The following is a 70,759-nucleotide window of genomic DNA, read 5'->3' as shown; positions in this document are numbered from 1 at the left end:
ATCAACATGCAGGTGGCATCTCTCCCATCATAAAACAAGTTCTGGGCCGAATCATAAAAGTCAGTCCATTCCACTCACACCATGTGAGATTACGCCTCTGTTTTTAACTATGCAATCATGGCGTGAGCATGACATTCAACATCCCTCCCACTGAACCGAGGAAGAGAATCTACAGGCTCCAGTTCACATCACGGATGACTCTTATGAATGGCACTGTCTGGAAATGTAATTTCTCTTTTTTTCTCTCTTTTTTTTTACTAAGATGATATGAGATCATGTAAGTATTGTAAGCATAAGTATAATATGTATGCATCTTTCTTATCATTTTGACATTCATTTTGAAAACTTGACTTATTGCTGCCCTCACAAATATAGGTATATGGATAGGCCTCTAGGCTACTGTAATAGCTACAGTAGACCTATACACCCATCTACAGTTTCTTGTCACATGCAGATACAATGTGTTACATTAATCTTCTTGATTAATTTAACACTATGGTTAGTCTTTGCTTCTCTGTAAATCAGTCAGTGGGTTAGGAAATGTGGAAGTCTGCACTCAGACCAGGGGGGATTTTCATAATCAAAGCCTGACCAATAGGCAATTTGTCCACTAAAGGCCTGCGTGTAAAGGAGTGTTCCAGGGCTGTAGCTAGACCACAGAGAGATAGCGTATGAGAAAGTCCTGAACCAAGAGAGCTGCCACAGAGACTTGAAGCTCGGCCGCGATTTCCTCTGATTTCCTGCTCCTGGCTGCAGTCGCTCCCGTAAATCATTCTCAATTCCCTTAAACAAGCCAGTTGGATTAGGTTGGTTTAGATCATAAACATTCACCGGCCAGACCACCCAAGGAGCACGTCTCGGCCTCCGACCACCGCTCGCCTCCCCCGGAGCAGTGGCGGAGCGGCGCGGAGCACAAACACGCTCTCTGTGGTTTGTGTTTGCGCCACTTCCACAGCCAGCGCTCTGCAAGGGGCCCCCGGCTGCCATGGAAACAAAAACAGGACCCATTCACGGTCATTCGCGCACCGATGACATAGATAAACATACTGGCTATATGAGCCTGTCTGTTTGTGCGTCCAGATTTTAGATTTTATTCTCTCTCAGCCAAAGGACATGTGTCATTCATTCACGCACACACATAGCTTTACCGACATGCCCACAGAGCACAAAGCGTGTGATTCTTGTTGGGACATGCTGAAACGAAGGAAAATAGTGTTTTATCGTCTGCTTGAAAGATTAAGGATTATGAGATGAGGTGGTGACAAGTGAGATGTAGGTTAACTATAGGGACCTAACTCACCCATAAGATAAGGGGGTTAGGCAATAGACTATAGACATTATAGTGTTTAAGGATGGTTAATGATTTGTAACTGCAGACCCCAGGAAAATAATATTACAGTAACATAAACATGTCTCCTACTATTTTCATTTCAGAAAAAACAAGTAGCACTAAAGGGGACAATAATAATGAATAGGTTATGCTTATTCTCTCTAATCGTTTTCTTTAACAACTCATTTTCAGAATCTGTGTTGTTAGATCTTGTTCATGTCACGTAAGCAGATTTCTCACTTGAACATGAACAAACCCCAAGAGAGCTGTGTGGTAGTGTGTGGTAGACACAGGAAATATCTGGGCTGCTTTTGATGACCCGGACCAATAAAAGGTGGGCAACTCCCTACTGGAACGTGCTGGGCTGGTGGGCTGACATGTCTTCATTACCCCTCTCCTGTCCTCGCCTCTCCTCTCATCCATACTTTGCTTTCTTCCTCTGCCTGGTGAGAGAATGTGTCAAGGCTCGGGTTGTTCTCTGCAACACATTCCCTGGCTCTGGTCTTATTCCTCCTGCTTAATGAGTCCCATAACTCTGGCATCGTGGAGTTTGGCTAGAATGGTCTAGAGAGAAACTGGGAGCAACAGAGATAGAGAGAGAGAGAGAGAGAGAGAGAGATAGACCAGCCTTGAGAGGAGAAACTGGATTTTCATAGTAGAAATATAGTGGAAAAGGTAGTGGAAAAGGGAAGAGGTACAGTAAAGCACATCCAACAACCTTTTGTGGTGTGTGTGTGTGTGTGTGTGTACTTATGTGTGCATGTGTGTGAGTGTGTGTGTGTGTCTTGATTGCCCTCACTCTTCTGGGGTCTGTCTAGTTGGGGGGAAGCCATAGTGAGGTTTAGCCACAAGAGTGCCAACAACATCCTGCGTTAGCCCCCATCCCTCCGTCCCTCCATCCCTCTGTCCCTACAGCCCTCTGATCTCTGTGTGTGTCTGCCGTGTCGACCATGGCCTCTGTCAGTCTGGGAGGTCCTTCAACCATTCAGCCCGGGCTGGAGACACCCAGGCTCACAGGGAGGGCGCGTCCCCAGGCAGCTGAGCTGATGTCCTGAAGGCTGTTAGCACCAGCAGGCCAGAGGAGACAGTAACTCTGCCTGTCACTGGCCTCCTGGTCACTGTCATGGTGGCACAGGGTGATGTGCTCTGTGTGTGGGTGCATGCCTGTGTGTGTGTGTGTGTGTGTGTGTGTGTGTGTGTGTGCGTGCGTGTGAGGTCCTGGGGTTGTGATCCCCAGAAACGCAGACAGGGAGACGCATGCAGACGTCCACACACACACACGTTCACACACAGACTCACCGACACACAGGTTCACACACACTTGTGGAGTGTGGTGTCCTCTGACTGTATATTTCACTTTCAACGAGACATCCAACTGCCTTAATCATGGCTTTGCTGAAATCATTATTCACCTTTGCTTTCTGACTGACTGAGAACACGTTACTGTAATTTGGCCACCACCTACCAGCCAGCCAGGCAGATGGGCAAGCATGCAGACAAGCAGGCAGACAAGCAGGCAGGCGGGCGGTCGGGCAGACATACAGGCAGGCAAGTAGGCGGGCGGGCAGGCAGGCCGGCAGACAGACTTTGCAAGCACACCCATGGAGGGCTGAGATCTGACGCGCTGTGGCTTTGGCGTGTCGCTCTGTGTGAGGTCCACCTTCCTACCAGGCAAGCCTGGCTTATCAGCAGTCTGCTGGCTGGGGGGGGGGGAGTGAGATAGAGGGAGAGGGGGTGGGAGGGGGGGGAGAGAGGGTGAGGGGAGAGAGAGTCAGAGAGAGAGAGAGAGGGTGAGGGGAGAGAGTGAGAGAGAGAGGGTGGGGAGAGAGAGAAAGAGAGTGTGGGGATAGAGAGTGAGAGAGAGTGTGGGGATAGAGAGTGAGAGAGAGGGTGAGAGAGAAAGAGAGAGAGAGAGAGAGAGAGAGGGAGAAAGAGAGAGAGAGAGAGAGAGAGGGTGAGAGAGAAAGAGAGAGAGAGAGAGAGAGAGAGAGAGAGAGAGGGAGAAAGAGAGAGAGAGAGAGAGAGAGAGAGAGAGAGAGAGAGAGAGAGAGAGAGAGAGAGAGAGAGAGAGATATCAAGGGTGGGTGGGACTGGCAGCACCACACTCTGGTTTTAATTAAACAAGGGGCAGTGGGCCAGGTCTTTGGGCTTGGTTAAGCCATAGACCTGTGTACGTCTCTCTGTTTCTCCCCCTCACTCTCACACACACACATACTCTCTCTGTCATTTGAGAATGTGGTAGAATATTTCATTGAGCAATTACATCATGCAAAAATGTAAAGAGCACTAAGCAACAATTCCAGCAGAAATGTATTTATTAATAGTAAATGTTGTTTGCGGGCTGGATATCTTTGTAATAAACATGTCAATTGAATGGTCACAACACATCCAAAATATTTAGATCTTTTGGTTGTGCTTTATCCTTTTCCATCAGACAAGGTGTACATGTTGTAACGTTTTCCAGTAAGACATGTACTTTTCTGTTCAAATAAATGTTTATAGCATTCCAAACATTTTGTGTGAGACAGTATGTGTGGTCCTGTCAGCACCTAACAAGTGGTAATGTGGGCAAGGTGTGTGTGTGTGTGTGTGTGTGTACGTGTGTATGATGAGCCTACCTCTGCAGAACACCCATGAATGTGTGTGTGTGGTGTGGTGTATGTGTGTGTGAGGTGTGTGTGTGTGCGTCTGTGTGTGGGTTGGTGGGTGTATGATATCAGGGGCTGGAGTAACTGTTCCCCTCAGAGAGACAAACAAGCAAAACTCCACTGTGGCTGTCACTCCCTCATCACCAGAGCTGCTTGATGTAAACAAACACACACACACACACATACACACACACACACACACACAGCTGCTGGTCTATCACGGGACTACCACACTATCAGAGCCATATGCTTTGTAATGTCACATTCTGACTATACCTTATTTTTACCGACCTCTCCAGACAAGGTTGGAGTGGAGTGTATGTTTGTCACTGTGGTGCCAAAGGCCGTTAGACTGCTGTGCAGGAGTCTGGAAACATCCCTGCTCTGCTGATTGATCAGAAGGAACCGAAACTTGAACTTTTCTAAGCTTAGATGTGACTCGACTAAGTAACCCATAGTGTCACTAATAGTGACCCCACACAGTTTGCATTCGGACCATACAGACCCTGCATTCAATAAGTACATACAGTATTGCATGACAATATTTATTATGCACACTTAAACTGCAATTTTATAAAATATTCACTATACAGGGCTTTGGAAAGTTAACCATTCCAAGTACCATTTCTGTGTCGAGTTGGATATAGAATAACAGTCTGATTCAGGATAAATCCTATAGTATTTCTTAAACAGAGTCTCACTCCTTATAAAACTGCCTCACACCATTAAACTGTAATTACTTCATCAATATCATAAATGCATTCTCTACTAAACGGTACTACAGCATGTTTTACTGTTACAAATGTCTGTATAATTTCCCCATAGGACTGTTACTCCAAGCACCATAAAATGTGTGGAAACAATTGTGTGTAACAAGAGGTCTTTATAAAAGTCAAGAAGAAAACAAGAAAACACACCACCACCACAGGGCATTCATGTTGTTCATCACCAACAATATCACTCAAAAGACCGTATTTGACTCTCTGTAGCGCCCCTTAGTGGCAAGATTGGGCGTAAGATTCAAGACGTAAATCTTCAGAAACAAGAACCATTATCTTTCAGATTAAAGCCTCCCATTCCACTGACAGATGCGGACAGAGATATGTACAAGAAAGCAGGCAGGCACGAAGGCAGGTAGGCAGACAGGTATGTTTAAGATCTTAGGCCACTGTCCATCGCCTTGGCCTCAATCATGCTCCGGTCGAACCTAGTCAGGTCGCATGGTGAAGGGAGTCAGGTGGCTGAGCGGTTAGATAATCGGGCTGGTAAGCAGAAGGTAGCTGGTTCGATTCCCGGCCGTGTCAAATGACGTTGCGTCCTTGGGCAAGGCACTTCACTCTACTTGCCTCGGGGGAATGTCCCTGTACTTACTGTAAGTCGCTCTGGATAAGAGCGTCTGCTAAATGACCAAATGTAAATGTAAGGCTCCTGAGTTCTCGTGGCCGAGGGCCCTGAAGTACACCAGAGGGCAAGGGGGTGAGGAGGAGTCCGGGGAGGGAGGCTTGACTGACATAGGATAAGAGGGATGAGAATTCCTGCTTGCTGTGGTTGGTAGCAACTTCCGGTGACTCTGGGAAATCAGTTGAACTGGAGTCATCCTTTCAAATCCCCCATAGGAAATAAATCATGCTTAACTAGCCCCCTCACACACCATACTGCACACGGCCATGTGTTTCGCTTCTACTCCTACCATGTGTGTGTTTGTGTGTGTGTGTGTGTGTGTGTGTGTAGGTGTGTGCAGTTGGATTCATCTTTCTCCCCAAACACAACATGCTGAAACAAAATACTTCTTCCACACAAAACTATTTTACAGAAAACAGCGAGACAAAAAAGTTTCGTTTAGACACACACACATAAACACACCCCCACACACACAGACACACACTCACACACACACACTGACACAGACACACACATGCACAGAGAACAGTATACTTTCTGCTCCAGATGTCCCTGTCTTAAAGTGGAGGTAGGTTCTCACAGCAGGAATAAATTACACACATTTGACGGTGGCGAAGACACGTTTAGTAGGTTTCCTAAGACCCTCCTCGCTCAGAGAGTTCCCACACGGCCAGACTCACACAGCCATCTGGGGGAAGGGGGGGGGGGGGACATCACATTATACGCTAGTGGGCCAGGGCACAAAATATATAAAAATATATTACATTATGTATATGTATATATAGTAAGTCCTGTATATGTATAGTTTGTACATCTTTTATTGAGTTACATTTCAGATGGGGATGTCCGGTCAAAATAATTAGGCCCTAATCTCCAGAAGATATGAAATATTCAGTTTGTGCATCTGGATCATTTATGAGATATTTTATTTCACCTCATGGAACATGGGACCAACACACACACACAGGACACACTCTGTACAAATGCAAAACGTGAAGTGCGTGTGTGTTCAGCAGCTAGCACACCCGTAGCAAGAGGACAGTGTGGTCTTGGAGAGCGGGTCATCCTGCCACCAGACACCCAGGGAGAGCACCAGCATGTTAAATACAGTCTCCTTTCATGCGCGGCTCTTCCCCTGGCTGCTGGGGGGCGTCCAGCCATGGGGCCTTCCCTGCTCTGGAGAAGACATTCTCACTGAATAGGGCTCTGGCTGCCCCTCTCAACACACACAGACACACACTCTGTAAGGGGGTTGCACGCAGGCAATAAAAGCAGTCATGCAAGCATATACATGCAGTACAAACTATTGTACAACTCACCTTTCAATCTTCCCATATATCCCAGACACTTTCGCATGCCTGGGATGAAACTCTGTGTTTGTCACTTGTAACCATGGGTCACAGTTGACTTTCTGAGAGTTTTTGGAGTCTTTCACTGGTTTTACTGTAATTTAGTAGACTGTTCATAAGTATTTGTGTATTTTTACATGAAAACCTGATATTAGTTTTAGACAGCCAAAAGGCACATGGAACTTCTCAAGATGAGAGACTTGGAATTCAAACAATATAAACTGAACGCAACACTGGATATTTCGATATTACAATGGCAATAAACTGGTCACTGAAAGGTTGAATGGTAATTTCTTAAACCAACTGTATATAGATGATGTTTAATTTATTTTTATTTGAAATTACAGTCTGGTCGGAGGATTGGGTCTGGACAGCAGAGCAGTCCCTCAGGAGGAAGTGATTGGATATTCTTCTTCCTGCCAAACGGCTAATTCGGTGTCCAGAGAGGAAAGAACCTGATTCAAATACTCTCTTATGTGTTTCGAATTTGGATTTAACTGACAACTGATAACACTGACAACTGATAACACTGACAACTGATAACACTGATAACTTATAAAATGAAGACCTGTAAACTTAGTTTGGCACACAATGGCTGTTTCTCAATTGTGAAGGACAAATTAATGATCGCCATCTGGTGTTCAAATAATGTAGGGTTGCTCTATCTGACCTAACAATCTCTTCAGTTCCCTGTCACCACCACTAGAGGACACCCTCCTGATTGCCATAGGTTCTGATGAGTGCTGCAGATTTTATGAACTAGTATTGGATACAAATCCTATCAGACCACCAGCACAGCACCTTGATGGGATCCCCCAGTACAATGCCAGAATTAGGATGTCCCTGGGATCATCACTAGATCTAGTCTCATCCTTAGCCCCTTCACCCCAGCCCCAGCCCCAGCCTCAACCCTAGCCCCAGCTCCAGCTCCAAACTCAGCCTCAGCCCCAGCCCCAGCCTCAGCCTCAACCCTAGTCCCAGCTCCAGCTCCAAACTCAACCCCAGCCCCAGCCCCAGCCTCAACCCTAGCCCCAGCTCCAGCTCCAAACTCAACCCCAGTCCCAGCCCCAGCCTTACCCTCAACCCCAGCCTCACCCTCAACCCCAGCCCCAGGCTCAGCACCCCCTGGGCTATATGTCCCCCCACTCCCTCCTCCTTCTGTGCTACTCCTCCTCCCCCAATCTTACCAGCCTCTTTTCTCCTGGTTGCCCAGGCGACAACTAACAAAGCCATCATTTTACCAATTTCCACAGAAACAGGTGCTGGCACAATGGCTGCTTCCTTGTGGGCTGAAAGAGAAGGTTAGAGAGGTCCATGGGAACCCAGGCGGACAATCCCAGGGCTGTCCAAGTGTCGTCCCTGGGCCCGGACATAAAAGAAGGCTAATTTGTTGTCGCTGTTTTCCCAGGGAGGGGGGATGGAGGAGGGGTAGAGAAGGAGAGTGAAGAAGAAGGGAGGGAGCCGGTTTTCAAAACAGAAACCCCTGATATCAATCTCCAAGCTTGATAGATCTGTTTCTGGCAAAGGGATTGTGAGCCGTCTATTAGCTGTTCTTTGGCACGGTGTGGACAAAAGACACTCATGTCATCATGACTTCAGGATATTTCAATTTAGATCTCCCAGCCTCTGAATGTCATAGTGTTTTTCTTTTTTTCTTTGTTTTAGGAAGGATACAAGGGACATGGGAAGGTACACACACCCTACCCCACCAGCTACACCCTTTGAGTGCCCCACCAATACAGAGAGGGGCTGGGCATTGGCGGAGCTACAAAGTATTAATAGGCACATTAGTGGTGATGGGTGGGTGGTGTGTGTGTATATGCGCGTGTGTGTATGGGAGGGAGGGGGCTTGGGGGGGGGCATTGATACTGCTTAGCCCTTGAACAATGTTTTGGTGGGGGGCCACTAACTGTTTTACGGTGTGCAAGCAAATAGTTTAGATCAGGCTTGAGCTGTGCCTTTCATTTGGAATCCTTTCTAATGGTCTTGCCTCTCTGAGTCCCCTGCAGAGTCAGAGTGATAGAACTCATTCCAGTTTGGAAGGAGTTCAAGAGCTAAGCTGGCACATGTACTGTATAAAAGCTGTTTGTTTACTCTGTGGAACTGTGCGAGTCATACAATATGTAGACATAAAGCATCTAACTGCTGCTGCCAAATAAAAAAAACGCATCAGAGCTCTAACTCTTTTTATCCAGCCTGTTTTGCTGGATCCTTGCCTATCTCTCTGCTCAACGTAAAATGATAAAGAGATGCAAAAGTGATGTAAAACTCAAATGCAAAACTATAAAACACAACTTCCATTTCTAATGACAATTCAGTTGAATTCCATACAGATCAGTTCAAGTCAGTTCAACTAAACTCTGTTCCATTCAGTTCAGTTCAATTGACTTAATTGATAAACTGTTTGAAGATGCATTAATGTGCAAAAATTGAGGAAACACAAGGGAGATGCATCAACAGCCAGCACAGCCAGACCAGGAACAAGATGAAGGTACGCTTCACTTGCAGCTTTGACATTATAGCGGAAATGCTCATAGTACACATCCACACTTGATACTCCACTTCTTGTCCACCAGAGGGAGACTCTTGCATCATCTTGTGGACAGCAAGCCTCCAAGATAGTGATGGCTTCACTGTACTGCATCCTGTGGGGATAACTGACAGCCACAGTATTTCTACAGTCATCACAAGATTCATCACATGCATTTTTCACATGCCTCTGTGTGTCTGTGTGTCTTGTTACAACGGGGATTTCCCATATAATAATCAGTCTGAGGCCAAAGGTCTTGAGTTCATTTGTCTTTCCTTTCATTTCCCCCCTTTTCTGAGAAGAGGAAATGTGGTGACGACGGGTCCAGTCTGATCCAGACGGTTCATTCTGATCCAGTCTGATCCAGACTGGTCCAGTCTGATCCATGAAACAGGTCTGTTTGTGGTATTACGCTTGTCTTGTTTGGTTTGATTCCTGCACCTCTTTCTTGTAGGCTTTACTTGCAGGTTTGACATAAAAGGGCCTTTATATAAAACCTCATAATGAAAAGTTGTTTGAGCCTTGTCTTGTACCAGCCATACATGGTGTGTATGGAGGTTCCTTTTTCAAAGGAACATCACCATTGTACCAGCATGCCCTAGGAAGTGCAAAAATGGACAATGCCGCTTATTAACTCTCCCTGTGTGTGTGTCTGCCTGTGTGTCTTTATCTGTCTGTGTGTGTGTGTGTGTCTGTGTGTGTGTGTGTGTAAGAGAGAGAGAGAGCTTGTACAAGACACTCAGTCTGTTGCTATTTACTGCACAGTCAAATCTGAGACAAGGCAAAGTGTGACGCTTGTTCCTCATGCTGTTGATTCCTCGTGATAGGACAAGTCATCATTTGACTCAGGGAGTCCCCACTTAGCACACCATCCATACAATGCGTCATGGCGATGAAAGAGCCATTTGAAATGGAGAACCAGGATGGCTTCCCTTATAATACCTCCATGTCTGACTTCAGCGAATGACAGCGCAGATTAAACAGGCTCCATTGTTCAGGGTTGAAGGCAACAATAATACAATGTCACGGAGAGTTATGTGCTGCTATTTTCGTCTTGATAAGGGGAGGGGCACACACACACACACATACACACGCACACACACGCACGCACACACACACACACACACACACACACACATACACACACACACACACACACACACACACAACACGTACATAAAGCAGTACCACCCAGCAGATGGCAGTGTAACACAGCCTGCACTAGCCTCTCCATCATGACACAGCATCACAAAAGGAATCTGGAAGTAGGAGACACCAAGGGACTGAAACAATGTGACACACTTATGTTGCTCGCATGATGCAGGCTGGCCCAGACAGTTTCCAAAGAGCTGAGATTACCCATACTGGGCGCGTCATCTCAATACAACATAGCTGAACTGCTCTCTCTCTCTCCCTCCCCTCCCCTCTCTCTCTCTCTCTCTCTCTCTCTCTCTCTCTCTCTCTCTCTCTCTCTCAATCTTTTACTCTCTCTTTCTAACTTTTTCCCCCCACTGGGTTACAATGGGTATTTCCATCTCAGATGCTGTCTCTGTAATTGACTGCTATTTACGGACTGGAAAGACGTGTCATAATGCCATTTCATTCCGTGCTGGCTAGGAATGGGAGTCCTCCCCAACGTGTCCATCACTGACAGACCATGGGTGGCACCTGTGACTCTAAAACACTCACCCAAACACACCTCCCAGCAACACAAACACACACATTTCAGACCCTAGACTGTGGGCCCAGTGAGACAGAACCAAATAACTGAAAAGCATCTGGCCCTTTCCCTGACGAGGTAACGGCCCATGAAACGCTGCCGTTGTTGACAAGCGAGCAGCACTGCGTATGTGTAAAGCACACACGAGTGAGCGCGTCACGTGGTTCAGTCATAGAGACTTCAGGGTTTATGGGTAAACTCCTTGGAAGTCAGCAGCCTCACATGACAGCATAGAGCATCAGATAAATAGAAGAAATTAAACGTCTCTCTCCATCCAATACAGAGAGAGACCTCATGCTATTGGTTCCTTTGCCAGACCGTTTTCCCTGTGAGGCATTTCACATTTAACATTTCACATTTTACTCATTCAGCGGATGCTCTCTCCAAAGCAAGGCACACATGGTATGAAGGTCGAATGTTTCTGTCTCACTGCCTCTTCTTGCTGCAGGTCTTCTGAGAAGAGACAACCCAGCCCTCCTCCAGTCCGTGCCGAGATGAAAGATTCTCACCGCGTGGCAGTCACAGATGCCTGATCCCTCTATGACATCACACTACCTTTCTCTACCTTCTCCTTCATGGATGTAACCTGCAGCTCCCATACACATACTGCACACATACAGGTGCACAGAACCGAAAATGTGCTTTACACAAACATGTACTACATGCAGATGCATACACATACATACGCGTGTACAAACACACGCTATACACATACAGGTACACATACTGCTCACAGAAACATTCCCTGTCTGCTCCAAAGCTGAGTCACAAGCTAAAAATAGTTTCATTGAACAGCCAAAGATTTAGGTGAATTCCACTAAACTGATGAGGTCCACAAAATGGTGTTTACTGGGAAACCTACGTCAGGTTATTTTTGTATTTTTGTATTGTAGCTGCTGTTGGCCGGAATATTTTTTTTTCCCCTCAAAAAACATCAGTACAACGATGTGACTTTCAACGCCTGAAGTGTCTTGTATAAACAGACTTTCAAGAATCCAATAGGCTACAGTATGTGTTGACTGTGGTCCGATCCTGTGACGGACAGTGTTGTTCTTAATCTTGCAGAACCGCGCTCCTCCCGATGCTAGATTGATCAATACCGTCCAGAGCAGCTGTGATGATCTGCTAATCCACTCATGAAGTCATGACGTTCACCATCCTGCTCTATCTCCATCTTACATCACCTCCTAATCCACTTACACCACAGAGATTCCATTCTTTACGGAGCATCCAAACCCGGTGTCCACAGTGGTGGTGACACTGTGACAGAGTCCTTGACAATGACCCACTCAGCATGTGATCAACTTAAATGTACGTGAAGCGGTTGTTTGCGAGGTGTACTTTGGCCTGATGAGCGGCTGGTGGATGGGGTGCTCCAGACAGACTTGGGCATAGAGGCTCAGCCTGGCCCAGCTTTGCTCTGATGTGTTTGTGATGCTGCTTCTCCCTTTTGTTCTTCTTCTATTCCACAGTGCATCAGTGGCCTACTTTTAAACACGCATTGTTCTATTCTGGTGTTTTTTTTCTAAGGGAGTGGGGTGGGGACTCTCAGAGTTTTGGGTGTGACAAACCAAAACCTGTGTGGTAAGTAAGTAAGTAAGTAAGACTTTATTTATATAGCACTTTTCATACAAGAATTGCAGCTCAAAGTGCTTTACATAAAATCAACAAAAACAATAATACAAGTGTTCATCTAAAACGTTTAACAAACCAAACTAGCCGCACTCTATCTGCGGTCTCTCGAATCCATCTTAGATCCGAGCTGCCACTTGCAGTTTCTAATACACAAACATGACAAGGGGGTAGACAGGACAAAAAATGAGGAACGCTTCACGAATTTGCATGTCATCCTTGGGAGTCTGCGTGCCTTAGCCACCAGACTCCCTTTGAGACCATCTCCACTTCAGTCTGACTGTCTGTCTGTCTGTAATTCTGTCTGTCAATGTGTGTATGTGTGTGTGTCTGTCTGTCTGGGAGTCTGTCTGTCTGTCTGTCTGTCTGTCTGTCTGTCTGGGAGTCTGTCTGTCTGTCTGGGAGTCTGTCTGTCTGTCTGTCTGGGAGTCTGTCTGTATGTGTTTGTATGTTCTACAGAACACATGGCTCATTACAGTGTCTGATTTGTATTGTAACCACAAATGTCAACAGGAAGAAGGAAGTTGAACCCGAACCAGAGTTCCACAGAAGAAGAACACAATATAAGTAGGGGAAAGATCACACACACACACACACAAATAACTGTGACCTTTAAAACAGACTCCAAATAAACAGGTACAGCACCTATTCAGTCTGCTCTGTCTGTCATTATTATTAAACACTGTCAACAGTGTCATGCTCATGCTGTTGAAATAAATATACAGTACATTTCCTTAAAATTCTAACCTTTATTCGCAGGGAGCAACAATAGTCATAATAGCTACGTGCCATCATGACCATTATCCCCAATAATTTCTGAAAATACTGTAGAGTACAGGTGCTTCTGTGGACTGGCTGCGTGGCTCGGTGTGTTTGCAGAAGGCTGTAGCATGGTTCTCTTTGAACAGTCGGCGGTGCCGCAACCCAGCTGCAGTCTGGCCAGATTGATCACTCTATTAGCTGGGTGGGCTCCAATATCATGTCTCTCCTATTAGCTGAATGCAGAAGGCCAAGGCTAGGGAGGGGTCTAGGTGTGTGTGTGTCTGGATGTGGTGTGAGAGGTGCGTGCTCTGTATCTAGGTGTGTACACGTGTGCTTGTGTGTTAGTGTTTAAGTATGTGTGTGTTTGTGTGTGTTTATGTGTCCTTGCTGAAAGTCAGTGTTGGGAAACTCAGGTATGACAGACTCAGCTAATTATTTTTGAGATTGACTCAACAAGTCAACTCGATGTCTAGTCTTTATTTGTACCAAAGAACATCCTGTCTTCACCGATTTATCATTGCACACAAAGTGATAAAAGCAGTTAAGAAACATGTGCAGTAGGAGCACCATTACATTGTTGCAAAACCTGAACCACAAAAATCTACCTGTGTTGTATTTAACAGTATTGATGACTCCTTTCCTCTGAGATTCAGCACAATCCTAGAACAGTATTCAGGCCAGTAGGTGACTAAGGCAGTCACTGAAGCAGAATAACAATGCTGCCCTTTTTAAGGGGTTATTTCCTGCTTAAAATATTTCCTGCTCAATGTCTACACTTTGCTTCGTGTAAGTATTGGTTACAACACTTCAACCCCATGGATTGGTCAAATCAGCAGCTAATCAGGATTAGAGATGTTTTGTCATAACCTGGACCAATATCCATAATCCTCTATCTGCAAATGAATATCTCCAATGCATTTGCAAAGTGTGCACTGGCTAGTTCCTGCAAGGGGATGTGAACCTCAGACATTTGGTCATCAAACTCAAAGCCTTCAAGTAAGTACAAACAGATTTTAATTAGCCTCTCATATGGCAGTGGGTGACTGGCAGACTGGCATGTGATTGGTGGTTCTGTCACTGTCACAGGCCTGCCCTGACCAGGCCTGGCTGCAACAACCTTCTGTGTTAGGCTCCTACTCTGCCTGCCTGACTGTTATTACCCTGACTGCTACTAACCTGCCTGAAAGACTGACTTAGTGACTGTTACTAACCTGACTGAATGACTGTTCCTACCCAGCCTGAATGACTGACTGGCTGACTGCTACTGACATGCCTGGGTGACTGTTCCTACAGTGCCTCACACATGCTCAACAAAGCCGACTGATTGAGATTATACGTAATACGACTGTGTGGTCACATGAACTCAAGGTGAAGCATGGGTCAAGTGTCCTGCACTGTTCCAGAGCAGTAGAGAACAGCAGACCAAGAGAGTGACTCACAATGACTCTAGGAGGCTTTAAATAACCTTTCAGTTATTTAACACAAAGCTGAAAGTTAGCAGTTGAAGAACTACGCTTCAATGATGGAACAAAAACGTGAGCACAGAGCACGTCGAACTTGTTGGTGTTGATGGGATCAGTGTGGCATGAACCACATTAGCAGTTGCATTGTCTGTTAGCCATCTGGGGTGAAAACTAAGATGATCTAGTTTGAAAAGCCACATGCATTTCACACTAGACTGAGTGGCTGTATTTGCATCGTTGCACGCATTTGCCTCCAGTTTAGTCGACAATGTTCCACAGCTGCGGGGAGCTCAGCGCCTCTTGTCTGTCACAGCCCTCACCTGAGCCCGGCACAGACAAGCTCGACTTGACATGACTGATTTATATTGAACTTTTACGAGGTTGGTATTTGTCTCACGTCTTCCATCTAACGAGCAGAGCCATCCACTGCACAGGAGAGGCCAGGGTATGAACAGTAGGACTGTGATAAAGCCTGAAAGGAGAAGAGAGGTGTATTCTGACGTGTTGGTGTGAGGGTGGACAGGGTTCACCGTGGTTCACGCCTCCGACAGATCGCCTGACATCTGTTGTCCTGCAGTAAAGATGTTTACACATCAGCTTAGACGGCGGCTGTTTTGTGCGAGCCTTTCTGCTGGGTTAGACTGGAGGCCTGTCTACCCACGAGTCTTATTTTTGCAGCATTCCGACCATCTGTGTGTCAGTAATTTGGTTGGTACAAGCCAGCAAAAGGAGTGCAGTTAGATCAAGGGCTTGTCCGCTATCCATCATCCTGGCCTGGAGAAAATGACAGAATAAATGTGAAGTCATGATATGACAGATTAGAGAGAAAAGCAACATTCCATGAAGGTTCATCAAAAAACAAGTCAAAATGTGACACAACTTCCAAGACTATTCCTGGACACATCCTCCCCTTTGTTGACAACAGAAAACAATTTAGATGTCCAAGATAGAGGTGCATATTCAATTTGGATTGGAGTGTGTGTGTGACAAAAAACTGGCAGAAGAAAGAAAGGGAGACAGAGACACAGAGAGAGACAGAGAGAGACAGAGAGAGACAGAGAGAGAGACAGAGAGAGAGACAGAGAGAGACAGAGAGAGAGACAGAGAGAAAGTACGTTTCGGCCACTGATCTCACCTTGTTTCCATGGCGACAGCTACCTCTCTACCACCCACATGTCTCCGTCATGGCACGGAAGGGAGGACGCGAGAGGAAGGGGGAGGGAGGGAGTTGGGGGGAGGAAGGCAGGGTCAGGAAGGAGGGGAGAGTGGGGGAGGAAGGAGAGGAAGGAAGCTCTGGGGTTCTGTCTTTCCCCCTCCCTCTTCACTTCAATCACATGACTGCAATGGAGAACACTGTGTCACCACAACGCCCACCTGCAGAGCCTCTCTCCCCTCCCCTGGGAAAGGGCTCCCGGCTCACAGAAACACACACCCTGCCCCTTTCTCTGCAAAACCACTATAAATCAGTTAATAAACATTGACAGACAGCTACCACAACCTGGCTTGTATCTCGACCGAAAGTCATTGTTTGGTAAATGTATGATTCTTAAACAACATGCGTGAACACCAACGTTGGCTTGCACCTTGCTGACGCACCTTGCTGACGCACATGAAACCCAGCTATCTAGACCAGACACATCCCTGTTAGGTTGAGGTGTCAGGGGGTGAGGGGGTGAGGGGGTGAGGGGGAGCATCTAAAGGGTGGCTAAGTGGGTGGACACATTAAAGTGACGCTGATGCTGAGAGTCTAGTAGACATGCAGAATGAGTGACACATTTTTTCTGAACTACTGTAAGCTTATTGCCTAAACATGGATCTATATGTATATACACATACATACACCACAGAGATGGTAGTGTGCACTGTTGAAAGCTTCCATGACCAATGTACCAACAAGATTAAAAAACTTAATTATAAGAGGGCAACTGGCTCTCACTAATCTGTGTTTGAGAGCCTGCGCTGTGTGGTTCTACGAATCTGTTTACATAATGTTTATCGGCTGACCCGAATTGTGTTCCAAACTCGTTTCTGCAGCTCTTACTGATCTCTCAACTCCGCCGAATCTTAGAGGTCGCTCCAAGTATTTTTGATTTGCTTGATAAGATCTGAAAGTCTAATAATTCACCTCATAAATTCCCACTGACGGCAGGAATGTCAGAGTGTTTTAGATGAAGCTTGGCGGGAGCACGGGGGGGGGGGGGGGGGGGGGGCGGTCTCCAGGCAGCCAGGACGTTGGAGACGAGGCAGGGACGGGGATGGGTTTGGATTTACGAGCTGAGAAAACTTGCTCAGGCTGGGGGACTTTGTGGACGGCAGCCACCGGGATCCACGGACAGGTTTCTCTGATGTCGTCAGTCTGAACACATTTACACAGATTAGGCTGGGTGTGTGCATTGTAATCTTTGACACTGCGTGGGGAGGAATATGCAGATATGGAGAGTGTTTTTGTTACCGGACAAGGGGAGGGGGTGAGCGTTAGGAGGGGGGCAGGATGGGGGCAGCGTGGGGTTTGCGGTGGGGTTGGAGTCTGTGGTCTAACAGTCCTTTGTCTGAAGAAGTGTGCCTGAGTCTGGGATTAATGAAGTGAAAAGAAGTTTCCTCCCCTTGTCTTTCCCGCCCACACCCCCGGTCTGACCCTTGGTGGTGGGCGACAGATGGGGCTATCTCTGGCCAGAGCCCTGGGGACAGCTGTCCTTGGGGGCAGGGAGGAGGTCACAGGTCAATCATTCCACGTCAGAAAAAGACTCGGAAGAACAAACACACACGCATGCACACACACGCTTACACCATCACATTCAGTGAGACACCAACATACCCACCACACAGAAACTGACACACACGCATGCACACACACGCTTACACCATCACATTCAGTGAGACACCAACATACCCACCACACAGAAACTGACACACACTGAGTAAATCTCCAAACCCCTGTCCTAAAGTGCAACAAGTCCAGGCATGTTCCACAGCAAGAGGAAACAGGAAACAGCCGAGGGAAGGAAGGAGGGATGGACAGAGGGAGGGAGTGGGATTAACAACCCACGCTTCCTTGGCTGTCTGTGGGTCGTAAATCATCGTCTGCAAGGAGTGTGTGTCGAGTTGACAGATCCATCCTGTAATCCAGGATCCAGGCAGATCCTCGTCCTCTCCTCTAGTCAGGACTCGCCTGCCTGCCTGCCTGCCTGCCTGCCTGCCTGCCTGCCTGCCTGCCTGCCTGCCTGCCTGCCTTCCTGTCTGCCTGCCTGCCTGCCTGCCTGCCTGCCTGCCTGCCTGCCTGCCTGCGTGCCTGCCTGCCTGTCTGTCTGTCTGCCTGTCTGTCTGTCTGTCTGTCTGTCTGTCTGTCTGTCTGTCTGTCTGCCTGTCTGCCTGCGTGCCTGTCTGTCTGCCTGTCTGCCTGTCTGTCTGCCTGTCTGTCTGCCTGCCTGCCTGTCTGTCTGTCTGCCTGCCTGCCTGCCTGCCTGCCTGCCTGCCTGTCTGTCTGCCTGCTGGCTACACTGGTATCACTCCTGATCTACAAGATAAGGATCTTCTGTAGTTTGTCATCCTGAAGACAGAGAGCCCTTACCGACTTCCACTGGTGTGAGGTCAAGTTATCTGGAGCCATCAAGACATGTCTTTCATCTTTTATCGAACAGTCCAATTGACACATGTCCCTGTATTTGAGATGTACTGGATCATGTGAATATTTAGATATAGTGTAGAAGCACTTGAATCCCATCGTTATGAAGTTACTTTGTTGTGGTGATGATAAGAAAGAAACTTGAACCTTAGTTAAAGTTTACTCCTTAGCTGGGTTGCGCTGTAATCCATGTGTGTGTGTGCGTGTGTGTGTGCGTGTGTGTTCAACCGTGTTCCCCCTGTGTCAGCAGAGCTGCCAACAGTGAATAATAGAAGACACCAAGGCCTAGAGGCCCAGGAAGATCTTCTGGAGAAACACTCCACTGATGGATCAAGAAAACTAAATCTAACCCCCACCCAATCCTAAAGTTCATACTAACCACAGTGGAGTAAGTAAAGCTGACAATTAAGCATTCTATAGGGAATGTTCTATGCTTTAATTGACACAAAATCAATAGACTCGTAAACATGAATACATTACTCTAGCTAGAGACACAGACCATCTAATGGATGACGATTGATTAGTCTAGTGCACACCGAGAACCCTTCAGACCAGAGCAATCAATGCAGGTCACATAACATGAGCAGTGTGTTGGTGCATGCACGTGCTCCCCTGCGTGTGTGTGCATGTGTGCGTGCGTGCACGTGCATATGTACCCAGATGTCTGGTCTGTGGAATGCAGACACACACAGGTCCTATTGGGACATCAGGTGCTGAGAACACCTGTGGTCTCCAGACCCTGCTGACTCTGAGCTCCTTGTTCCACTGGCTCGTCTAACACAGACAAATGTGCTCATAGAACAGCCTGTTAGGCATTCCTCCCCTGACTCTCCCTGCCCAGCCAGCCGATAAGCTTGCCAGGCAGCCAGCCAGTAAGCAAGCTAGCCAGCCAGTCTGACAGACAATCAGCAAGTCAACCAGCCAGTCACCCAGCCAGCCAGCAAGTCAGCAAGCAAGTTAGCCGGTCAGACAGAAAGACAGACAGACAATTGGCCAGCCAGCCAGCTAGTCTATGAGCCAGTCAGACAGTCAGCCAACCAGCTAGCCAGTCAGACAATTTACCAGTCAGCAAGCGAGCTAACCAGCCATCCAGTCAGCCAAGCAGCCAGTGAGTCTGCCAGCCAGCCGGCCAGCCAGCCCTGGGGACAGGTGTAGACGTTGGCCGCACATATGTCACATAGCCTGGGTGACGATTTGAATAATTGCATTCAGTCAAATGAATGGAAGTCAGTGAGGCCCGTCCTGGTATTCAATAGCCTGGGTGACAGACGTGCAGACCGTCTTTGTGTAGCAGGGGCCCGGGGAGCCCAGGGGAGCCCAGGGGAGCCCAGGGGGGCCCAGGGGGGCCCAGTGGCCCTAACTCACTCATCTCTGAGGTTCAGGGTTTGGCAGCGACGACTGCAAGGTCGTGTGCCCCCGCTGTCGGAGGCAGCAGATGGGGATTGGACCCCTCTCTTCCTGCTTAAGTTCCAGAGTGTGTGTGTAGTGGGAGGGGCCCCACCTGCCAAGGGCCAAACAAAGCAGCGCTGTGACGTCACAAAGCCCAGAGCTGCAGCCTGCTGCCCTCCTAGAGGCCCCGGTCTCTTTTCTCTTTCTTCAACCTCTCTCTGTCGACCAGGGCGTAAAAACCGCCTTTAGAAGGCTTTTCTAAAAACACATACCAAGGGGTCATATGAATATGAAGTATTCACAGCTGCTGCTTATGCAGCTTCAAGGCAATCTCCTCCTCTCCAACGGCCTCTTTCCACCACCGCAGTAAACCAGCCAGTATTCGGCTTCATTAAATATACAGGGCATGTGGAGGTGGAGGTTGATTGTGTCTGTGTGTTGCCGCCTGTTTGTAGAGGTTCACTGGGGGAGTAATGGACCCAGGGCGATGAGGGGAACACAGGAAAGTACTTGAACTCCAGTTTGCTGTGAGCTCAGAGAAACCGAAGTGAAAGGCAGAGAACGTTCGGGGGAGAAAGAGAAAGAGAAAAGCAGAGTTGAACCTTATCTACACCCCACGTGAACTGTGCACTTGCTGATAGATAAACGATAAACATTCAGCCCGCATCATTCTGGCCTAATCAGTTTTATCTCTATTATCCAGTTTCTCTGCTGTATAAGGTTTTCTATTAACATCTTCTAAAGGTTGCGATTCCTTAATATCGTGTAATAAAAAATGTGGTTAAACATGAGAGGGGCCGCTGGTGGGGATGTCTCTGGTGGTGATGTTGTGGAGAGAGAGAGCTGGATGATGACATCACAGCGCTGTGTCACATCACTGTTTTGTATGCTGCTCTTGCTGCTGCAGAGGGACCCCTCTCTTCTCACTGCGTGTGTGTGTACGTGTGTGTGTGTGCATGTACTTGTGTGTGTGTGTGTGTGTGTGTGCCTTTGTGCATGCACGTGAGTGTGTTCTGTTTTCCACAACCTGGGGGATCTATATTCTCCACAGGACCACAGTCCCTGTGGAACCTGTTTTGCTCTCTTTCTCTCTCTCTCTCTCTCTCTCTCTCTCTCTCTCTCTCTCTCTCTCTCTCTCTCTCTCTCTCTCGCGCGGACACACGTGAATGTACGCGCACAAACGTTCTCCCGCTTTTTCTCTTCCTCCATCTACGCTCTGTCCCATCCTGATGATGACTGAATCTTCTCTCCATTCATGCCAGTCTGCTCTAATGGTCTCTGACCATCTCTGTCTCTCTTGATGCACTGCCTCCACGCCCCCTTTCTCCCTCCCTCCCTCGCCACCTCCCCCCCCTCCCTCCTTGTCTCTGTCCGTCCGTCTGTCTGGGAGCACTGGGACAAGGAGAGAGAGGGGAAGGAAACAGAGCGAGAGGAAGCAATTATAAGATTTGTGTGTAGCATCTTTGTGTACGCCTGAATCCAATTTATTCCACAGTGGAACAGCTCAGTCTGACAGAGTGGGCCAACCATCCTGATCAGAATGGTGAGGTAGGAATGACGTGAAATGAGGCCTAATTCTCTTACAGGTCGATTCCCAGTGTACACAGAGAGATGATGCGCTGCTCCAGGGCATGTATTGATCTCTGCTGTCTGACTCCTATTGATCCAAGCTACTGTATGGCTCCTGCAAGTAAAATAGAAGGGGAGGGAGAGAGAGGGAGATAGAGAGAGAGAGAGAGAGAGAGAGAGAGAGAGAGAGAGAGAGAGAGAGAGAGAGAGAGAGAGAGAGAGAGAGAGAGAGAGAGAGAGAGAGAGAGAGAGAGAGAGAGAGAGAGAGATTATTTAGTGTTTTTTGCTGTCTGTCTGGTTTTGTGGATTTTGCGGTCCTGGATTATTTGTCCCTGCTGTGCTAAACATTGTTGTTCATGAATGAATGTTGGAAGCCATGAGTCATTTGGTGATTTAGTTTTGGAGGCTCCAATTCATTTTTTGAAGTAATTGCAAGCCAGTGTGTCAATGTATATGTGTATTATACAGTATGGCTTAATGTGTTATAGTGATGCTCCTTGTGATGGCAGGTGTGTGAAATGGAAAAATGGGAGCAGAAGTTTTACAGGGTTTGGATTCTTAAGATACTTCTGTCATAGGCCTGTCCAAAACTCTGATGGCATCTGGTACTGGGTACCAAAACCTTCTTAACAATTTTCAAGGTGAACATTCATACTGAGTCTATCCCTGCAACCCTTCAAGAAATATTTCAACCAGTCAGCTGTGTTTATATAACCCAATCCTCCTGGGCTCTCAGGGAGAGATCAAGCCCCTATCAGTACATTCTAGAATTCCTCAAGCGAGTAAAAACAAATAATTCAGCCACTCCGAGACATCATAGAGTTATACCAGGAACGGAAGGTCAGTCAAGTGAGTTCACACATGTAGACCAGCGAGCCAAGACCTAACAAACTCATTGTGTTGTCTAGGTGAAGTTGAACCCTGAAGGAAAAAAAAAGTATTTTAGAATACTCACAACCTTGTTAGACTACAAACTCATACAAAAGTACAGTTGCATTTACAGTGGGTTACAGCATGTCTGAAGTGATGTTGACGTCACTGGAGGATTCTCCATCTGTAACGGGGCACTGTCGATGGCAGGTATTAGTTGCCGTGCTTACGCACTGGGCGCGCGTCACATTCAGAGCAGCTTAATTTCCGCCTGGCAAGAAGGCCACACACACACACACACAGCGGGTAACCAAGCAGAAGTTGTCAAGGCAACCAGATGATAATCTCAGAAGTTTTTTTTTTACGATGAAACACGGCAAGCACGCTTACATTTACATTTAGTCATTTAGCAGACGCTCTTATCCAGAGCGACTTACAGTAAGTACAGGGACATTCCCCCGAGGCAAGTAGGGTGAAGTGTCTTGCCCAAGGACACAACGTCATTAGGCACAGCCGGGAATCGTGTGTCGTTTGTTTAATGTATGCTCTGTTATACCACCTCCTTGCTTCTCCCAAAGCCAAAGTGGTGAGTCACCCATCAACCATCCCATCTTACATAACATCCTAACAAGATATCAAGCCCTAATTAGAACGCTCCATTGTAGAGAAACGCAGCAGGGGCTACCTGTGTCCTCCACATGCAAAATGCCTCAAGTGCCAGTCTGAATGCAAAACACAAATGTGCAAAACACATCAGAGGGGCCAAACACCGGCAAGCAAAGAAGTTCCCCAGATCCAAATGACAAAGGAAGATGTAGCACAAGGCCCGAGCACGAGTCACGTCAGCTGTGAGCCGTTCACGCCAGCGTGTCGGGGGCAGTCAGCCAGGAGACGAACACAGAAAGTATTGTTACTGCTTGAGAATGCAGCCCAGATCTGAGGGTCCTCACACCTGGGCCTGTAAAGCCAGCAGGGTGCATCCACAGGGGGGGACATGGGGGACATGGGGGACAGGGGGTAGAAGAGGCGTTTGTTTGTCCATCCTTTTCTTTTTCTACTCCTACGTCACTCTTTCTCATCCTACTCCACAAGATGTTTGTACCTTCAGTCCCTGGTCTGTGAAAGGAACCAAGCTCTCAGTGTTCACACACACACACTCACACACGAAGCAGGAGCCAGGGAAGGTTAAGACAACTCTCCCAGATGGATAAAAATATGAGTTGACGCCTTGTGGTGACTCACACACTGCCATGCAGCGGCCTGATTATAGGTTGAGATGTTTCCCATGGCAACGCATCCTGGTCTGAGTGTAGGACAGCATCACCCCTGTGTTTAGGGGTGTGTCTGTGTTGAGCAGGGGGATGGCACGACCCAGCTGGATCTTAATTGCAGAGCCACCATTGACGCCTGCCTTAGAGAACATTGCTCCCAAAGTGAGTCACACTGACACTTCCGATTTATTCCCCGAGCAGTTGCGTACTGTAACGGTGTGGTCTCCTAAAAGTAATATGTGTAGAGGAAGAGGAAAGTTAGTCGCTGCGGAAACGGTGACGAGGAGCGAGTTCTCTCACATCATTCACACATTCTGACAATGGAAACGACTCTGTGTCCTCGTCCAAGTCGTATTGGGCATTCTTTAATCTTACCAACGTGTGAAAGGTTTGACAAGCGGTGAGCTATTTGCAGTTAGAGACATCACACAGCTGTGGACAATGCAACACTGTGTCTGCAGTGGCTTCTGGAACGCCATCGCAAACAAGACACTCCTTAAACTGACCGGTGACAAACGCATTCCCGCATTCGTCAGTGTGTGCTCGTGTGTCTGTGTGCGTAGGTGTGTGAGGGAGAACGTGTTTGTGTGAGCGTATGTATACTTGACACAGCTCGGTGAGTGTGTGACCAGAAAGCAAACGAGAATCCTTCTCTGCAGGAACGACTTCTAACGACCTTGGGTGTGAGCTCCCTGTCTAGTCATCAGCTAACACTGCTCCCATTGCGCTGCGCTGTGATTAAACAAGGCACTCACATCCTACCATAACAAGTATCCTATATGCAGAGTGGGGGAGATCATTAAAGGCAGAGCCCTTTGATGATAAATTACAGCGTGATGACCACATGAACATATCAAAGGCGTATCTGATTGGTTCCCTGGACTGATGAATAACTAGATAAGAAAGGGTTGTGATAAACTCATATCAAATGTTGTCATGCCTGAGGCTGAATAACAATCCAATAAAAAAAGAGCAAGAGTTCAGAGCATTGAAGTTGTGTTCATTTGGGCAGTTTAGCTGACCAAAGAGCTTGCGTTTGAGGGTGTCTATCTAAATGTAATATCCGCTCAAGACTAAAGGATGTGACAGCTTTACTTTTAGACCTGTGAGTTCTCACATCCCTAATATAGATACTGTAAACACACTTTCTTTTACTTACTTGTTTTAACTCGACACATACAGAGTGCCTTATCGTTTTAGAAGTAAACACAACAAATACACCAATAAAATCCCCAAGGTGCAAAGTTTCCAGACAATAAAGGCAGTAAATACCAAATGTATCTGCCCTCACATGAAATACTCCTACAAACAGACTTTTGTTATGTCAGTAAACAGTTTCGGTCATGACGGCGTCAGAAGATAAGAAGAATTTTGATTGTGAGAATTGTTTTGATTTCCCCCACGAAAGTCCTTTGGCTATGCTAATGACATGTGCCTGTCTTAAGATCGCTGGCTCTGGTGCGATAATGGTTACTGTGATGGCAGGTACACTTCTCAAAGGGGGACCACACAAAGTCCCAGTGTGGTAGAAGGCAGGCCGGGGACAGCCCCAGGCTGAAATGTGGAGACAATTGAAATGGCTGGAAGACATCACGGAGATACCCGCATGGGGGAGGGGTGGTTGACTGAGTGGGTATTTCTGCTGATTCAGTACTGCATTGTTGTCCTGCTCCCACACTCTATTCTTCTCATTGACAAAGGTCTGTTATGCCTAAACTAGAGCGTGGTTTTTATGGCACCTATTTTTCAAGTTTCCCTATATCAATAAAGTTACTGAAAGTATGATCTTGTGAAACCGAAACCAAAGCATCTTTTTCTAAAACCAAACTTTTCTGTACTTGAGAAATACCAGCGAAACACACGCACCACATTGTAAAACGGAAACGTTTAACAGTTACATGGAATTTGTGCCTTCTACCAAACATTAAAATCGACTTCAGCTTTGATGTCTCCATTGGTGCAGTTGTACACAGACACACATTCGTTGAGCGGTGGAGTGTTGTTGACTAAATCGGATGGTAATCATTGGACCCTATCAAGCTTTCTACATGAGGTATTAGTATACCTTCTGCTCTGAGCAAAGCTTACAGCAGTTAACCCTCACATTCCCCTCATTGTCTTTTATGGTTTTGGCTTGTGTCTCTGGCAGATGGGGGGACCATTCATACAGATGTTCCTTTATTTCATAAAAAATGAAAAAATCACAAGGTACAACGTGCAGTCTCCATTTTCTTTAAGTACCAATTGTAAGGGGAAATACCAGGGAGGAACTCCCCTAACAATAAATCAAACAACTTTCCTTTTATCGTTCCAAAAATAAACTTTAAACACAAATAAATCTGCCTGTTTCATCAGAGCCAAAGCTAGAATCCAAGGCCAGACACATAGTTGTAACATGAACTCTTCATCTAGCCTGAACTTTGCACATCTGTGGGCTTGGAGTCTGTCCGAATGATTAAAGTCCCTTGAGTGTGGGAATTCCCCCTTATCTGTCTTGTCTGGAATCTCTCTCTCTCTCTCTCTCTCTCTCTCTCTCCTCTCTCTCTCTCTCTCTCTGCTCTCTCGTCTCTCTCTCTCTCTCTCTCTCTCTCTCTCTTTCTCTCGTCTCTCTCTCTCTCCTCTCTCTCTCTCTCTCTCTCTCATCTCTCGTCTCTCTCTCTCTCTTTCTCTCTCTCTCTCTCTCTCTCTCTCTCTCTCTCTCTTCTCCTCTCTCTCTCTCTCGCTCTCTCCCCTCTCTTTTTCTTTCTCCCGCTCCCTCTGTTTTCTGTGGGGATGAAGTGAGAGGAAGATTCAAATTAAAATACATAATGACTAAAAATGAAAATCTTATTTTTATTACTGCCCGTGCGGGCCGTAGATCCTTCACACTCCATTACCCCACACTGCACTGCTTCTTAATCTGGATTTGGAACCCGTTGCCACTTGGTGAGAGATCTCACTGAAATCACTAAAGGGCCTACAAATCTACAATTGAAACAGCATCATGGGGATTTCCAATGAGCTCCACTGAAAACACAAATCATGTCATTCTGATGTTGAAGACATGCCTCAAAGACAAACCCTAACCAGCTCCGATTTTGAGTCTCACAGCTTTTACCTACAGCAGAGCTGTGTGCTCTGTCTGGTTGTCCTAATATCAGTTTAAGTATTCTGGTCATGTCTGTGTGTGCGTCACTGTGATGCATGCTGTCCAGATGGTAAATGACACCAACACTGGGAGAAAAAGTTAAGAATGTAATTAATAATGCAGAGATGAGAAAAACCAAACAAAGGCCCAGCTCGTGTTGCTGTAAAGTATGCACAATAACTATTTATAGTGTTGAATAAGTTACCTGAACCATTGTGGTAATGACGCAGCCTCGCATGGAGATCGATGGCGCTCATTTTACATCCTGTTTACCGCAGGTGCACAGGAAGTGCATGGCTGATGCCAAATAAAGTTGCACAAAAGAGACGTGTGCGCATCTGGTGAGGAACTTTCCATCTTCCTCTTCAACTGCTTTATTTTACTGGCAGTTGGATCATGTCACGGTTAGATGAGGAAAGATGCGGAGATATAAACATATCTGACAAGAGCTACAAAACTGTTTATCCTCTGTTGACTCTTAAAGTATAATGATAAGTTAAAATGTCTCTGAACATTTTGTTTACAATAGCAAGTCCACACAGTCCATTCTTTCTCTGGCAATGTACTGCATTTGTTTTGTCATAAACCAGCAAGGGAAATTGAATGTTTTCCCCAAATTTACCCACTTGAGAATTTATAAAGTTTTAATCTATCCATCCATCTATCCATCCATCCATCCATCCATCCATCTATCCAGCCAGTCAGTCAGTCAGTCAGTCAACCAGTCAGCCAGTCAGCCAGTCAGCCATCTATCTAAGTTTTGACAAAGAAAGTCCACACCCTTGAATCCTGGGGAGACACCTTGGGTGAGACAGGGATCTAATCCTCCTAATGGGTTTGGCAGATAGAAGTCCTGCTGACACATCAGAACAGGCTGGAAACAGAGCCGTGCAACTGGGGAGGGGGGATGTGGTGAAGAAACACACTTTACACAAAGTCCCAGCAAGGTCTTCAAATAAGCCCCGGCTGGTTCCCAATATCACTTCAAATGTCATAATTTGACTGTAAGATGAAGAACCGTTGACATGTTTTGAGACAAAGTGCGATTGGTTACCTAAGATAATTTATTATAATGCACTTTTTTAGTAATCATAAGAGTTTAGATAGAAAATGTCTATTGTTCGGCAAGCAGCTGAAAACACTAATAATGCACAGTAGTAGAGTCGGTCAGTAAGAGAGAGTGATCATGTGAATAATCAACAATGTGATGAATACACAGACCATTTTACTGTGTCTTGAATGGGGTCTTTCTTTGAGAATGGTCAACTTACAAGACTCGTTTTCTTGTTGTGACGTATGAATAAGGTCATTCAGTTCCACTCTCACATGATCGAGTTCATGACTCAAGACATCCATGTCTAAAAAAACAGGGTTCCTATCCATTAGATACAGCTGTGCATGTCCAGACCTTCTATGTATCAGTATACTGGAACAAGTAAAGCAGCATTCCACACACTTAGTCGGACCTAACAATGACATCAATCATCAGTCCTTGCTCAGAATAAACATTTCCCCTGCTCAGTTCTTGTAGATCCAGTCCATATATGTCTCAAACTAGAGATATGACTCAACCACTCCAAAGCTTGGAAACCTTGTCGCCCACACATCCAGAATGCAGTGTTATTATCCAACACATGGGCTGGTGGGCTTGTAACGACCGGACCAGCCAGCCAGCCAAGCTGCCAGCCAGCCATCCAGCCATCCAGTCAGCCATCCAGCCAGCCAGCCAGCCAGCCATCCAGCCATCCAGCCATCCAGCCATCCAGCCAGCCAGCCAGCCAGCCAGCCATCCAGCCAGTCACCTCCGACACAGTGCTTGTCTTTGTAGGGCTTTATCCAGAGCATCACAATGGCCCACACTATCAGGCTGTGGGCTCACACAGCCTCCTTTGCAAGGCCACTGAGGAGCACATCAGTTAATAATTAGGGTAAACTCTCCCACAGCCTAAATAATCAGGATTGGTGGCAGCTTCCAGATGTTCCACTTCCTGCTGTGATGGGTCTCAGACACTTCACTTAGTAGAACCACCAGGAAGGAAGGGAGACGTTATCTGGGAATGAAAAGACATGAAACACAATACAACCCAAACAGAACTAAACAGATCAATATCAGACGACACCAAACCGTCCTAGTTTCTTGACGTACAGGAACACAACCTGGATGTTTATGAATCTTGCTCCACAGAGTCTCTCTAAATTAGTATTCGCCAAGTGACTAAAACGTAACACTATGTCAGAGAGGCGGGGGCGAGGTTTTCCTTTGTGCTACATAATGAGAAACAGAGGGAACTTATAAAAGAAAACACACTTCCTGCACTACAGACTTCCTGTTTGACTTTCTCCTGGGGGATTCATTGCTCACAAGCCACCGGTTATCTTTAAGTTCCTGGCACATGAGTGACATCACACACCGACTCCCAGATGGAGGAGAAACCTCAGCCTAAATCACGAGCTGGAGCGTCCAGGCAGGCTGTTCCAAGAGAGCAGAGGAGAGGAGAGTTGGATTTCAACAGTGACCTCCTTAAGGATGTGACACAGACAGTGGGAAATGACGCTGTTCCTGGAGGAAACACAGCTGAGTTCAGAGACAAGTCATCGTGTCAAACAGCTCACAATGAAACTCTTAACCAATACCTGTAGACTCCTCCCCAAGAAAAGATAAGAGTGGGGTGTGGCTAACAGAGATTTGATTATAAATTAATCTATTATATCTTGAACTAAGAACACATATGTGGCTGTAGTGCGCAAGTCTTCAATTAACTTTGCATGTAACATTCATATTGTCCCCCCAAAGTGAGGCATGATGAAACAAAAGCAACGTGTATATGAGATCAAAAGAGATGACATGAAGGTCTGTATAATACCAATTCTGCTTCCTCCTCAGGGCTCCTGGGAAATGATGTCTGTTTTTAAAACAAAGCCATTCCTTTCTTCCTTTCTTCCCAAGATGAAAACAACATGGTGGTGTGGGTGTGTGAGTGTGTGGTGTGTGTGTGAGGGGGAGGGGGAGGGGGGGGGGTGATGAAAGGGAAAGAGACAAGATGGCTTTGAAAAGCAGATCCTAATGACAAGCGTCCCAGATGTAAAAACGTGAGTCGACTGCACCCGTGACAAAAATAGAAGAGCCGAGATGAGCACAGACCTAAAGATCCTTCAGCTTACTGCAGAAAGGTCAGAAACGAGAGCGCGGGGGGGGGGGGGGGGGGGATTTAAAACCACTGATACAAAATGTGTCTCTGACTCTGTACCGTCAGTCAGTCTGTGACTTGTGTGGCCCACACAGCTTTTAGTACCAGATCTTCAGTCCTAGAATGATCGTCTGCTCGTGAAATCGGCAGCTTTTACGTGTTAGAATCATGTGCGCGTTTCACCAGCCAGCTGTGTTCATTAGCAAACACCTTGTCAAACGGTCTTCATTTACTCTTTTGACAGATATCACCAAACAACAAACATGATACAGGTTTTTCGAAGGCTTCAGCAGCTGAGTAAACATGATCTTATCATTCAAAGTTTGGTAAACAACCCATTCAAACAGCTGACCCTAATCAGCCCCTACACTCACACACACACACATGCCCAGGCATGTCAAGGTTATGGTGCTCTGACCATCACACCGTAGTGACAGAAAACTCTGGTCAGATGGTAAATAGACAGGGAACAGTAACTCTGCAGATAAGCGTTTGACAGCACTCAGAAGACCCCATGTGTATTGAGAGGCAGCAATTGCTAAACTAGCTTGGTACTTGGAAGATAGCATCTCTAATTAGAGTAGAGGAGCGAGAGAGACTGTGTTCACTCCAGCTCCACTACCCTTAATTCTTTCTTTAGCCTAGCCTATTGGTCCAGATCTTTGGTAGTGATGGGCCTACAGTAAATTCCCACATTACGACCAAACCCCCTTGGATCTAGACAGAGGCCTTATAGCAGAAGCCAAGTTCACTGGTGCAGAACGCAAGACTGCTCAGCTTGGCGGAGGGAAAACGTCTCTTCACCATGACAACAGCTGAGGACATGGCCCTGTGCCAGATCCGTCTCAACCTGGAAGAGAGAAAAAGAGAAAGGGAGAGAGAGAGAGAGTAAGAGACAGAGAGCGTAAGAGAGAGAGAGAGAGAGAGAGAGAGAGAGAGAGAGAGAGAGAGAGAGAGAGAGAGAGAGAGAGAGAGAGAGAGAGAGAGAGAGAGAGAGAGATTGCTGTGTTTCAGCCCATTGTATTTGCTGACCCACATCACTGATTCTTGTGGACAATAATTTACCGTAGATGCCTGCCTGCCTGCCTGCCTGGCTGCCTGGCTACTCACTGAGCAACACACCCTGTATAAAACAACCCTGATTGTGAGACTTCACCTTCACATATTGAGAAGGAAGTTTGGAACTTGCTCTGCAGGTTCATACGTTCACTCGAAGGCTTTACAATCACTAACAGCACTCACAGGGGATTTTAAAAGGTATGTTTTAAGAGGAGTGTGCTAGCCTTTGATCATTTGTTGGGCGTGCTAAGCATTTGTATGCTGTGTAAATATTGCTGCTTTTACAGTGTTCATGGTATGCCAAATACTCAGTTGAAGTCAAAGAGCATCAGGAGGGTGATGGTGCAGAGTAGCATGTGTACCACAGACAACTGAATAACTTGTTAAATATTTTTTTATTACTTATAGATGTCGTTCTTTCCTATCATGTGAAATGGATTCCTGTCATGTATCTTTTCGGTTTTTGTGCATTGATTCACATCTCACATTTGCCTACGACCTGACAGAAAATGCTTTGACCAGTAACTATTTGCACAGAGTCGTCACTGAACATGAAGATATTTTAGCACAGATATTTTCCTTAGGGGCTCTTTATGTAAATAAACTGGCAGTAAAGAAGAGCAATTTGAAACATAAAGAGACATATATAAATATATAAATCTTGGTCTTCAGTTTCTATTCGATATTTAGCTGTAGAAGTAAAAGACTATCAGCTTGAACTATCACCTTATACATAGTGTATGTTTGATGTTCCAGGTTGGTTCTGCCATGTCCAACCAGCAGCCAGCTCTCTCTCAGGAGGTCCTGGCCCAGTTCAACCAGACCACAGAATCCTGGGGCTCACCCCGGAGACGCCAAGGGTCTATTTCAACCCTCCGCAGCTCCCAGTCCCAGCCCAGGGACAGGAAGGGTCCTTGCCACCTTCCAATGCCCCTCAGAGCTCACCCTGGGGGGGTTGGTGGTAGTGGAACCCCCAGGGGCTCCAACGTGAGCAACCCCAATTCCCCCTTCTTCCGGCGGGAGTCTGGGGCCCTGAGCAAGAGGTTCTCCTTTGGCTGGCTGCAGGGAGGACGGTCCAGTTTCTCTGGGTTGACTCTTCATCAGTACCCAGCTGTGCAGGAGGAGGTGAAGCTGGAGAGCACCTACCGGACCGGGCCTGATCAGGACAGCCGTTTCAAGGCAGCTCCCATTCAGAACCTCCTCCAGGCTACACTGGATAGCTACATGGAAGGGGTCTGCTACAGCCCAACCGCTGGCAGCCATCTTGGGCAGGTGTTGGCAGAGATGTTGAGGGGTAAGGTAAAGGAGGTCTGCCCACCACGCTACAAGATCGTTTGTCAAGTGGTGATCGGTCAGAACGGGAACCATGGCGTCCGAGTGGTCAGTCGCTGCTTGTGGGACCCCTTGCTGGACGACTTTGCGGTTGCCACATTCCAGAATGCCTCCCTCTTCGTTCTGGCAATAGTTCATGGGGTTTATCGTGAGTGAACACGGTTTGGATGGAGTGAAGATGGGTACAAATGATTTGGTAACAGTTAGCGGTGGGTAGCATCAACTCTACATGCATGATAGATCATAGGGAAACCGTGTGGCATTTTGTCATAGGTTCAGTGAATGGTGGTAAAAGCTAGCTCCTGATCAAGGATCGTTTAGGCAATTAGTTTATGCAGCCATACTTAACATTTTAGTAAAATGTTACCACTTCTATGTTGTCTGGCAAGCCGATATGACTTTTGCATTCATTTGTCAGTTTATGTATTGCTAAAGAGGTTTTGTTGTACATGCTTGGCCAATGTCTGAAGGTGTGGAGTATGACAGTTATGATTGACAGGAATTTAGTGACAGACGAGATCATTTCCATAAACTTTATTCTACTCCCATTCTCCCAAATACAGTACATAAAAAGTGATCATATTGAACATCTCCTGTGTCAAGACCATAATATTAAACATTTACAATAAATAAAAAAATGTATAAATAAAAAATAAATAAACACGTGACAAAATAAAGATTTTCTCAAATAGCAGATGGCTTTCACAATGTTGGATTTCTCAAACACAACAATACCTGTATGTGTGTTTTATAATACTTGCATTCAGCATCACAGTTTTAAGGACACAAGTCTGGGCAGAAAAAGTAATGTAAACCAATGAGGGATTACAGTACAGTGAAGCATATGTTGACAGAACAGGCTATAATACCATTTCACCAAAAGATTAACAAGGTAGTGAGACTGTAGTGCTACTTGAACACATTTTAATCAATTTACACACAAAACAAAAAAAAAGTCCTCTATAGCCCAACTCCTAGTGTCTTCCTATTTGTATCTACTGCTAGACATTCCACAGAGCTGTTATTGCACAATACAGACATCCCTCAAAAAGGCACTTTATCCCCCTACTAACCACCTGTTTTTGCATGGTGTAATTCACTCATCACCTCTGTGAAGCTAAAAGAAAATGAAAGTCACTTATTTCAAGGTTTAAAAAAAACAAAAAAAGACAAAAACACTACCACCTTTTGGTATCTATAGCTAAAATGTAAATAAAACCACCATTTACTTTGTTGTAAAAAAAAGAAAAAAAAAGAAAAAAAGGACTGCTATTCAAAATAACCAATAGTGCAGTGTCACACACCCATGCCTCTCTGTATGAAGACGTGCACAGACCTGTAATGCTCGTTTTATCTTCCCAAAAAAAACAATCAAAAACAAGGACAGAAGGCAAAGTGACACTGAAGCTTAAAAGAACCATAGACCATCTCTGGTCCAGCTTAGACTGCAGATCCCAGCCCTGCCGTGTCCCATGTCCCAGGTCCGGTCTGTCTCAGCAACAGAGTCCATGTTGCTCAGGTGTGCATTTGTGTGGTCTAGCCAATAGTGTGAGAGTATAATCTGGTAATTGGTTCAATAATAATAAAAATGTGCACCACAGTCCACAGAGACCAGAATCGAGTTGTAGAGGGTGAGGGGGTTCCCTCTGGGCCTTTCCCCTGAACCCCTCTTCCATTTGAAGGTCTCCCAGTGGGGGTAGAAACAGCAGCAAAGGGTCTTTGAGTGGGGGAGGGGCAGGATGGTTTAGGGTCCAAACCAGGAAGGTGTGTAAGAGTAAGGAAGGTAGAGGTCAGTCAGTCAAAAGTGAGGCTTCTTTCCTGACATCCTTGCTTTGAATCACTGGACAGCCCCCCCCCCCCCCCCCCCCCCCAGGGTCGTTTTCCTATTCAGAACCATGCTATTGGCTAACAGGTGAAACCTCCCACCCAGTTGGGGTGTGCCGGGTTACAAAAACGAGTGCTCCTTAGGTATGCGGCCCATCAGGCGTCAGCGTGGTGCTGGAGAAGCTGCACGACGTAGCGCATGCGGTGCCTCAGTTCAGCCGAGCAGCCCAGCTCTGTGAGCATGCTCAGAAGGTAGGTGGAAGACACACGCTCTCGGCTAATGTAGGTGAGCAGCCAGGCTGAGTCAGATGGAGACTTGCACAGGATAATCTTGGTGTGGTCCGTATAGAAGTTCACCTGAAGAAAGGAGGGGGATGGAGAAACGGTTACAAAAATGACATATTATGCAGTCTACTGAAGGCTGTACCCATTACCAATGCTTTAGCGGGCTATTCAGTTTGATTTTGAGCATGGAAAGACGAAAGGAGACGGCAGCAGCGAGGCGTTACCTGCAGGGTCCCGTTGTTGAAGAGCATCACCAGAGCGTGGTCGGTCTTCACCCACTGCAGTAGCAGAGGAGTGGCTGGAGGCTGGTCCTCACAGAGGAGGTCTCCACCCTGAAGGAACAAGAACATCCACTTTAAAAACCATGTATGGATGGATTCATTAAAAAAAGCTTTCCATAGTGAGGACCGTGCTTAATCCAACAATGCCCCGAGAGTTTGATTGGTTGGCCCATTGTTAACTTGCATAAGTACACTAAACTACATTACCCACAACACCCTCGTTTTGACATACCTCCATGAGGTTCTGTTCCATGTAGTTAGCCATGAGCTCCACAATCTGCTTTTGACAGCGCAGCTGCTCAGGGAGGGCGCTGGCTTGGAAGGTGAAGTGTTTGTTGTTGGTCAGGCAGTAGTGCACCGTCCTAAAGGGTTGGAAACACAGTAACCTCGTTAGTCAACACGTTTCATTCGACTTTTCATTTCCCCTCGCATCATAAACAGTAGTTGTTAGCGATTTAAAAAGGGGTTCTTACTTGCGGTCATCACACAGACTAAGGTGGGTACCATCGTTAAAAAGCACGCCGATGTTGCGATTAGACAGCTGGTAGCCAAAGCCGTATTTGTTGGAATAGTCCACCCATTTTGTGACCCAGACAAAGGGCTTAGACCTGGAGAGACAAGGAGGATTTCTGGTTCCTGGGGGAGAGGGGAAAGAAAGGTGGAGAGAGTTAAGACACAAGAAAGCACTAAGAAAAGGAACAAATACAAAAAGTCAACATCGCAGTTATAAACAACCCAATGAGTCAATATTGCAATAAATACAACAAAAGCAAAACCAAAGAGCTGGAGGCCCATAGAGTGTCTAGCAAGACTGTTCTCAGGAGCTTAGAGAGAAGCTAGCTGTCTGCACAACTCACCTGCAGGCATGGAGGACAGACAGCTGTTCAGGACCTTCATGGCCGAGTCAGCAACCGCTGCAGGAGTCAGAACGTCTTCACACGCTGAAAGAGAGTGGAACAGGCACAGCTGAGTACAAGACCATATTCACAGCTAACACGTAGTGACAGCCAAGCACACCGATTCAGCCACTTGTCAAGTCAGAGTCCAGCTGAAGACGGTAACTCACGTTCAGTGCTACTGGCCACAGTGCCTTTGAAGGAGCGGGATATTGACTTCCTCGATTCTTCCTCAGCCGGAGTGTCCATTGGTCCAGAGCTGACCAGCTGTCCTGTTGGGGACGTCACCTGGATAGGAAGCAACGACAACAGAACGTGAACATGATTGGACCTTCGGGCAAAGTGTACACCAGTATTACGGTGTACCCTAGTACACCATTTCTACATAGCTTTATTATTCCTGCACCATTGCAAGTCTAAGACTGAGCCTGGAGGATTATGGGCTGGTAGTCTGCTTTTGCCATTTGTTTCCACAGTCTTGAATTTAAAGAGCCTTGTTAAAAGCTGGGTCAAGTAGGATACCTGCTCTCTCTCTCATCTGGCTAAAAATGGACTCTGCAGAGTGCTGCACAAACACTATTCTGAGACAAACCCCCAAACCACAGTCCTATAACAGTGTCACAACTCGAGTATGTTGACAGCTAACCACCAACTCACATCAGAAACAGCCTCATTAGCCTGAAATACATTCTTCACTGAGGGTACTTTGAGGGAAGTTATCTAAAAATATTAAACCTAGTCATAGCAAACTCCTATGTAAATAGAATCAGTCTCTTCTAAAATGCATTTTAGTCCAAGACTAGATTATTGAAGGACACTTCCATTCATAAAAGGACATTTTGAAAGCCATTTTTGGTGCCCAGATGACTGGATGAGGTTGCTTACCTCGTTGGCTCCGACAGTTTTATAGCTCATCTGACGACTGATGGAACACTTCACGATACCAGACACCAGTTTGGAAATGTCATCCTTCTCCTCGCATGGAATCTTCTCCACTGCACAAACGCCAAATAAAAGAGAAGTGTCAGAGACCGTTGCTGTAGCTTAGCGCTAATGAAAGGTCCAGGGGAAACTCTCCCAGTAGAAATTCATTCAGGTGGTGAAACTTCAGACTTGAGTCAAGTTTATTGTAGTCCTGCTTACCTTTGGCCTTCTTTTTGCCAAAGAAGCTCTTGGCCATCTTGGTGAAGAACTTCTTGGCAGGGCTGGGAGGATGGAGCTCTGGCACCATCACACAACTGCTGGCAGGAAGTTTATCTGGTGTGAAGCCCTGGGTGGAGGAACGATAATTAAAAATAAAAATAATAATAATAAATCTAACATCCATAGATGACGTATCAGAACACTAGTCCAAGTCAATTGAGGCTGTAGATCACGTACCTTGCTGAAGAACTCGTGATTTAGAATCTGGTCAAGTGTGAGACGGTCACTTGGATTCTTCTGCAGGACGCTTGATATGAGCTTTTGGGCGGCAGGAGAGAGGGTGGAGGGGATGTTGTATCTCACTTCCTTGATACACTTGTACGTTTCCTTCAGATCCAAAGTCTCAAATGGAGGGTTGCCGCACATCAAAGTGTACCTGATAGAAAAGAAGCGATATGGGTTGAGTACTGGCTTTTAAGCGCAGTAAAGGCTACCAAACGTCACTGATTAACTGAGCCTTCTCACTGGTCCTCAACTATTTACACACCTACTCGAGGTGTGTCATGAATGTGTCAGTCATATCTCGTCAAACCCCCTAGCCTTTTTTGCAAAGCGTTCTCTTCCAACTGTTTAGACTGACACCTCTTCAACTAGCGGGTCGATGTTGGCCTGATGCCATGATCTTAGTCAAACAGAATGCTCCCAACAGGGCATTTTACACATAACCGGACTAGACACTTACATGACGCAGCCTAGAGACCAGACGTCAGACTCTGTCCCGTGGCCCTGTCGGTTCAAAACCTCGGGGGCAAGGTAGTTAGGAGTTCCACAGATTGTCCTGAGGGGGAAACAGGTTTGTTAGGGTTATTAGGGTCTGTTCTAATGCTTGGTTTTGTCTTGGTTTTCTGTGAAACTGAGCTTAAAGCCAGAGGGACTTTTTCTTACTTTTTCCTCTGCTCGACAGTCTCCAGCTTTGCTGCAAGGCCAAAGTCTCCCAATCTTAAATCCATGTTCTCGTTCACAAAAAAATTGCCTGGGAAAGAATCATTCAAGTTGAGCTTAGAACCAGATTGTTTTCTGGATAAGGCCATGCATGTTCTAAATTAACTATGTGAAATACGTTACATTGTGCATACCATTCAAGTACAACTGAAGATTAAGATAACAGCCTGATATAGCTAGGACCACATACCTAGTTTGAGGTCCCTGTGGAGGATGCCTCTGTTGTGAAGGTATTTCAGGCCAGATATGATCTGCCGTAAATAGTACCGCACTTCTGGATCGGTCAGTGTGTGTCTTGCCTTCCAAATGTGTGCCAGAGACTGCAACGATATTAGGATGTAGATTTAATATATATTTTACTTTAACTATGCTGTTCCAGATGGGGAGTGCATCTTGGGGGAATGTAAATGAGTGGGTGAAGGTACACATTGTCCTTGCCGATGTACAGTTTTTCCATCAGGGTTTAAAAAAAATAATCCCAAAACCCACACAAGGACATACTGTGACTGCACAAAACCGAGACGGTGCTGCGTGGCTCACCTTTCTACTACAGAGCTCTAAAAAGATGTAGATGTTGTCTTGATCCTCAAAATGATGGGAGAACTTCACCACATGCTTATGTGAAAGGGTTTTGTGGAGCTCGATTTCATTGGTAATCTGTTGACAGGGACAAGAAACAGAATGTCATTGAGGCTGGTAAAGATTTGTGTGGCATGTGTCACTGCAAAGGGAATCTTATTCATTAGTATCTACCTTGTCTCTCTGGTGAGGCTTGGACACTCTGCTCTGTGGAATCACCTTCACAGCATACATTTTGTTGTTGGCAAGGTCTGTCATTTCGTAGCATCGTGCAAATCCACCCTTGACAAGAGAAAATGTAGATAACATGTCACTAATTTGCATGTTTCCAATCTATATTTTCATTCAATATCACTAGTAAGGCTTTCACGTTTGTACAAACCCAAATCATTTGCCTATTAAACAATGACGTGTTGTAACCAGAGAATTCTTTTTTACTTAAACCCCTAAAAAAAAGAGATAAGACTCGGCCTCTATGTACTCGGTTTAGTCAGCACCGTCTGGCTGTTTTTAAAATGCATTACTACTGCATTGACACTCAAATTGACCAGAAAATCTCGCTATGCGGCAGCGGCAGACAGACAACTACCTGCGGATCATACAATGTCCAACGTGTTGCGATATAGGCTACATTGCCTATTGTGAAAATATTAAACTCTTCGTATTGCAGCCCAATAAAATGCCTCAATATTTTCATATCAATAACGACTAACGTTATGACAGACGTGATCTGCCAATTCACAACATCTGGTTATAGTATGGCATTTATATCGCAGCTTCGAGGTTACCTATTGAAACGTTTAGCTAGCACACGAGACACACCTCGTTGGATTTCCCGTGCGGGGAGAGAATGACGCTTGAAGGGAGAGGCAAGTTTGTCATATCTTCCACGAGGTCATAAATCCGCAAACTAACACATTTGATGTGGAACTTTGAGGATGAAGGCAAGGTGCTAAAACTACTCTGAATATACTTTTGAAACGAAAGTGATGTCGTTAACACATAGTTATGACTTGATTTAGCGCCGCTGACGAACAGTCATTGCAAATAAAATGCGACTAAATTATCAGCCTTATCCCCCTAGCCATTCCGTTGACGAATTAAAATGAAGGTAGTACCTTTCCCAATAGCTTTCCTTTGCTGTAGGATTTCCCAGTCTTCGAATCTGTGATCACCTGGGCGAGTTCTGGTTTAATTTGTTCCGATTTAGTCCTGTTGTTGGTCGTTTTGGCGGAATTGGGCAGAATTTGCCCACGCTCTGGAAACTGTTTAAATAAATCCGGATTCATGGTTGGACATGAAATGCGATGAGAGGCTGTGAAACAAGCGGTATCCATTCATTCGCTGTAAAAAAAACGTTTCACAGTAGAGCTCTTGTTAACCCGGTGCTGTTCATTCAACCTCAATTGTATCCATCTGGTATGGATATACTTCACCATCGCCAGCTATATAAATTGGCTCTGACGTCATGGAGGAGGGTGGGTGAATTACTGAGACTGACGAGTCATCCCCATTGCTCGCAGTACACTGCCTCTGACCGATTTGTTATTTATTTCTCTTTGTATGTAAAAGTATGAATGAAACCATGAACATTTCAACCAGTCGTGCGTCCTGCTGCTGTAGACCTACCATGAGAACAAAATGACCATGTTGATTGAAATTTGATTATTATTTTGCAGACAAAACGCCCATTAAGTGCACATCGCATAGTTTTGCATTTGGGTGATACGCTCATATGATGATAAATGTATTTATTTATATTTTAATTTCTCATATTTTTGACATCAAACGAATTAAGACCAGTGAAACATCTTTCGGGAAAGACATAGGGGTCCTACCTGACATGCCCGGACACATCTTTTCACTCCAAGTAAAAAAGGGGAGTATTTTGCCACCTGGTGGACAAGTGAGTAGCTCCAATTTGTAATTGGGCGGTAATAATTTGATGTTCAATGGATAATCCATCCCAGTGGACTAGTCATAAGCAGAAATGGAAAAAGTACACATATCCTTCAAGTAATACATATACTCAAGTTTAAAGACTCTGGAAAAAGTTGAATGCTGACTACACTTTTTCACTCAAGTTAAAGTTAACTTTTTTTCCAAAATATTTTTTTCATCTTTCAAAAGTATTTTTCAAAAATATTTTGTTAACCTTTCAAAAGAAAAAAAGTCGGTTAAGTTTTTTTCAAAAAAAGTTTTAGTAAGTACCTTCTGCCTTGCTCCATAGCTTATGTTTGTTGTGCTTGATGAATGAAAAAAGGCATGCAATTACAAGAAATAGTATTGATCATGTCACCAAATAAAGATTTAAACTAAAGTATCGAGCCTGGCTTGAAAATGTAATTAGTAGAAAGTACAGATGTGTAAAATTAAAAAGTGAAAGTGAAATACTGATATCTGAAAAATCTACTGAAATACATGAAAGTATTTGTACTTTGTTACTTCCCATCTCTGGTCATGAGTAGATGTGACAGTACATTATAACAAAACAGTATATTTGCTTCAGGAAAGATATGTTTATTACACCACATAAACCTGAGTGGGAGCGAGACACAATGTTAGAGGGACAAGACACTGGCTACACTTACATTTGAACAAATGTGATTATGTACATGAGTGCGAAAAACTCATTTTCCACAAATAAACAAATTGGACTTCCATAGGCCTATTTTCAACTGTAATTTGGGAATGGCTAAATATATTCCAATCTGTCAAGTTAAAATCACAATTCCTGGACTTTAGAATAGTAACTGGAATGCATGAACAACACAATGAAGACATTTTCTTAAACAGACTGCTAATGCTATGTAGCAACCTACGTACCCTGCCTGAAGTGGCATCTCTTTTAAAAGCCACTATGGAAGGATAGGTTATAATTTCGAGTACAAAGTTTCAGAGGGCCCACCATTTTGGATCAGGAATGAGAAAACGATGCACAGAGGGTATTTAAGCATGGCCACTTAAAGACTGGGCACATCAGGAATCCCTGTTAGAAGTCCGGCACCTCCTCTCCTTTAGCCTTCTTCTCCTGGGACTCCGACCAGGCTTTGTTGATGGTGCGCTTCATCTCATCATCACCATCAGAGTAGATCTTCTTTAACATGGACATCAACCCATCACTTGGATCTGCATTCTCTTCGGTATTTGGCTTCCTATGAATGCAAGAAAACAAATATATTACATCCTTCTTTTCCCCAGATGAGGCCTATATTTCAAGCAGGCCAAGTGACAATCCTTTTGGTTCCAAAAGAATCCACTGGAACCTTTGGTAAACCTTATGTTGTAGTTGTAGGGTGTGGCAGTGATCAGGGCTCCTTGCCTACACTAGGATCATTCACTTGACCCTCAACCCCAGTTTATAGGTCTCCCATTGCAAAATATTAAGTTCTTGTACTCACTCTTTTTCTTTTGTTTTCTTCTCCACCTGCGTCAGACAATCCCATTTCTTGGCCGTCTTCTTCTTACACATGACCAGGACCATGTCTGTTTTCACCTTTAAACAAAAAAGAACCAAGAAAATAAGTACACACAGAGTAAATCAATGTAAGATCTCTTGTCCCAGATGCAAGACTCCACTCACCTTTTTAGAGCTCTCCTGAACATCTATGGGGCACAGAAGATTATTCATAGTCATCTGGTGATTCTTTCCATCAAGGTCTTTTACCAATGCAACAAAAGACCTGTGAAAAAGGAAGGCAAACCATAGAACAGGAATTTCAGATTAAGCTAAACTACAATCGAAACTGTACATTGTAAAGGTGAACATTGTGTGTACACCGTGAACAGGGTTCCACACCTTACAATCAATGGACTTCCAGTACATTTTAAACTGAAAACTAATTTAAATGGAAAAATGTTATGGAACTTCTACTGATAAGTCCATGTAGATTGCAATACTTAAATGGAAAAAATGGTTATTGCAGCTGAGGAGAAAACTAATATTACCTCTCAGTGAAGCTGACGTTCACATTCTCAGGTGCTACATTGTGAACTCCTTTGAGTGTGATGTAGATCTTGACAAACTTATCTGACTGGTCCCATCCTGCATTAAAAAGGGTGAACATTTTTAAATACTTAACTATCCGTTTCATGCACCTAATATTCCCTAGCCTGAGCACATATGAAGACCCAAGTGGATTGGTTAGAGGAAACAACTGTGGTGTTTCCAATGTACCACCAGCCAAAATACATGTTGGAACCACATTAACTGGTATACTCAAATCCCCAACATTTTAAGCTAATCTTCCCCAAATTGTAAAATTAACGATGTGGAAGGAAGCAACAACTAAGAAGCAGTTACCATAGTTATTGATCTTGACAGTGTAAGCTTTTGAGGAAGACGTTGGGTCCTCTCGCTTGGCTTGCTGCTCCTTCTGCAATCTCTTCGCTGAAATCTCCCTTTCCACTTTTTTCTTTTCTTGTTTTAACACATCCTGAATACGTTCTCTCTCTGCCTTTTCCAGCAGATTTGAGATCTCCAGCAGGTCGGCCTCCAGCTGGTTAATCTGCAAGGGAATAAGATTTTGCACAAATATATTTGTCTTCAACGTGATCATTTTGGGTTTCCTAAAAACTGGTTGCAAGCTAGAAAGATACACTGTGTGAAAGCAAATAGCATTATTCTATTATTATTATTACAGTATATAACAAAACTATGGTTTCTACTGTTGCTGAAAAGTCTGGGTCGGGCTCGAAACCTTCGAGGGTCGGGTAGCTAGCTACTGTAACTGTCTGGAACCTTCCACCGGTAGCGGCAATGCAATGAGTACACACCGCTTGCTAGCAAGCTAGTGTAAGCTATCGGCCAAAGATCAAACATATTGCTAGTATTAGAAGTAGGATCGCGATTTGTAGCGGTGAATGGGATTATATAACTAAGTACCAGCTCTGTACTCAAACCAATTTTCTCACAACACGCAATATTTCCAACTTTTCGTTGAGTTAGTGTTATCGCCAAGACATGCTAGCTAGCCTGCGTTTGGCTTGGTTTACTGTAGGTTAGCTAACAAGCAAACTAGCACAGCTAGCAGTTATCAAGACATGCTACCGCATTACGTTAAACTACATGGCATTTATCCATGACCCGCATTTAATATTAATCAAGTCGACCAAATAACTACCTGTTCATTGAGGTCCATTGAAGCACTAGTCTTGTTATCTATTTGTAATCAGTGAGCTATCTGGTTGAGAGCATACTGACTGAAACAGAAACGAAATAGCAAATTTCAACAACCCGCAGAGGGAGTTACCGTCAAATGACGCCGATCTTCGTTAAGTGATTTTTTCCTTTGGTTCCGCACGCCATACTTAAATGTCATTGCACTTACCATTGATGATATTAACCTTTTACTGGACACACTCCCCGTTTTCGTATACATTACTATATTCCAACAGCACATTTCACGTTAACAGTCATGTCATTCCAATGTAGAAGACTATATGCATTATTAAAACATTCATGGAAAATAAAGAATAATATTAATTTGGTAATCAAACAGCTCATTTAGACTACATAAAATTACCTACATTCGTTTTAGACATTATCAGACACAATGAAACAACACCCAAGAAGAAACCAATATTTAACAATTTATTATACAGTCTATCTTTGCATAATTTACACTTTCTTATAAAGCAGTCAGTTGCAGTCATTAACATACTTAACATCATTCAAAGCGGGAAAGAGCTGAAGGAAAATGTTCCCACCATTCCAGCCCATCTTGAAAAATGTCCATGTTGGCTCAACAAAAGCACATCAATGTACCAATGTGAGGTGTGATAATCTGGCGATAGATCCACACAAAATGACAGGCAGATGGAACTTGAAACTGTAACCAAGCAGTCCATACAGCAAATAATATTGGTCAGCGTAACACATACAAAAGTGTGTCGGTAGGTCCATCTCATCACCACATGGAGCGCTGGATCCCTGACATCTGATTGTGATCAGCCAGGTGACGGAAGACAATGCGACTGAGACGCCACCTGCGCTTTACTCCTCGTGGCCGTGATGTCATCACACACCTATTACGGATCCTTACTGGGCAGCTGTCACGAGGCAATGCTGCGATGTCCTTATCTGCAACTTCCTGTAAAGACATGTCAGTTAAGGAATCGATCCTGAGGTTGAAATGAAGCCCAAGGAGGGTAAGTCTTTTTCAGATGTTAGGTGTCCACACGGTGCTTTCTGTCCGTGACTGCAGAACAGTTGTGAGAAAGCTGTGACATATGATACACTTTGGTGATTAATGCTTCAGACTATTACAATGACACTATGCTAAGTTTGCTTTTGTCATGCTGAACAACAGTGCACATTTGAGGACATTAGACACATTTCCCCAAGCACACAGGTTTGACCAATGGATTGGTTTGGGACACATTCTACAACAGTTATTTTACTACTTATCTTTCAGATGTAGCTATAATATTATAGATTACATTTACATTTAGTCATTTAGCAGACGCTCTTATCCAGAGCGACTTACAGTAAGTACAGGGACATTCCCCCCGAGGCAAGTAGGGTGAAGTGCCTTGCCCAAGGACACAACGTCATTTAGCACGGCTGGGAATCGAACTGGCAACCTTCAGATTACTAGCCCGACTCCCTCACCACTCAGCCATCTGACTCCCTATAGATGAATATAGATGGTTACTTAAACATTTAGTACCTGAAGTTCTTTGGGCAGGATTGTGTTCTTTCTCAGTGCGTTAATACGAAGCCTCTCATCTGCGAAGTCGAAAGCCATCTGTCTCCTCTTGACGTCTCGCAGCATCTTCCAGTTTACATAGTACCCTCTGACTTGCTCCAGACAACCCCAGCCACTGCACGCAGCCTGGTATCGGTGGAAACACATGAGGAAAATCAACTATTAAAAATACATAATTTTTGCTGGTGTCTTTAGATTGCATATTGTTGTTTAAGTGGCGTGCCATAATGACATACACGCAATTCCATTACATTGACAGCTGGCTAGCACGAGTCTCATTTGAAGTTAGCATGTCAGTGTATACACGTAGCCTTCACGTAACAACAAGGTCTCTAATATGCTACTTATTTTCGACCATGTTCACAATCGTGGTCACAATCATGTTCACAATCATACACCTTACCTGTTTGGGTACATACAGCTTGGATTGAATAAAATGTAACCCCGAAAACATGATCCTGCAGGCAGCCATGTTTGAACCAAGGTTGCCTCAAATGGATGCCAGGTTTGTAAAATACCCTCACACAGAGTGAACTACCATACATCATTTTAGTTTGACAACTTTTAAATTCTAACATTCTCATGCATATTTACTGTATGTGAGTATATTTTATACATATAAAGTGGCATTAGTGAGTGATTTGAATTCTTACATACATTACATCCCTTATGGACTCGTTAAACACATAAACGGGAGGATTAATTTTGAACCTGGCAACGACATTACATTTAGTCTACTGATGCCATCTAGGTTGGGGGTTGACGTTTGAGAGAGAAACCTTTGCAGGAACCACTTACACCCTGAGGATGGCAGTATAGGGTTAGTCCATTATACTTGTGCTGCCAAACACGCAATCACATACAAACACCCGCGCGCAAACAGACGCATCCAAACTACAGCTTTCAAGTAGATACAGATCCACCGAACAAGTGTCTGCTGCGGTGTTACATTAAGCCAGCCTTTAAGAAGATTTGTGCCTCACAATCAAAGTCATTGTTTTTACCAAACATCAGAAAAAAGACAATGACAGTGAAAACCACAACATTAAGTTGTCCTTTTCTATTTGTCTCACATGTTAAGAATACTGACCGTAAGCTTTCATGAAACAATACAAGTGGATTTCTTATTCCCAAGTAATTATCATTGTTAGGAGTCTCTTGAAGAAAAGATGTCCGGTAGATAAATACAAACACATGCCAAATTGCATGCATTCAAAATAGAAAGCCACATTATAAAGTTAAACAACTGTACAACTCTCAAAGAGGACATGTCTGTTCATGATTTACCTTGCACAACCTTGTCCTGATAGACAAAAATAGGTTATATAATGCCTAAAAGATCGCTTAGCGTACTGCGTTTAAACTTTTTTCTTTTAGTACTGTAAAGCACATCACAGACACGTCCTCATAACCATATGGTTCTTCATCATTGTGAGAGCATGTGTCTGGCAGATCAACAAACACGCTTTCAGCCTGAGGAGTTTAGGCATTCTTTCTGAAAATTATACTAAACAAATCAGTCTTATTTCGTAAACAAGATACCCCGACCTGCTCAAAGTTTTGAACAACCCCAAACGTGTCTTTGTAGGCCTACTTTCTGTGCTCTAGCTATGGAATTTTAAGGGATTTTGGATGGATAGACCAGAGATTTTTAAAATGTGCGTTAATAATGTTTAGAATTTTTCTTAAATGAATCTTGTGTCATAAACTCTAACAAAAAATGGAAGAGAAATATTTTATATTTGAGAACCTTTAAAAAATACACATGGCTCACCAGAGTAACAGGCTACAGGAAAGGTGTATCATTGATACAGTTCTCTATTTCTGTCCCTGCAGTTAAATTAAATGACTTACTCTCTGCAGGATGTCGTAAACCACCTATAGAGTCAGGCTTTAGACCTTCTGCACTGCACACACATTCAACAGGCCATCATTACTTCATTCCAAATGTCTTTGACAAACTGCCATAGACAAGTAACAACACATAACCTATTTTTAGATTAGAACAAATTGGATTGACAATGTAACCATTCATATATGCTAGTAAAAAAATAATCAACATTTTACACCCCTTTAATTTAACACACCTCATGGCAAGAATATGCTTATAGTGTATACAATGTCTTTAAACAAACAAAAATAACCCTAGTATTATTACTACCATGTGAAGGTTTATTTTAAGGGCACAAGAATAGAGAGACTTCAAGTCAATTGTTAACCACATGGCTTCCTCCCGTTAGACCTGAGTTTCAACTTGCACTTGGTTCAACTTCCAACGTATTGGTATTCTTTACTTATTTACTAACTTCCACTAGTATGGACATATGTAACATACATGTACAACAATTTGTTAATTTGGCAAGATTTGGTTGGACATTGCCAGACATAAACATACTTGTATTTTTCTTCTATTGATTCAGCCAAACAGCCAATATCCTCATTAAGACAGTTCAACTGACTGTGATCAATAGTCACACATATCCTGATGAGCCAGCTCATTCAACACAGGGTCATGCAGCTGGTGGGAAGCAGAGCCACATGGCCCCCAAGCCTTGGACATGTCTCCTACTGCCCTGGAGAAGACTCAAACCTCAGCCCTCATCCTCTGTCACTAGGGGGTCAGATGGCTGAGCGGTGAGAGAGTCGGACTAGTAATCAGAAGGTTGTTGGTTCGATTCCCGGCAGTGCATAATGACGTTGTGTCCTTGGGCAAGGCACTTCACCCTACTTGCCTCAGGGGAATGTCCCTGTACTTACTGTAAGTCACTCTGGATAACAGCATCTGCTAAATGACTAAATGTAAATGTAGGCTGGTCTTCCAAAGACGATTCCTTTTGTCCACTTTCTCTCCACCCATTTAGCTCGACAGATCCAAATGATTTAGGAGAATAAACAGCATATTAGGTTTAATACCCCTGACTTGGTCATATTGTTCTGGGGCTACAGTAACCGTCATCTGTAACACACCACATATCAGTGCTGCTGCTTTGATGAAGGATGCAAGCAGGTTCCTGGAAAAGCCTGCTTATGTTAATATGAGCTGGCCTTTTTTTTGGTACAATTCAACTTGGGATTTTAAGACAGGTCATACCAGTTTTACAATTGTTGATTTTCCTTACTTTCACAAACTATTCTCCATTCTGCTTTGTGATGTTTCTACTCCTAGTGATAGCTTTCTTAAGCACAACTGCCGTAGAATTGTGTGTGCTTGTACAACACCTGTTTTTTCCATGAAGGGAATATAGAGACATACTTGGGAGCTGAAAACCTCTAGCCAAACATCACAATACAGACCTCTGAACTGACTGTTAATCTCATTAACTCAAGCCAGGACAAAGCCACTTTCAGAAGATTGGATCAAAATTGCCAAACAAAATGATAAGGGACACATTAGGTATCTAGATTGTTTTGCTGCAACATCTGTGAATTAACTTAAAAAGGGACCACCACTGTTAGGGGAAGTGCTGGGGTCCCAGAGAAAGGAAAACATAGTCTGCCCCCAAAAATAGGTGTCCTGTTTCATTAAGGTCAACTTTTTAAAGGTGTAATTTAATTTTTTTCAATGTGGGTCCATAAATCCACTTTCTTTGCATTTTCATCCATTTCCAAGTGTATAAACAGAAACCGTTCCTTGTGTATTAAAACACATTCATCAAATTCATTCAATGGTTTATACCTGGCATTCACAATATGACAACATTGTATGACAATATAAAATTGTCTTGTCACTCTAGCAGTGAAAGTACAGGTTTGGGATCTGACCCAGAGTCATAATCCAAGCCTTCCCTCAGACCACAGACAGATAAAAGGGAAGAATCTACAGGACTGGGTCCGATCCTACCAGACAAGCATGCTCAAACACGAATCAATGTCTGTCAGTGCCTCTTTGTTAGTCCATCATTGCTAGCACCATACATCATAATGAATTTCACTTTCAGGGGATGACATTTTGAGTCAAGAGATTGTAACAGCAGTTGTTTTCTCATGTGTTGTGTTCTTTTACATAGATTTGGCTCCAATGTGCAACAAATGCTCTGAAACCGAGGGTACAGTAATATTATAATTGAACATTTCAGTGCATACCTTGTCTGTCGAATAAATTCTGCTTCTGTGTGACAAGGTGCTGACAAGGAGAATATGGTTTATTGTGAAAAAATAGGCAGGACGCACAAGGATCATATAAAAGGAGCTAAACGTTTATGATAAAATAAACTCACGTTTTTCCATATTGAGACTAGAAATCTACAAACCCTGTATTCGTGCCTCATGCCTTGTCTGTTTGGATCAATCTGTCATCACTTATTTCACATACAATTCTTCAGACCAAAGATCGGTCTTCTTTAATCAGTGTTTTCAATCAACAATCTCGCATCCACAAGGAAACATGCACTCGGTGTTAGTTCATTCTTCCTGACCGCAGTTGGCCCCTGGCTCCTTATGTATAGTACATATATCAAAGCACATCTGTCATGTGTATAGATACAACAGTTAATGCGTTTTCATGTGCATTTCTGTGATTTCATGCAATTGCTTGCACGTGTCTGGATGTTGAGATAAAACTAACCAGTATCTCTAAATTGAACAGAGTAGGTACGTTGCCTAAAACACTAAGAAGGAAAATCCATCAATCTGGCAACTTACTGTAAAGTTTCCCAAAACATGCTTCATAACCTGCCAATTATTTATTATCAGTTTCAAAATGACGAGTTCTGTGCTAGTTTACTTGTTTGGCAAGGAAATAATAAAAACAATAATTCACTGAATTTATGAGGTTTGTCAGGGAGTACGACTTGTGTTGATGGATAATGTTCATGACAAACCGCAAGAGCTAACATCAAGACTACATATTTTGAACACAGCGTTCACACAGAGTTGTCTTGACCAAAAATATATGGCCACCAAGAGGCTTGCTATTTATCTTGCCCTGTAAAATATACACATGCTGGAGTAAGGATACAAAAGTGTTACATAAATTACATTCAGTGTTTACACAGACATCTACTGGAGCTATGCAAACAGCGAGTTTGGAAAGATTGTGAATAGTGTCAGACATGATTAAAAAACATTTCTAATTGATACAACATAAGATTAATGACCAACTGCTTGTAAGAGGATAAGGTATTAATTGATGTGAAATTGCACTGCACTGGGAATAGGAAATTCGATTTTAGACCTATGGTTAAACTGTTGAAAAAAGGGTTGTGACCAGCAACGTACAATACAGGAATCTTGGGAAATGTCAGATCATCATGAAACCCAAACCAGCCAACTGGGACTCTGCAACATTCTAACCCTTGTCTGAGCAATCAAATAAAAACACTGCAGCCTTTTGTAGTGTAATCCCATGGGTATATTGAAACCATATTTACATACCGATACTGTCAGTAAATGAAAGTCACTCTGTCTCTTTGGAATATTTATTTCCTTTTTTGGGTCACTCTGTGTGAGTCTTCACAGTTGAAGTGTACATGTGTGTAGGAGGGATCAAATCCCATTCTCCACAATGCTCTGTTCAAATATTCCTTTTGGACCACAAGGACACCCTCTTGATCTGATGGTAAAAACTGGGTTTTAGCTGGCCAAACTATAGTATGATTCCTACTGTGCTCTGTACTGTGTTACTCTACCAAATTGGAAAAGACCATGCTGGCCTGTGAATGACCCTCACCACCCACTGAACAAAGTTTAATAATGTCAGCCATAGCACAACTGAATGTGAGAATAGAGGGAGGAAGATGCCGTCTGTTATTGATTCACACTCCTGAAACCTCCACCTGGAGGTTATATCGACAAGATAAAACCACCAGGACATCTTTCAGGTCTGTTATAGTGTAACTCACCACCACCTACTAGATTTAACCCTCGTGCTGCCTTCGGGTCACATGACCCAAAGGTTCATGACGAACCATCGTTGTGTTTACCCAATTTTACCCAATACAAAAACAAATAAAAATAATTTTCTTTTAACCTTCGCAATGTGGGGGGTCTGAGACAGCCCAACGGTTAAAAGAAAATGCTTCACTTTGTTTTTGTATGCGGTAAAGTTGTCGCAATACGACGGTGGGTCACAATGACTGATGGGTCAGAACGACCGGAAGAGAACACAAGGGTTAAAGGCCTGTTGCCTCTATGTGTCTCCCTATCTTCGCTTAAGACTGCATGCAAATGGGAACGTTTACAGATATACACACACAACACAACCTCGAATAAACGTTGAGCCTAATCAGTTCACTTTACCCCAGATCATGTCAAGCTGACTCATTGCAACGATACATTTCTCATATTGTGAAAGTGTCGAATGTGCCGTTCCGACAGAATGCTATCTTCTACACGTGGTATGGCTGTCTTCACCTGACAGCCCGAGGCCACCCATACAGGTTTCATCAAAACATTTTTACTGCTACCGTGCCGAGACCCTTGCAGAGATACCTTCTAATTTACTACTACTACAAAAAATTCTTCATTCCACCTTGCGTCATGTTACAGTTTTAGTGCTTCCCTGTGAACCATGGGTAGATGTATCCCAGGGGCATATACGTGGAATTATCCAGCTCCCCCCAAACCCTCAACTCAACCATTAGTTAAGAAAACACAATGTTTGCACACGACCGGTGTATTACCCACATTCCTGTACAGAAAAGAAATGAGCTCTACCTCCCACAACTGAGTTTATGAGTGACTGTAACCGTACTGGTGGTCGGCCATGAAGCCCTCACCTACCGCTCTGTAATAGCTCTATAAGCATAGTTGTTCCAGTACAATATAACCTTTTAAATACATTTTCACTGTCAACTGAATGCGTTGTTATACTCTACTTTGTTTTAATGGAAAACTTTCAAATGAAAATGTGAGGTATTGATTGGGCCATCAGTGATGCGTTTTCCTCAGGAACAGTGCCAGATAATGATTTGTCATCTAGAAAAGGTTTCAACATTGAACTGACTGTTCCAAGTTCCTGTATGAATTCAGGGAGGAAGTGTTAACTGCCTCTAATGACTCTGCCATTACGAGCCATCCGGTTGTTCTGTGGTCTCATCTGCTCCACAGGGCGGCTTGTTGTAACGACAGTCTGATTTCACGTCATCTCTGCCGACTGCATTCAGTCCAGACTTAAGGAGGGACTTCAGGGGTAATAACTGCTTCTACTTTGCAGATCACCACCACCGCCAGCACACCTAGAACCAGCCTCAGCTCCAGTTTCACTTCAAAAATTTTCAGCAGCCTCGACATATGCCTCTATATATTGTAGTAATGTGAGACGTTTGCTGTTTATTTCGAGACAAACATACCAGTGAAGATATGCCCAACCTTGACATTCACACTGATATGACGCTGCCTGGCAGTTTTCAAATGTTCCTGTTCATCCAGAGTTTGCCAATGTTTCAATTGATTCAGATGTTTTCTGTTTTCACTTCAATTGCAAATACCATTACATGTCAACTTAGATCTGCCGATCATTTCTGTCTTTAAAAGACTATTGGTTGCTATAGTGCTGATGAAGTGTTGCACAATGTGGTCTGAGGGTTATTTCTGATGTTGGTGAGAATTCTGGGTTCACCCTGAGGAGAGTGGGCCAGCTGTTTCTTCACAGCATTGTCTCTGTGTTTGCTTATTTACCGCCGATCGGTGTTGACACACCACAATGTTAAGAATGCGCAAGTCAGACAAAAAAAGGTTGTGTTTGTTCCCACCCAGGAGAATTTATGGTAGTGTTTGATGTTATTCATCCTAACTGTAATTGAAATCTTAAAAAAAGCAAAAAGGAATAGCAGTTTGAGAACAGAATCTCAGCTGTTTACCCAACCCTACCAATGTTCATTCACTCCAATGTTCAGATTTTTCTTGGCTGGCTCTCACCACTAAATCCAAAGCTTTCTCCAGTTGCTGTAAGCACTACTCCTCCTGGTAAAGTGATTAATACCCTCTTAACTCTGCTACTGTACGAGGAAACATATCCCCCCAAAAACGTTCATAAAGCTGGACCAGTGTTTGGACCGGGAACTGAGAAGAAGGGGTGGGACAGACCTGAGAGAAAGAAGTGGTGGAGTGGGACATGTTGATGCTGAAGAATGGGATTAACTCCAGTCCATGAAGAGAGAATGTCTCTCATTATCTCTCTCCGCTTATATTCCATTTTTGAGAAGGAAAGGAGACACTCCCAACCTGCCCACCGTCCGTAGGCCTTTTGACTAAGGGATTTGCTTCTGGAAAGAGAAAGAGAGAGAGGGAGAGAAAGAGAGAGAGAGAGAGAGACAGAGAGAGAGAGAGAGAGAGAGAGAGAGGGAGAGGGAGAGAGAGAGAGGTAGACAGAGAGCTATAGGTGCGGTAAAAGGAATTGGTTGGTTCTCTAGGGGCCCCTGGACCAGAGGATACCCCTGCCTTCAGCTTGTCATCAGGTGTCAGAAAAGAAGAGAGGGGCATATTTCCAGATCTTCACAGAAGAGAGCACCACAGCGAGCTGCAACCGGTAAGACTAGCTGAGATGTTTATATAGTTATTTTTGTGTTATTGTTAAAACAATCACTTAAGGAGAGGTTAATTATATGTGAATATACAATCTTCATAATTTATTTTATTGTCTTTCAGAGCATATTACATTATTCTGAATATCTATGTGTACCAGTTATTTTAAATGTTAAATATTCTGACAGTATATGTATGTTTAATGTATATGTCAACTGATTTAACAGTGCATGATATACAAGATGTAAATATCAACGCATGGACACCTTAAGTAGACAGACATCTAAAGTATACATCTGAGCTTTAGGAAAACTACATGGGTTGTTGATATAGTTAGACATTAATACCACCAGTCTTGTCTCCTCATTTATTTACTTAAACCCTAACACTGTATTTCCCTTGGTGCCAGTGCACTGCACCGGTATTCTCTCACTTCACACACATTTATAACAAACTCAGATCCGGCCACAGGGCAGTGTTAGGTGCCAAAGTGACCTGATGCACAGCCAAGTATGTATGGGGCCAAGTCATCACTGTCAATCAAGGGTATTGAAAACTATTAGTGGACTAAAGGCATTCTGTTCAGAGGTGTCACAATTGACTGATGAGAGAGATCATGCCTTGCCGTCCAGCAGGTTGTGCATGGTGTTTAGAAGTTGTGGTTTCAATTCCTGATGTGAGCATGTGCTCTCTTAAAAGAGTGCATTCACCCTACAGTTGAACATTTTGGATTCACAGAAGTTGGTGCTGAAATCCTGTCTCCTATTAGTCATGCACAGTACCTGTTATTGTTTCTCAAACTGTACAGCTACTGTTCTGACACAAAAATCAATGAAGCTCAATGAAATCCACACCAGATGTGGAGGCCTTGCCTGGAGCTATATACATGAATGTGCTATGAGAATGTGTGTGTAACACAGGGGAAGGGAATGAAGTGTCTAGAAGACCATGTGTGATTCTTATCAAGTATCCTGATGTTAGGATGGCAGGGTTACTCATCCTATGAGGAAGCCATGAGCGTTTGGGCTCAGACGTGCATAATTGCTTTCAGCTTCTCCTCTTGCGTAAGAGGGAGAGGGATATTCAACCAACGTTGCAAGTTTGCGACCACATTTCAAGCCATGAGAGTGAGCTCTCAGCCCGTGGTGCAAAGCCCCCCCCCCCCCCCAACCCCTCCCTTCCCTCTTGTCAGGCTTCCAGAGCGACACAGTACTTCATATCCCAGGTTTGTTGGTTGGGTCTAGTGCAATTGGTCTTCAAACCTGAAAGAACAGACTGCCTTTTGTCTGTTGTTTAATGGGTCTCTGGAGAGGATGGGGGCATTTGCACACAGCCTGACCTTGCTTTCCTTCCCTCGCCTCTCTACTTGATTCCCTCCATCTTTTCTCTTCCTTCCACCGGTAAATAATTTTGGAGGGAAAATGAGCCCAGAGCCCAGGTTGATTGCATTCACAGTCTTGAAAGTGTCACTGTAAAAGAGGGAAGCTCTGTACTGTGTGACAAGCCCATTCCAAAATTTGCTCCAGATTAGATTAAGGAATTTCTCTGAGATCAACTTCTGTCGTCCTTCCCTGTTTATATCACATTACTGGTTGAACCAATACCAACAGGGGATGCAACTATAGCCTATTGAAAAGCACAAGTGAACCATATGCTGGGAACTTCCCGCTCACATTGGCACATTGGCATCGAAACTTCAGATCATGAAGATCTGAAGACGATAACAGATGATCATAAGATCTGTTACTCCTTCTGGGCTTCTGTGAACCAAATCCACCATTGACTCCAGTGGACTCATTCAGACCGTTTTTATCTCCACATACATAGCCTACCTGCTGCTTTATTCCCAAATGTTTCTCATTAGACCAAGAGGATGTCCAAGGATGATTTGTCATTTTTGGCCTCTAAGCCAGGGCTACCTGTATCAGGACACAGGAGCTGCCTGTTCCTTCCAGCTGGAAGGCTGCTTTGAAATCTCCTCCAAGAGAAACAGAAAACAAGCTATGCACGGCAGACGTCAAATAAAATCCTGCCAGTGAGCTATAAACAGGCTCGTTAGGGATCCATGCTCTACTACTGCTTGCACTGTAATGTGGGTTATTGGAAGGCTGTCATTGACTCTCTCTGGTTGTTGCTCTGGATTTGATGTGCCACTGCCATTTATGTCAGAGTCAAAGGGCCGTTAAGCCAAGACGTAATGTCAAGGTCTCTGTCTGTCCGTCCGTCTGTCCGTCTGTCCGTCTGTCCGTCTGTCCGTCTGTCCGTCTGTCCGTCTGTCCGTCTGTCCGTCTGTCTGTCCGTCTGTCCGTCTGTCCGTCTGTCTGTCTGCTCTGTTCAGGTATTTGTAAACGTATGTATAATTTTTAAACTCCTGCTCTGTGCCCTATATGGGTCGCCATGAAATTTATTTATTTGAGTCGGGAAAGCGACTCTGTGTTTTGGCTGTATCCATTCTATCCATTCAAACAAGCCGTATAGCAACTCGAGGTGCGCGGAAGGTCTTTGGTGGTTCTTTCAGGTCAATTAATGGCATAATGGTGTGTTGGAGATTTGCACATTTTGAATGCACTTGTTGACATTTTAATGTTCTGGCAAGTTCTGTGTCTTTGTCCAGTGGGATGCTGATGTTTCCCTCAGAATATTTTAGATTCTTCATCTGCTTTCCTCCTCTTTGATGCTCATCGGGAAATGTTTTCATTTTGTGTTTTTTCAACTGACAAATTTGTCCTTTAAAGTTCAAAGCTGTGTTAAATAAGTACGCTTGACCAAACAGCCTCCTAAACCAACAGTTAAAATCTTGTGCAACCGTGGCCATTTAAAAAAAAAAACTCTAGCGATTTTGCGTTGTGCGGCATATTCCACGGAACAATCTCAATTCCTTTAAAAGTAACCCAAGTGATACATTAAAGCATGTATGATGGCAGAGAGCTTTTCCCTGTTTTCAGGCATCACAGACTTTCATTTTACAACAGGGCATGCCGGCCCTTAAATTAGATTTTCCACAGACCACACAAGTTCAAACTTCAACCATAAGTTGCCACACAACCAATGTCGAAACAGCTGTATGGCAAAAGCCAAAGTTTCAGTCTGACACACTCTGGTGAACAGGTCAGCTTCTATTAACCACTGAGGTTTGAATTAAACCGTGTCTGAGGAAGGCTTCTCAGAGTTATATATATGGTTTATTATTTTGATAACATATAATTTATCTTTCGAGGGATGTAGGAAGGTTATTGGGCATCACTGTTATTACACATGATGACATCATCTTTTGAAATTAGCCCCTGGAAGGGCTCGTGGTTGGCTGAGGACAGTTAATGGTTTGGAATGAGTTGGTCTCAGTGAAAGTGATGACTCCTGGGTTTCTGCTGTGGAAGAGGAGACATGCTTAAACCATTCCGCTGTTAAAACACAGACTACCCTAATTAATATTTATGAGCCCAATCATGGAAACAATGTAAGTGTCGTGTGGGAATCTCTCAGTTGTGGATATGTAATGTTAATATATTTAATGATGAATGATGAAAATTAAGTAAGTTAAAATAAGTTCAATATCAATCTGTGTCCCACCACATCTAGTGTTGCAATTCATGGTCTAACCAGCTAAGCCCTTTTCTGTCTTGAAAGCAACTGTGTAGACCAAAGGTACAATTCTAAGAATGATCTGTTTATCGAAAGTGTTACCGCAAAGCCTTTGAATGAATATTCCTACTTTCCCCTGCCATCCAGCCATGCCAATTAGACCCCATTGGCTGCTCAGGGCCCTGTTCCTGTTGGGTCTCATGTGCACCCTGCCCCACACATCAGCAGAGGACGCCCCTGCCTCAGCAGTAGAGAAGGGAGTGACCTTCAGCCACATCTACAAGATCGACCTTCCACAGGGCTCTGACTGCAAGCCTGCTGTAGAGGCCCTCCCTTCCCAGGACCAGGCGGCCGGGGCCCTGGAGGGCTCCACCGGCGAGGGGGAGAACGACATTGTGTTCAGGCACAACATACGCCTGCAGACGCCCAAATGTGACTGCGAGGAGTCGGAGAGCTTCAAGTCCTTGCTGTACAGGGTTAATGGGCTGGAGGAGGAGGTGGGCTTCCTAAAGACCCAGTGCTCCCAGGGCTGCTGTGGCAAGGCCGGAGCTGCAGGTAGGGCCTGTCGGTGATGCTGCGAGCCAGTGAAAGCCAGGGTCACTCACTCACTTATTCGCTCACTCACTCAGGACATCCCTCTCACCATCTACCACCCTTCCCCTGACCTTCCCCAGGTGTGGACACAAGCTGCAGCGGTCACGGGACGTACCAGCACGACACGTGTAGCTGTCAGTGTAACCCCGGCTGGGAGGGGCCCGACTGCTCCGTCTCGTCCTGCCCGGACGAGTGCAACGACAACGGCCGCTGCGTGGACGGGAAGTGCGTGTGCCACGCCGGCTACACGGGCCACGACTGCAGCCAGCTGCTGTGCCCGAGCAACTGCAACGACAAGGGCCACTGCGTGGACGGGAAGTGCGTGTGTTTCAGCCACTTCACCGGCGACGACTGCGGCGTCCAGCGCTGCCCCAACGACTGCGTCGGAAATGGACGGTGCGTGGATGGACAGTGTGTCTGCGACGAGGGCTTCTTTGGGGATGACTGTTCTCAAGGTGAGCATCTGGGGGAAGAGTTGTTGTGAAATGTTCTTCGTATGAATCTTCTTCTGCTTGGTCCTTTTTGGTGTGCATACATAAGGCATACAAAACAACATCATATGGAATGACAAGTTGCTTCGAGTCCTGTCTCAGAGCTGGGACATAGTGATCCGCAAAAGTGGAATTCGGAGAATCTCCAGAGCGCTATTTCAGCTCCCATTGCCCACAGGGTTAAAAAGCGTTGTCCACACAAGCGGTTTCGCTCTTGACTTTAAGCACCAGAGACGTTTGTCTGATACGCACAGAAGCAGAAAAACAATCCACTTGACAGCTAAACTCACTTCACCAACACTTCCCACACGTCCAACAGTGACAATAATTGCAGCAGCCTCAGAGCTATTCTCTTCAGCTGTCAATCATTCCACTTAATGGTTTTGACTGTGTATGAGGCCTACTCAGTCTGCTTTGAGCTTGTGGTCTGGGGCACAGTGGCACGTCAGCCATCAACACTACCTGCCTTAGGGGCTCTAGCTGTGTAACTGCTGTAGAATGGAGGCGAGATATATATCTACAGTAGGTACGCGGGAGTCCAACAATAACACAAGCCTCTCAGGAAGAGAGAGGGGAGGAAAGTTCAGTTCCTGCGTAGGAACGAGCTAGATCAAAAGCTGAAAATATAATCAGATGCAACGTTCTTCTGCGTATGTGTCCTTGCAGTTTATCAAAGAGGTAGGGGATGGATATCGAGATTGCGCAAGTGGTGGCAGTTGGGTGAAGGCCTGTTTTAAATTTGCGTGGGGTTTAGATCGCCAAAAAAATTGAAAACAGTTGTTGGGACAAGGATAAATATCAGGAACTTGTGAACATTAGTTTAATTTTATTAAGGAATATTTTGAGAGGTGTTATTGTAGTCTTCTTCACCAAAGGAGTCATGGGATTTCAATGAAATCTTCAAAGACACCAGTTGAATGCTCTGCAGATGCAGTGGATTTGGTCTTGTTTCCATTTAAGGCCTCTGGTTAGGAGATTGGGAGTCTCTCTACCATGGTAGATGATATAGAGAAAACAAGATGGAGTCACTAAAGAGAGGGTCCCCTGTTTTGTTCAGGAAACCCCAACTCATGAAATGGCTGTTGATTCTGAGAAATGCTCACAAGTACAGTAAAAAGTCATAAACGTTTAATCTTCTGAGTCACCCTTTTTATGACAAGTGAACCATGCATGTGCTCTAGCTTACCCTTCTCCTTTTTCAACTCAGAGCAAATCTCTGCCCACTGATTGACAACTTTGTTTCTGTACTCTAACAATGCTTCCTCCACCGTTCTGATATATCATATGGCGTTAGATGGCTGAGCGGTTAGGGAATGGGGCTATTACTCAGAAGGTTGCCGGTTCGATTCACGGCCGTGCATAATGAAGTTGTGTCCTTGGGCAAGGCACTTCACCCTACTTGCCTCAGGGGAATGTCCCTGTACTTGCTGTAATTTGCTTTGGATAAGAGTGTCTGCTAAATGTCTTTGGCTCCAACATGTTTGTCCCACTCTCTTTATGGCGTCCAAACATAATTATATTATGGTAGTAATTTTCTTCTTCAAAATATGCTTCAATGTTATCAATCAGTGTGGACACAAATTTCCACAGTTTTCAGCATTTTCCAGCTTTTAGATGTTAATTTATTCGTCCCCTCAGTCTCACTCAGATGTTATTAAAGGGAAGGGATGTTAATGTGTCAGTGACTCGAGAGAGTGAGAGTGAGAGAGAGAGAGTGAGAGAGAGAGAGAGCGCGCGAGAGAGAGAGAGAGAGAGAGAGAGAGAGAGAGTGCAAGAGAGACAGGAGCAGCCATATTAACTGCTACTGCATGGAAAAGCTCCCGCTGAATTTAAGAAAAACATTGAGCTTCCTGCCTTCACCACAGTGGAACAATGTCCAAACCTGCTGTGCATTCCTTCCTGCTGAAATGTGCTCTTTAGCGCCCATTTTACGTTTACCCAATGTTCAGTTAACGTTTTTTCTCAAAAGATGTAATTCCTCAAATTCAACGACCATCGACTCTCGTCGATGTAATTCTGTGTACCCGCAGGTACAGCTCACGAGTGGAAACTCTCAGATCCAACACTGCTGACTTGCTGTCTTCCAGACTCACGTTGTGTTATTGAAAACCCCCCCAAAACCACCACCACTATTGTATCTGATTCCTATATTTTCCCAAAGTCATGAGTGAAGCTTTCTGGCCAGATATCATACTGTAACCACAGAAAAGTAATATCTTCTCTCGATCCAGCTCATGTTTTTGTAAAAAAAAATACAGTGAATATACCCTCCAAAAAATACTTTTTCAACATCTGTTACGAAACGCTGTTTCGTTCTCTGTGTTGCTTCCAGTTCTCGGTCCTAAGGGCCTACGCCTGGTGCGGCTGACAGACGTGTCCCTGCTGGTGGAGTGGGAGGCAGTGAGGGGAGCGGAGCACTATGTGTTGACCTATCACCCAGAGGGCGACGAAGGTGCCATGGTGACGATTCAGGTGGCAAACACGGAGACCTCCTACCTGATCACTGGCCTGTCGCCGGGGGTTACCTACATCGTAGACGTGTACGCCGTCATCAAGGAGATCCAGAGTGAGGCGGACAGGATACGGGCCACCACAGGTGAGGCGGCGTCACCTGATAATGGTTTGCCAAGCACTTTTTGATTATTCGTCATCACATATGTGTCAACGCAACTGACCAATGAGCAACCTGAGGTACGATGCCTGGGCTTTAAGTGTTTCATGAAATGCTGTTCGAGCTAAGATAATGACATCCGTGTGTCTAATTTGAAGCAAATGAGTTCACAGACATGTAAATGAGAATGGATGTGGGCAAAGAGGGAGTGAGAAAGAGAGAAAGAAAGGCTGACAGACAGAACAGGCATGGCAGGAAGGCAGAGCTTTGGGCCTGTGAGTGTGGTTATCCATGGAAAGCCTCCTCAGAGTCTGGCATTCCTCTCGTGGCACCAGAAACCAGCCCATCATCTGGGCATGACATGCTCACAGCGGGACATTCTCTGGTCACGTCAGATCCTTTAACTTCAAACGCAAAATCCCTGAAAGTCTGAACGGTTTTACCCTGAGAAAGAACACAGTTCATACTGAAACGCCCTTTTGTTTTCATCGGAAATGGGTTTCATCTGTCCTGTAATGTCTGTAATAAAAGGCTCTGAAACAAGCTGTTTTGAAGACAATAACGAGGCAAACATTTTAATGTATTTATTTATTTTACAATTCTGTGATCATTTGCTGTTTCATTCCTTTATTCAATTATTAAGTTATCTCAATAACATTCCATTCATACATCACCCTCCCACCTAACCATCCATCCACCCATCCCTGCCTTCCTCCCACCCTCCTTCCAGAGGTGTCTGGGGTGGATGGTATCCGGGTGCTGGGCCAGACAGAAGACTCTATCGAGGTGGATTGGAAGAACCCTGCGGCCGATCTGGACCACTTCAGGCTGACCCACTCCGACCAAGATGGACAGGAGAAGGAGCAGAACGTCATGAAGAGCCAGGAGGCTCGGACCAAACACACCATCATAGGCCAGTCATCTAAAACCCACTTTACCCACAGTTCACCCTGGCTAACACTGGTCACTCCAGTGCAGAAGCCTAACTGTCTGTGATAGTGTGTAACTGTTTGTTCCAGGTCTGCATCCTGGAACCGAGTACCTGATCACAGTCAAGGCCGTCAAAGGCACCTCTGAGGGCAAAGCGTCCAGCGTGACTGGTGTAACTGGTGAGTAAAGCCGAACCCTTCCTGTATGTGACCCCCTGATGCTATGATTTGAGCCACTGTATATAACACACTGTAAGAAGCCCTTACTCTTGATTATGTTTTTCTGTGGCAATTTTTCTTTATAATTCTCGCCGGCCATCGTGTATGATTGAGAAACACTGACATGACTATACCACTTTGGATTTCTTTAATGTGAGGATGAATTCATTGAAGATATTCCCATTCGTGGCTGTCTTTCCTGCCCACTCGATTCTATTCAGTGCCACACACCCGACTGGATATGTCTGTCTGCAATGAAGTGGCTATCCTTCTGCCAGTTACTTGCTCACTTCCTTTGTTGAACTCTTGTCACTCTTTATATCTTTGAGGTTTGTTCTGGTTATCCTGAGGCCTAAAGCCATGGTTACGTGAAAGGTGCTGCACAAAAGGCTTCTAGGGGAGTTTGGGGGAAATCTCTTGTTGTCTAGCTAGCCATAGTGCTGGTTCAGAATAACTATCAGCTTCTCAGGGCACATCTTATTTCTGTATGGTGTGTTCTGGATGAAATTGTCACACTAACAGAGAAGAATAAGACGAAAAACCATGTGAGCAGATATAAAGAGACCAGCCATTGTGTGTGTGTGTGTGCGTGTGTGTGAGGGCGTGTGAAATGTGGGTATGGTGTGGGTATAAAACGGATCCGCGCCGGTGAGATTTCTCCTCCGACAGATTGCGAATGAGGCTTCATTTAGACAGCCCTGTTCTCTTCTTTCAGCAACTTCTCAATGACACGCATCTCCTCCCCTCTTCTTCCCCATCTCACCTTGCCAACCAGTCGGCTCCAGGCAAGACTGGAAAATAACTTTTCAGTCTCACGTACAGCTAAGGATTTTTCTTAAGAAAGAGTTTATTCCCTTCTGACTGCGTTAAGGGGTTTTATAAAAGGCTTTTCTCTCTTTCTCTCTCTCTCTCTCTCTCTCTCTCTCTCTCTCTCTCTCTTTCGCTCTCTCTCTTTCGCTCTCTCTCTTTCTCTCTCTCTCTCTCTCTCTCTCTCTCTCTCTCTCTCTCTCTCTCTCTCTCTCTCTCTCTCTCTCTCTCTCTCTCACTTTCGCTCTCTCTCTCTCTATGTGTCTCTCTCTCTCTCTTGTGTCTCTGTGTTGGACCTTGAGCGGCCGTGTGTGTTTGTGAGGGTCTGTCACATGTCAGGCTTCAACTTCGCCAAGGACAGCAGGACACAGTGACTGATGAATGATGAATGAACGCTTTGAGATGGAATCGATGGCATCGCTCGTTTCACAGCAACCTGCCAAGGGATTGCAAGGCTCATAAACACCCCAGAGGTCCTACTGATACTGCTGCCTCCGATTCTAATTCAATAAAGCTTGCAGGGGGGGGGGGGGGGGGGGCATAACGAACAGCAGCTGGCTGGACCAAAGGAAGAATGCTAGAGCCTTTATGTGATATGGTCCCTGGACTCATAGGCCTTGTGGAGCTCAGGCTGGCCGTCCTGTTGGCAGCATGGGAGGGAGGAGTCTGAACCAGTCCTGTGCCCTCATCTGTCTTGTAGAGGACTCCAGGTGCTGAAATTACTGATCTGTCCTCTGGCCCTTCACAAAAAGAGTTACGAGCTGCTAATGGTGGTAAGAGTGGACCTGGGGTAAACTGATGTACTCATCGTCTACTTCCACACATACAGTAGGCAGGTACACAGACTGTACGTGGCGTCCGTGTATACAGACACACACACATGAAGTGCTCTCACACATGCATTTACATGCAAGCACGTACGTACACACACACACACACACACCACACCACGCACGCAAGGCCCTTTCCTTTGACATTTCTCAACTCCTCAGGCTCCTTTAACCAACTGTCTACTGTCATTAGACAGGCTAACATGCAAGTGGACCTGCCTGTCTGTTGGTATAGCTGCCTTTTCAGCACTTTGCAAGTAAAGCTCTGATGGATAAGTTGTTTTCCACATGGAAAAGCCACAACTGGTGTTGTGTAGTCTCCACACTCTGCTAGCAGGGCTGGACCTTGAGCTAAATCCATCTGTCACAGGCTACTACACCATGCCTCTGCGCCAGACTGCTTGTCTTTACAGTTTCCTCCACAGAAACACAACCTCTTCACCAAGTGTGAAGTCAGGGAGTCAGGTGGCTGAGCGGTGAGGGAATCGGGCTAGTAATCCGAAGGTTGCCAGTTCGATTCCCGGTCATGCCAACTGACATTGTGTCCTTGGGCAAGGCACTTCACCCTACTTGCGTCGGGGGAATGTCCCTGTACTTACTGTAAGTCGCTCTGGATAAGAGCGTCTGCAAAATGACTAAATGTAAATGTAAGTGTGAATATGTTCAAGCACTAGGTGAGAAAAACAGCTTGATCTCTGCTGCCTGACTCCTATTGATCCAAGCTACTGTATGGCTCCTAAAATAGAAGGAGAGAGAGAGAGAGAGAGAGAGAGAGAGACAGAAAGAGGGGCCGAAAGAGCCAGACAGCAAGAGCAGTTAAAGGATATGTGGGTCCCACCACCCTTCGCTGGACGAGTCATTAATCAGTTTTCATGATGCGGGGAGTTCAGTGACACAGCTCTGACCTTGGCAGAGTCACGAAGGAATAGCCCTAAATGATGATTGCTTTTGCATGTCTTCTCACTTCCTCTCGATTTCTCTCCATCCATCCCCCTCTCTCACTGTGCCTTCCTGCATCCCTTCTTCCTCCCTCACTCTCTCTGTAGATCTCTCTTGTTTTCTCCCACTCTCACTCGCTTTCTCCAGATATTTAAACTTTACCATGACCCTATAGACCACCTACCCCCATGCAACCCAACTCTGGGACACTGACACCCAGGCTTTGTGTAAACCCCTCATGTCTTTCTCTGATATTTAAAGACCCCTGACTTCCCCATGTATGCATTGAGCCTGGGTTGTTTTCTCCGTTGCCCTGCTAGCCCCTGCTGGCCCCTTCTGGATTCTTCTCCTCAGAGGAGGAAAGCTTGGACCATCGAGTCCAGACACTCAGTGTTTGATTGACTTGCTTTGTGGCGCGTTGGTTGGACTAGTTTAAGATCAAGTGGGGAACAAGGGTTCCAATGGGGCTTCTGTAACTTACTGTATATTTATGTTCACAAAAGGATTTTAGCGCCGCCAAAGAAATCACTTCCTGAGTTGCTACCTCAGGCTTCAGAGTGAGAACAGTAGATTAAGTTTTACTGGAGCAGCCATTGTAGACTTATATAATTGATTCTTTCCTCACTTCCCATTATGGCTTTTAGAGTCTTTCTGAAACTTACTAAGTACTTCTTCCTCCTCTTCCTCTTCCCCATCTTCTTCTTGCCCTCCTACCAAACAGATATGGACGCCCCCCCCAACCTGGTCACCAGGGAGGTGACAGAGGACACAGCCAGCGTGTCGTGGGACAGAGTCCAGGCCGACATCGACAGCTACGTGCTGAGCTACAGCTCTGCTGAGGGCTCCAGTGGCGAGATCCCAGTGGGGGCGGACAGCACCTCCTACAGGCTGACCGGCCTCAGGCCTGGAGCCCTCTACACGGTCTTCCTGTGGGCCGTGAAGGGCTCCCGCTCCAGCAGGAAGACCTCCACACAGGCAGAGACAGGTAAAACTGTTCCCCTTGTGGCTGACGTGGAACCGACTCGCTGCTCGCGCTGTTTTGGTTTCACGGCCCCTCAAAGTGTTCCCAGAGGAATCTCTTAGCCTTCTTTGATCTGCGAGGCTTTCGATGAGCAAGCAGGAAGCAGGAGGGGAATTTGAGTCCCGAGCTTCCCTTCTCTCTGGTCTTGTCCGCAAGAGCGAAATCACTTCTTATAAGGGTGGATCGGATGGGTGAGATTATTCCTACCAGGAAAACATTCTTGACGGTGAAAGAATCTGGGATTTAAAGCCAGTATAAAGCCGGTGAAGAGCCCTGAGCTTGTAGATGTCCTCCGTTGTTCACTTAGCATCAATGACAAGAGTAAAGCTGTCGTTAAGCCTGAGAGGTATTTTAACTTAATAGGTGTGGACACCTCTTTGAAAGGAGTTAAGCATGGTTAAACATTGCCCAGAGGTGCAGGTGTTGTTGTGAAAACAAAAGACTAATCTTGTATTCAAGCCCATGCTGACTTCTTTAATTCTACTTAGTTAATAGCCCTGTTGTGTGTTTCCAGTCTCTCTATTCAACAACACGCTCTGCCTTTACGTAATAAGATCCAGCACGGTGAGTGGGCCCCCAGGATAGTCTGGGGCTTTTCAGCAAACTTGGAAAAAAAGGTTAACAATTTGGGTTTCGTGTGTGGGCAGAGATCACGAACCTGGAGGCTGTCACGGTTTCCAACCCAGTTCTCCAGTATAAACCCAAATATCCACCCACAGACCAAGAGGACATCCTGCGTGACACTTCTACTCTACAGTGAACCAGGCAGCAAAACAAAGCTGATGTGTAACAGTATACACACAGGCCTGTGTGGATGAGAGATGAGAGAGGGGAGCAGAGGAACATCCTTAGGTTGAGGTTGGATTCATTTAAACAGATGGCTCAAGTGCAATACCAGTTGCGAGACATGGCCAGGAAACCCAAAGCAGCGAATAGTAAATCTGCTGCTGGCTATCCTGGTGCAATAGATATGACCACTGGAGCGACTGCCTGCACGACAGCAAACTCCTCCCCAGCCAATCCCCCCTGAGGATCCTGAGGAGAATTGTCTGCTCCACTCGGACTGTGGGAATTGATGGATGAGGTGTGTGGGTGTGGTTAAAGGTGGGGGAGACGTGCGCGTGTGTGAGGGCTGTGTTCAAGGGCTGCTGATGCGGGACAGCGATAGCCCGTGTGTTTATTGGCAGCCTGTCGCCGGGCATTCGCAGCGGCGTGCCTGAGTAGGAAAACGAGTGAAACAGACGTTAGTTACACTAACCTGTCTCATAAGTCAAACGGTGGGATTCCCCACGGACAGGAAGCCTCTGAGATAAAGGGAGGGAGAGTAGAGAGAGAGAGAGAGAGAGAGAGAGAGAGAGAGAGAGAGAGAGAGAGAGAGAGAGAGAGAGAGAGAGAGAGAGAGAGAGAGAGAGAGAGAGAGAGAGAGAGAGAGAGAGAGAGAGAAAAAGAGAGGATGGAGGGAGGGAGGGAGGGAGAGAAAGAGGAAGAAAAGGAGAAAGGGAGAGATGGAGAGAAACATGGAGGAGAGGTAGAGCTAGAGAGAGATGGAGAGAAACATGGAGGAAAGGTAGAGCTAGAGAGAGATGGAGAGAAACATGGAGGAGAGGAAGAGCTAGAGAGAGATGGAGAGAAACATGGAGGAGAGGAAGAGATGGAGGGGTGGTCTGTGAGCACTGCTGGGCAGGTGGATTTCTAAGTCAAGGATCCTCTGGAGGAGTGGGTTTCAAAGACAACGAAAGGGAAATCTTGGGGGTGAATTTACATTGCCATTACACTATATGGAACACTTACATCGACTACAGTTGAATCTTACATGTTTCACTCTGTAATATTGCATGATCTCTCTCTCTCTCTCTCTCTCTCTCTCTCTCTCTCTCTCTCTCTCTCTCTATCGATCTATCTATGTCTCTTGCTCCCAACTTTACGTTTCCTATACATCCCTACACCTGTCCTTGTCCAACCCTCAGACCTGGACGCTCCTACTAACCTCTTGACCAGGGAGGTGACAGAGGACACAGCCAGCGTGTCGTGGGACAGAGTCCAGGCCGACATCGACAGCTACGTGCTGAGCTACAGCTCTGCTGAGGGCTCCAGTGGCGAGATCCCAGTGGGGGCGGACAGCACCTCCTACAGGCTGACCGGCCTCAGGCCTGGAGCCCTCTACACGGTCTTCCTGTGGGCCGTGAAGGGCTCCCGCTCCAGCAGGAAGACCTCCACACAGGCAGAGACAGGTCACTACACCGTAACGCAAAAAGAATAAAACTGTCTTCAAACCGAAATCTTTTGGGTTCCGTATTAGATGGTGAACAGGTGACCGACACTCGCCGATCCACCTTTAAGGGACCCGGTCTCGTCAGCTCTCTAACAGGAGCCGGAAAACCATAAACATAGAGGCTGAGTTAGAACTGGAAGCTGTGTGTGTGAGGTGATTCATCTGGGCGGAATGGGAAAAAAGAGTTATGACATTTTGGACTTTACAGGTTGACTTCCACATGTGTGTTATTGATCTGTAAACACTTCTTTGGTTAGAACATGCTGTTTATGAAAGGCGAAACCTCTGGCTGACATCGCTGCCTGTATTGGATCCTTTCGTTGTCTATTTCCGTCCGTAGAGATTGATGCTCCCAAGAATCTGAAGGCTGAGGGAGTCCAGCTGAATGCTGCCACCCTGACCTGGCTGGCCCCCCTGGCCGACATCGAGGGCTACATCCTCACCTACCGGTCGGAGGACGGCACCCTGGAGGTACTGTGCTGTGTGCCATTTAGAAGAGGACATTAGTAGGGAACTGAGAAAAGCATTCTGACCCCTAGTGGTAACAAAATGATTGCGTGTGTGTGTTTGTTTGTTTCTGTGTGTGTGTGGAACACGTGGAGTAGGATTGAGTGTCAGTGCAAACAGTTGTGTGTCTCCTGATTCCTGGGTACAGACAGTGACTTGTGTTGGATCTGTGTCCTGCCGCCAGACTGTGGAGAGGCGTTTGAAGGCCAGCGACAGCAGCTTCGCCCTCGCAGACCTGCAGATGAGCAAGAGCTACACCGTCACCCTGATCGCATACAGAGGAGCCAGGCGCAGCCGAGTGGTGGAGACCATCTTCAAAACAGGTACGCTGCCGCTGGGCCATCCGTCATCAACCTCCCACCCTGTCAATGTTCTGTCCGTGGTGATTGGCTATTTGTCATTCCAGTTTACATTTAGATTTACATTTATGCATTTAGCAGACGCTTTTATTCAAAGCGACTTCCAAGAGAGAGCTTTACAAAAGAGCATAGGTCACTGATCATAACAACGAGATAGCCCCAAACACTGCGAGCAACCAAAACATGAAGCATACATTGTGAAAAAACAAATAAGTGCCAAAGGGAAGAACCATAAGAGCATGCAGTTAAACAAGTTTGATTAGCCTTCTTTCTTTTACCCTACCTGAATTTGTTTGAATCCTCCACACATAACACGTTTATTTTTTAATTTGATGTAAACTTGACTGGACTCATCACCTCACTGCTCTACTTAATTCAGGATATATCTGGATAAAAAACAGGTGTCATGTGACTGGTTGTTCTTCGACCTGATGACCACTGGATGTGTGACCCCTGTGTTGTTTGTTCCTTGTTCCCAGTGGGCCTGATGTACCCCTTCCCCATGGACTGCACCCAGCTCATGAAGAACGGGAACATGAAGAGTGGCATCTACACCATCTACGTCAACAGCGACCAGTCCAAAGCCATGGAGGTCTTCTGTGACATGGATACTGATGGAGGAGGCTGGTTGGTAAGTGGACCCCACTTACTGTGAAACGACTTGATTGGAGTGGAGGTACTTTGCCGAACTGATGAGAACACGATAATGGTGATAGGATAATGGTTCATAATTATCTACTCCATGGATTGAAGAAGTCATTAAAAGTACAGGCAGAGACTGTGAGAAATGTCTCAGATAAAGAAGTCTTCTCTCTATCCATTTGAATACATCTTCATTTGGCACAATGCTAACTAGAAGACCTACATCAGGTGTTGATGACTGACCGTCATCTCTCTGCATTCACCACTGACTGGGACAGAGGTATGAGACATGCAAACTCACAGGCTGTGATGTGTGGACCCTGTCCAGGTGTTGCAGAGACGTAATTCAGGGAAGTTGGACTTTAAGAGGGGCTGGAGACAGTACGTGCCAGGCTTCGGAAACATGACGGATGAGTTCTGGCTGGGTCAGTGTTGGGGATCGATATTTGGATTGCACTGGGGATAACGTAGGGTATATATATGTAATGACTGGATGATTGTTTCATTGTATTATCCTCTCTCTCTCTCCCCCTCTGGATTATGGAAACGCAAACATTTCCTGCAGGTCTTGAAAAGATCTATCAGTTGACCAATACGCCCACACAGTATGCGCTGAGGGTGGACCTAGGGCTGGGCTCAGAGAGGGCCTATGCCGTCTACGACAACTTCAAGATTGCTACGGCCAGGCAGAAGTTCAAACTGACCATCGGCAAATATAGTGGAACAGCAGGTGGGAATGAAACTGAGAACTAGAGCCTTTACATCAGCCTTCATTTTTCTGGCCTTCTCTCTTTCTCTTTGTGTCTCTCTTTGTCTCTCTGTCTCTCTCTCTCTCTTTCTTTCACTGTCTCTCTTTCTCTCGGTCTCTCTCTGTCTTACTAATAATCCATCCTCTATTATTGTCTTGTTCTCTCTGCCTTCCCTCCCCTCTTCATTATTAGGTGTGGTCATTATTACTTTTGTCTCCTAGGCGATGCTATGAACTACCACCAGGGTCGTCCCTTCTCCACAGTGGACTCGGACAATGACATCGCCCTTAGCAACTGTGCACTTGCCCACCATGGAGCCTGGTGGTACAAGAACTGCCACCTCGCCAACCTCAATGGCAGAATGGGCGACAACACCCACAGCAATGTGAGAAAACCCCATTGCACCTCAAATATGTGTCTCACAAGTCTCCTTTTAGAAACACAATATGGAAATGTACTCTAGGATGGATTTTGACTGGAGTCATAAAAACAGGAATGGATTTTGTTTTACCTTGCATTTCCCATGTATGTCATTTTTAAAAACATTGACTGGTTCCAGAACATTTTCTAGGCTATATTTATACATTTCCGTAACTGCAGTAGTAGTCTGGTTGGGATGTGGTGTGAGGTATGTCCAGTAGATGGCAGTAGTGCTGTGATGAGATGCTCTCAGCAGTAGCATGTCAACTTTTAGAGACTTTCATTCATTTCAGGAGGAAAGAACCAGCATGCCCCAGATCCATCACTTCCCATTAAGATAAA

General features: G+C 45.2%; 5 protein-coding genes across 5 annotated transcripts in view; 2 read left to right on the top strand and 3 right to left on the bottom strand.

The window, feature by feature from the left end:
- The first annotated feature begins 14,286 nt into the window (after positions 1-14,286).
- On the top strand, positions 14,287-32,768 carry LOC136959251 (dynein light chain Tctex-type 5-A). The gene is made up of 2 exons (XM_067253524.1): positions 14,287-14,368; positions 31,687-32,768. The coding sequence occupies exon 2, from the start codon at positions 31,699-31,701 to the stop codon at positions 32,416-32,418; it is 720 nt and encodes a 239-aa protein (XP_067109625.1). The 5' UTR covers positions 14,287-14,368; positions 31,687-31,698; the 3' UTR covers positions 32,419-32,768.
- Positions 32,769-33,508: 740 nt separating this feature from the next.
- On the bottom strand, positions 33,509-39,678 carry plk3 (polo-like kinase 3 (Drosophila)). Its single transcript, XM_067253523.1, has 15 exons — positions 39,391-39,678; positions 38,447-38,554; positions 38,234-38,350; positions 37,884-38,013; positions 37,637-37,724; positions 37,434-37,529; positions 36,929-37,127; positions 36,692-36,818; positions 36,434-36,543; positions 35,719-35,836; positions 35,510-35,593; positions 35,126-35,288; positions 34,885-35,014; positions 34,596-34,703; positions 33,509-34,443 (listed from the first exon to the last, which is right to left on the bottom strand). Exons 1-15 carry the CDS (start codon positions 39,607-39,609, stop codon positions 34,243-34,245), a joined length of 1,998 nt encoding a protein of 665 aa, XP_067109624.1. The 5' UTR covers positions 39,610-39,678; the 3' UTR covers positions 33,509-34,242.
- Positions 39,679-40,771: 1,093 nt separating this feature from the next.
- cacybp (calcyclin binding protein) lies at positions 40,772-43,538 on the bottom strand. Its single transcript, XM_067253288.1, has 6 exons — positions 43,396-43,538; positions 42,576-42,780; positions 42,221-42,317; positions 41,856-41,955; positions 41,674-41,768; positions 40,772-41,427 (listed from the first exon to the last, which is right to left on the bottom strand). Exons 1-6 carry the CDS (start codon positions 43,411-43,413, stop codon positions 41,265-41,267), a joined length of 678 nt encoding a protein of 225 aa, XP_067109389.1. The 5' UTR covers positions 43,414-43,538; the 3' UTR covers positions 40,772-41,264.
- Positions 43,539-43,844: 306 nt separating this feature from the next.
- Positions 43,845-45,464, bottom strand: mrps14 (mitochondrial ribosomal protein S14). Its single transcript, XM_067253692.1, has 3 exons — positions 45,386-45,464; positions 44,944-45,108; positions 43,845-44,364 (listed from the first exon to the last, which is right to left on the bottom strand). Exons 1-3 carry the CDS (start codon positions 45,452-45,454, stop codon positions 44,182-44,184), a joined length of 417 nt encoding a protein of 138 aa, XP_067109793.1. The 5' UTR covers positions 45,455-45,464; the 3' UTR covers positions 43,845-44,181.
- A 7,656-nt stretch (positions 45,465-53,120) lies between these two features.
- tnn (tenascin N) overlaps positions 53,121-70,759 on the top strand; it is an 18,876-nt gene continuing 1,237 nt past the window's right edge. The window contains exons 1-14 of the mRNA XM_067253780.1: positions 53,121-53,449; positions 57,175-57,582; positions 57,702-58,076; positions 60,445-60,708; positions 61,454-61,636; positions 61,743-61,832; positions 65,169-65,432; positions 67,436-67,699; positions 68,081-68,211; positions 68,432-68,570; positions 69,086-69,237; positions 69,577-69,673; positions 69,814-69,978; positions 70,219-70,382. Of these exons, the coding sequence (XP_067109881.1) occupies positions 57,177-57,582; positions 57,702-58,076; positions 60,445-60,708; positions 61,454-61,636; positions 61,743-61,832; positions 65,169-65,432; positions 67,436-67,699; positions 68,081-68,211; positions 68,432-68,570; positions 69,086-69,237; positions 69,577-69,673; positions 69,814-69,978; positions 70,219-70,382 (2,694 nt within the window). The 5' untranslated portion in view covers positions 53,121-53,449; positions 57,175-57,176. The remainder of the gene's footprint in view (positions 53,450-57,174; positions 57,583-57,701; positions 58,077-60,444; positions 60,709-61,453; positions 61,637-61,742; positions 61,833-65,168; positions 65,433-67,435; positions 67,700-68,080; positions 68,212-68,431; positions 68,571-69,085; positions 69,238-69,576; positions 69,674-69,813; positions 69,979-70,218; positions 70,383-70,759) is intronic.

Source organism: Osmerus mordax, chromosome 16, assembly GCF_038355195.1.
Source record: "Osmerus mordax isolate fOsmMor3 chromosome 16, fOsmMor3.pri, whole genome shotgun sequence".
NCBI classification, from domain to species: domain Eukaryota; kingdom Metazoa; phylum Chordata; class Actinopteri; order Osmeriformes; family Osmeridae; genus Osmerus; species Osmerus mordax.
Note: the sequence above shows the minus strand (reverse complement) of the source record. Positions and strands in the feature narration are given on the sequence as shown.

Coding starts and splice junctions, on each gene's coding strand:
- LOC136959251 (XM_067253524.1), top strand. CDS start 31,699: ATGTCCAACCAGCAGCCAGCTCTCTCTCAGGAGGTCCTGGCCCAGTTC.
- cacybp (XM_067253288.1), bottom strand. Junction 42,318..42,575: donor TGTCAAGATCAATAACTATG/GTAACTGCTTCT, acceptor TTTTTAATGCAG/GATGGGACCAGTCAGATAAG. Junction 41,769..41,855: donor TTCAGGAGAGCTCTAAAAAG/GTGAGTGGAGTC, acceptor TTTTGTTTAAAG/GTGAAAACAGACATGGTCCT.
- mrps14 (XM_067253692.1), bottom strand. CDS start 45,454: ATGGCTGCCTGCAGGATCATGTTTTCGGGGTTACATTTTATTCAATCC. Junction 45,109..45,385: donor AGCTGTATGTACCCAAACAG/GTAAGGTGTATG, acceptor CACCGATACCAG/GCTGCGTGCAGTGGCTGGGG. Junction 44,365..44,943: donor TCCTGCCCAAAGAACTTCAG/GTACTAAATGTT, acceptor ATGTCTTTACAG/GAAGTTGCAGATAAGGACAT.
- plk3 (XM_067253523.1), bottom strand. CDS start 39,609: ATGGATACCGCTTGTTTCACAGCCTCTCATCGCATTTCATGTCCAACC. Junction 34,704..34,884: donor TGGAACAGAACCTCATGGAG/GTATGTCAAAAC, acceptor TTGTTCCTTCAG/GGTGGAGACCTCCTCTGTGA. Junction 34,444..34,595: donor TCAACAACGGGACCCTGCAG/GTAACGCCTCGC, acceptor TCCTTTCTTCAG/GTGAACTTCTATACGGACCA.